A 72089-nucleotide genomic window follows, 5' to 3' on the forward strand; every position below is an offset into this window, starting at 1 on the left:
ATGATTGCTAGTTCCTGTTATGTTTTAGTTGTAGGTAACATTATATGTATGTGATTCTATCCTTTTGGTTTTGTTGTGACATGATTAATATCTTGTTTTTCCTTTGGGGTGGGTACACTCCTTGTGTTGTTTTCCTTTTTGAATCCTTGGTAGGGCTGGATTGGTAGATAAATATTGTTTAAAATTGTTTTTTATGAATATTTTGGTTTCTTCATCTATGATGATTCAGAGTTTTTCAGGGTTAGTAGCCTAGTTTAGCATTTCTGTTCTCTTATGGTCTGGATGACCTCTGTCCAGGCTTTTCTGGCTATTGGGGTCTCTGTTGAGAAGTCTTGAGTAATTCTGATAGATCTGCCTTTATTTGGTACTTGGCTTTCTACCTTAAAGCTTTTAAGTATTTTCTTTGTCTGCACATAGAGTGTGTTGATTATTATGTGATGAGAGTGCTTTCTTTGATTGTCCAATTTAATTGGTCTTCTATAGGCTTCTTGTACATGTGTGGCCATCTCTTTAGGTTGTGGAAGTTTTCTTCATTGATTTTGATAATGCTTTTTTCAAGGCCATTGAGCTGGGAATCTTTGTCAATGTCTTTTCCTATTATTATTATGCTTGGTCTTTTCATTGTGTGTTGCTTTACTGGGTGTTTTGAGTTAGGAGTTCTTTCTCTTTTGAATTTTCTTTACCATTGTATCAATATCTTCTAAGATATATTCAGCATTTGATATTATCTCTTCTATCTTACATTCTATTGTTGATACTTGCATCTGTAGTTCCTGACCTCTTTCCTAGGTTTTCCATTTCCAGGGTTGCCTCCATTTGTGTTTTCTTTATTATTTTTCTACTTCCAATTTTAGTTCTTAGACCACTTTGTTCAATTCCTTCACCTGCTTCATTGTGTTTTCCTGCATGTCATTAAAGGCTGTATTTTCTCTTTAAGCTCCTCCACCTGTTTACCTATGTTTTCCTGTATTTCTTTCAGTGAGTTGCTTATATTCTCCTGAAAGGACTCTTTTATATTTATGAGATAGGATTTTAGGTCAGCATTCTGGTTTTTCATTGTGTTGGTATATCTATGGCTTGCTGTGTTGGGAGAACTGTGTTCTGATGGTACCAGAGTATATTGACTTTTGTTGTTTATGGTCTTGTCCTTGCCTCTCACCATCTTGTTATCTCTGGTGTTAACTGGCCCAGGTATCTCTGTCTGTAGCCTACCTCCTGTGTCCCTGAGTTTCTGCTTATCCCCTGGCGAGCCTGTGGCCCTGGATGTAGCAGACCTGCTGGGAGGCTTTCCGAATGTTGAGTCTTTAGAGGAGTAGTCAAGATGATTATCTGCCCAGGCAGAGAGCATAGGCTAGAAAGGAGGTGGAGTTTGTACAAGCGGTGTGGATGGGTATGGGTCATTAGTCCACTGTGCTTCTCAGGATTCCAAGCTGCTGTGGTTAATTGGGAGTACCCCTTACCAATGGAACTTGCTGTAGTAGACCTTCTGGAATGCTTTCAGACTGTGGAGTCTTCATATGTGCAGATATGCTGATTGCTTGCCCGGGTAGAAGGTTTAGTCTGAGAATTCTTAAGATTCAGAGTCCACTCACTAACTCATTCAAAAGTTCCCCAAACTATCAAACTAAATTCTATAATATATAAGTAGAGGACATGGTATAGACCATATGTAAGGCCTCAGTTTTCTATTTCCTTCTCTGGTACTTCACAGGAGCTTTTCTTAATTCATGGAGGTAGCCTTGTACTCCAGTCCCTATGGCTCTTACACTCTTTCGACCTCCTCTTCCATCTGGTTCCCTGAGATCTGAGAGGAGGAATTTTAAAAGAACGTCCCATTAGAGCTTCTCTCAATCTCTTCCTCTCTCCCTCTCTCCCTCTCCCCCTCTCCCTCTCTCTCTCCCTCCCTCTCCCTTTCCCTTTTTCTCTCTAATGTCTTTCTGACATGATCACCATGGGATGATCACCAAGAACAGCAGCCGTAGTGGAGTGGATCAACCTGAGCTTAAAGTGCTACAGAGGGCAGAGCTGGAGAAGTGATGCCAGCCCTTAGGAGGAGTCCAAAAGATCAAGTGGAATCCCAGACACTGAAACAAGAAGCTGTAACGTTAAATTGCCTTGGAGACTCAAAGATGTTAAAGATGCCAGAGCCATGGGATACATGCTGAGGAAAGCTGCTAACAGGGAGTGGAACCAGCCCAGGAGAAAGCAGTTTGTTGCAGTCAACAAAGATGAAAAAGGAGTGGAGATCTGATGACCACTTTGACATCAGCCATGGAGATGCAGAGTTTGGAGTTTGCCCAGCTGGTTTCCTGCCTTGCTTTGGAGATTACAGTTAATTAGTTGGATGAATCTCAGAAGAACCCATGAACTTTGGACTTTTAACATTGTTGAGACTGCTATAGACTATGAGGACTTTGAAAGTTGGACTAAATGCATTTGCATTATGCTATGTTTAAGTTTGGCCCTCATAGACTCATGTTTTTGAACAAGTCTATGAGGGCCAGGGAATAGAATGTGATGGTTTGTATATTCTTGGACCAGGGAGTGGCACCATTTGGAGGTGTGGCCTTGTTGGAATAGGTGTGACCTGGTTGGAGTAGGTGTGTCACTGTGGGTGTGGGCTTAAGACTCTCACCCCAGTTGCCTGGAAGTCAGTCTTCCACTAGCAGCCTTTGGATGAAGACATAGAACTCTCAGCTCTGCCTATGCCATGCCTGCCTGGATACTGCCATGCCCCCACCTTGATCATATTGGGTTGAACCTCTGAACCTGTAAGCCAGCCCCAATTAAATGTTGTTTTTATAAGACTTGCCTTGGTCATGGTGTCTGTTCACAGCAGTAAAACCCTAAGACAATGACTCTTACACAAAACAGGAATGCAAACACAAAGACTGGTAGGAACTGGGCAATAAAACAACTGAGACAAAGTCAGTTCTATCTAAGGTCAGCTATATTCTTAGAAGCCAGGTGTGAGGTCTTTACACTCCCAGGATACGGATTTTCACACCCAAGTCATGGTTCTAATTAGGGAGTTCTGCTCTAGCTAATCTTCTCATGAATAATGCAATACTCTAAAACCACAGCCAGATCTACTTCCTAAACCATTGTAAATTCCTGTATATGGGAGTGACCTGGCTTTTATTCTAAGTGATAGTGGGGGGGGGGGGGGGCTTTCTACTAATAAGTAATGTAGTCTTCCATACATAACTATAATAAGAATTCTAAACGGTCTCTAGCTGCATATGTATCGAAAGATGGCCTAGTCGGCCATCACTGGAAAGAGAGGCCCATTGGACTTGCAAACTTTATATGCCCCAATACAGGAAAATGCCAGGGCCAAAAGAATGGGAATGGGTGGGTAGGGAAGGGGGGGCGGGGTATGGGGGACTTTTGGGATAGCATTGGAAATGTAATTGAGGAAAATACGTAATAAAAAAAAATTTTTAAAAATCTAAACGTACTTTGCTACACTTGCCCTGAGATTTCTAACTCTATGTAGTAGATAGTAATGTCTGCTTTCTTTCACTATCTCTCTTACAATACTAGAGGCAATTCTGAATGTTATTGAATAGGTAACATTCTTACTGGATTCCAAGCCCAGGGTCAGCTTAAGAACTACCTAGGGCATTGGTGAAGGCCAGGAAGCAAGGCCAGTTGCTTAGATATTTGGCAAGTCATTGCTTGGAGGCACCTATAATAAAATAATACTGAAAGAAAGCCCACAGACCCATTTGTAAGGGCAAGTTTGGAGCATTTGTTATACGGGATGCCACAGTTCCAGGAGACTAAGTTTCCATAAACTTTTTGCCTTGGGACTGCATCCAGGTTTTTAGCCCTGTCATGAGAATCACTATTGGAGTGGATGTAGCATTTCCAAGAGAATACTCCCAGGTGAGAACCAGGAGAAATGTGTTTCTGGCTGGTCAAGAGTTCCTGTGTTCCCTGGACCACAGGGGTTCCCAGTTAGTCCAGGTATTGGAGTTGGGATTGGGGCCTCACCTGTGGTCCTGGATTGTGTCAGAACTCCTGGGAGTCAAGCTGGTTATATGAGTGTGGGTAGGTTGGTGAGGGGTTCAGCACAAAGGCCCTGCTTTTAATATCCTGACAAAATTACTTTTAAGGATAATTTCTCCTTTCTTTTTAACAGCAAATTTCTGCCTGTCAGTAAGAGAAATAGGCTGAGAAAACTATCTTGCTTGCTTACACTTTGTTAATCTATAGCAAGTTACTTAGTTATAAATATATGTGGGTTTTGGGGGGAATAATTTTTTTCTTTGCCTGTACTACATAGTGTTACTTCTTGTAAAGCTATTGGAGAACACACTGTTTTTTCCACAACCATTTACTAGAAAAAAAAAAAAATAAAATGTAATCAGATTGTAATATTATACTGCTTGGAAGATTTCCCAGATATATATGAGCTATGGAAAAAAGAATAAATATAGGTGTTGGAACACTGTGCATTCCACCTACAAACTATGTATTTGTATGTATATATGTGAAGCTTGTTAGGGTATATTTGGTAGCTTGCTCTATCCACCAATTGTGGGTATATATGTATATGTGTAAAAGTGCTTGAAGTCTGCTTGATGGAGCTCTATTCTAACCATAATTTCTATGAACATGTATATGTCTGTATGTCACATATATGCTATCTGCCATTAGCAATGGACCCTGTAGGTGTCTGGATCCAGGCCCCTCAGTGGACCTAAAAACTGACTCCCAAAGGATGCCTGACTCTGTCTACCAACCACATGGATTCCAAATCTGGAAAGTGGCAAGCAAAAATACATCTTATTTATTTATTATTTAATGTGTTTATTTATTTACATTCAAAATGCTGCCCCTACCTCCCAGTAACCACTCATGATGTTCTTCTCTTATTCCTCCTCCCCTTCACCTTTGAGCATGGGTCTGCCCAGTTCTTATCCCACTTTGGGCTTCAAATCTTTACAAAATTAAGCACATCCTCTTTCACTGAGGCCAAGCTCAGCACTCACCTACTAAACATATGCCTGGTGCTTTGGAACAGACCATGTATGCATTTTCTTTGTTGGCTCAGTGACCTCCAAGGGTTCCAGATTAATGGGCATTCTTGGTCTTTCTATGGGATTGTAATCCCCTTCAGTTCCTTCAATCTATCTCCTAACTCTTCATCCAATGATTGGCTGTGAATATCTACATCTGTCTGTGTCAGCTGCTGATAGGCCTTTCAGAGGAATGTCATGCTGGGATCCTGTCTGCAAGCACAAAGCATCAGTAACTGCCAGAAACCATCAAGAAGCTAAAAACTAGCGGGTGATCTTCCTTAGATGGTTCAGTCATGAACTGTTAAAGTTATTGACAGATTTGCCTTTCTAGGCAAGGCTGATAATATTACATTTTAGGTAAGAATGCTTGTATTATTGTGCTTTTCCTGTTCTTATTAAATATATGGAACAATCACTAGGTATTAGACCACACTTTTGAAGAGATCTCTGATGAACAAAAATGATGCACTGTCTTTTAATGATGCTATACAGGCAAATAGATGATTTCATAAATACTAAGTCTGATTCTATAATAATTCCCAAAATTATATTAGTAATTATTAACATCTTTCATAACAGGACTGCTATTAAGTCCTTCTGATGCCAAAACTGCAATGAGAACTATGCAAGTCTTGAAGTGTGAGGAGTTCATTGCTGCTGACATAGCATGCAGAGCCCATTCCAAGAGGTTGTAAAACCATTGACCAAAGGTCATAAAAGGGAAATCAGATTTACTACAAGTGGAAGAACAGAAGATAGAATATTGACTAGATTTATCTATGCAAACTTCACTAATAACTTAGTCACAAAAATATGTTTTTTGACTTTCTATGAATCTGTTGATCTAGTGACAGGTAATGAATATTTAGTCAGATAATGACTCTTAATGGATATGCATGTAAACATTCTCTGTCATCATAAACTTCATATTCAATTTATGATTTAAATTTATGTTTTAATTTATAGTGAACATTTGTTAAAAAGAAAAAAGAAAGAAAAGAAACGGGGGCGGGGGCAGAATACTTGGATTAACCATGTGATCTATTCTCCTAAAAAGGGATCAAAAGATTAGCAGAGAGTCCATTGGAGGACGAAGTATTGAGCATAAAGACATTAGAAATAATGACATTGGGACTAAGAGCATTGTTACATCAGTGCAGGAGGAGAGAGCAAGATTACAAGAATACAGAGTGGAATAACTTAGAAATTATAAAGTAACTTAAAAAAATAAGAGAGCAATATGCAGAATGTAGATGGAAAGAGAGAAAAAGAAGGAGCTACAGAAAGAGCAGATGGAGCAGGTAGGTTCCTCCTTACCATGGAACAGACAGGTCTTTTCTTAATAGAAAGGCAGGTTTAGTCTTACTTAAAAGACTAAAGCTATCTTCTCTTGGAATTGGGTTAAATTCATTTAGCAATAAACATGGAGAAACTTTTTCTTTATGCAAGAAAGATCGAAGCTCATTTTTTTTAATCCATAATGAGTGAATTCATTCTGCACTGGCACTTGATCTCTTGCTCCATATGCATATATAAGTATGGATATGTGTGTATGAGTATGTAATTATGAGTTAAGTATGTTGCTGTCCCCAACTGTTTTGAATGGAGATGTACAAGTGGGTAAGCATGAACCTGTATATATGTTTATGTTGGTTTATCCATATTTGGTTGTGTAATTTTTTCTTTTCTTCTGCAAATATAACTCTCTACTCCAGGTTCAAGAGAAATTTATTGTTCTAAACCTCCCACTAGCCTAAGAAGTGAGGCGCGCTCTTCCGGTCAGAAAAGCACCGGGGCAGCTGGGGCGCAGGGTCGGCTGACACTCCCCAGCTACCCACAACACCCGCCACAGGATCTTAAGACTTCTGGTGAGTGGAGCACAGCTTCTGCTCCAATCCAATTGCTCGCGGGACCTGAGACTGCATTAGTTAGGGAAGCAGAAACCGGCCTGAGTAGGGCCACAGGCCTCATCCGGCCGGATCAGCGCCAGGGTAGCTGGAGCACAGGGTTGCCTGACACCCGCCAGCTACCCACGACCCCAGCCGCAGGATTTTGGGACTGCTGGTGAGTGGAACACAGCTTCTGCTCCAGTCCAATCACGAGGGATCTGAGACTGCTCTGGTTGGGGAGAGAGAAATCCAGCCTACATAGGGCCACAAGCCTCTTCCGGTCAGAAAAGCACCGGGGCAGCTGGGGCGCAGAGTCGGCTGACACTCGCCAGCTACCCACAACACCCGCCACAGGATCTTAAGACTTCTGGTGAGTGGAGCACAGCTTCTGCTCCAATCCAATTGCGCGCGGGACCAGAGACTGCATTAGTTAGGGAAGCAGAAAACCGGCCTGAGTAGGACCACAGGCCTCTTCCGGCTGGACCAGCACCGGGGTACCGTCAGCTACCCACGACCCCCGCCGCAGGATTTAGAGACTGCTGGTGAGTGGAACAAAGCTTCTGCTCCAATCTTTAAACAGTGACAACGATAACAACTAACCCCAGAGATTACCAGATGGCGAAAGGTAAACGTAATAATCTTACTAACAGAAACCAAGACCACTCACCATCATCAGAACCCAGCACCCCCACTTCGCCCAGTCCAGGGCACCCCAACACACCGGAAAAGCTAGACACGGATCTAAAAGCATATCTCCTGATGATGGTAGAGGACTTCAAGAAGGACTTTAATAACACACTTAAAGAAATACAGGAGAACACTGCTAAACAGGCAGAAGACACTAAAGAGGAAGCACAAAAATCCCTTAAAGAATTGCAGGAGAACACTGCTAAAGAGTTACAAATCCTTAAAGAAAAACAGGATAACATAATCAAACAGGTAGAAGTCCTTACAGAAAAACAGGAAAACACATCCAAACAGATGATGGAAATGAACAAAACCATACTAGACCTAAAAAGGGAAGTAGACACAATAAAGAAAACCCAAAATGAGGCAACACTGGAGATAGAAACCCTAGGAAAGAAATCTGGAACCATAGATACGAGCATCAACAACAGAATACAAGAGATGGAAGAGAGAATCTCAGGTGCAGAAGATTCCATAGAGAACATCCGCACAACAATCAAGGAAAATGTAAAACGCAAAAAGATCCTAACTCAAAACATCCAAGAAATACAGGACACAATGAGAAGACCAAACCTAAGGATAATAGGAGTGGATGAGAATGAAGATTTTCAACTCAAAGGACCAGCAAACATCTTCAACAAAATTATAGAAGAAAACTTCCCAAGTCTAAAGAAAGAGATGCCCATGAACATACAAGAAGCCTACAGAACTCCAAATAGACTGGACCAGAAAAGAAATACCTCCCGACACATAATAATCAGAACAACAAATGCTCTAAATAAAGATAGAATACTAAAAGCAGTAAGAGAAAAAGGCCAAGTAACATATAAAGGCAAGCCTATCAGAATTACACCAGATTTTTCACCAGAGACTATGAAAGCCAGAAGATCCTGGACGGATGTTATACAGACACTAAAAGAACACAAATTCCAGCCCAGGCTACTATACCCAGCCAAACTCTCAATTAACATAGATGGAGAAACCAAAGTATTCCACGACAAAACCAAATTCACACATTATCTCTCCACGAATCCAGCCCTTCAAAGAATAATAACAGAAAAAAACCAATACAAGGACAGGAACCACGCCCTAGAAACAACAAGAAGTTAATCCCTCAACAAACCTAAAAGAAGACAGCCACAAGAACAAAATGCCAACTTTAACAACAAAAATAACAGGAAACAACAATTACTTTTCCTTAATATCTCTTAATATCAATGGACTCAACACCCCGATAAAAAGACATAGACTAACAAACTGGCTACACAAACAACACCCAACATTTTGCTGCTTACAGGAAACTCATCTCAGAGAAAAAGATAGACACTACCTCAGAATGAAAGGCTGGAAAACAATTTTACAAGCAAATGGTATGAAGAAACAAGCTGGAGTAGCCATTCTAATATCTGATAAGATTGACTTCCAACCCAAAGTCATTAAAAAAGACAGGGAGGGACACTTCATACTCTTCAAAGGTAAAATCCTCCAAGAGGAACTATCAATCCTGAATATCTATGCTCCAAATACAAAGGCAGCCACATTCATTAAAGAAACTTTAGTAAATCTCAAAGCACACATTGCACCTCATACAATAATAGTGGGAAACTTCAACACACCACTTTCACCAATGGACAGATCATGGAAACAGAAACTAAACAGGGACACAGAGAAACTAAGAGAAATTATGAATCAAATGGATCTGGCAGATATCTACAGAACATTCTATCCTAAAACAAAAGGATATACCTTCTTCTCAGCACCTCATGGTACCTTCTCCAAAATTGACCACATAATTGGTCACAAAACAGGCCTCAACAGATACAAAAATATTGAAATTGTCCCATGCATCCTATCAGATCACCATGGACTAAGGCTGATCTTCAATAACAAAATAAATAATAGAAAGCCAACCTTCACGTGGAAACTGAACAACACTCTTCTCAATGATACCTTGGTCAAGGAAGGAATAAAGAAAGAAATTAAGGACTTTTTAGAGTTCAATGAAAATAAAGCCACAACATACCCAAACTTATGGGATGCAATGAAAGCATTTCTAAGAGGAAAACTCATAGCTCTGAGTGCCTCCAAAAGGAAACTAGAGAGAGCACACATTAGCAGCTTGACAACACACCTAAAAGCACTAGAACAAAAGGAAGCAAATTCACCCAAGAGGAGTAGACGGCAGGAAATAATCAAACTCAGGGGTGAAATCAACCAAGTGGAAACAAGAAAAACTATTCAAAGAATCAACCAATCAAGGAGCTGGTTCTTTGAGAAAATCAACAAGATAGATAAACCCTTAGCCAGACTCACCAGAGGGCACAGGGAAAGCATCCTAATTAACAAAATCAGAAATGAAAAAGGAGACATAACAACAGATCCTGAAGACATCCAAAACACCATCAGATCCTTCTACCAAAGGCTATACTCAACAAAACTGGAGAACCTGGATGAAATGGAGAAGTTCCTAGACAGATACCAGGTACCAAAGTTGAATCAAGATCAGGTTAATGATCTAAACAGCCCTATATCCCCCAAAGAAATAGAAGCAGTCATTAATAGTCTCCCAACTAAAAAAAGCCCAGGACCAGATGGGTTTAGTGCAGAGTTCTATCAGACCTTCAAAGAAGATCTAATCCCCGTTCTTCACAAACTATTCCACAAAATAGAAACAGAAGGTACTCTACCCAACTCATTCTATGAAGCCACAATTACTCTGATACCTAAACCACAAAAAGACCCAACAAAGATAGAAAACTTCAGACCAATATCCCTTATGAATATTGATGCAAAAATCCTCAATAAAGTTCTTGCTAACCGAATCCAAGAACACATCAAAACAATCATCCATCCTGACCAAGTAGGTTTCATCCCAGGGATGCAGGGATGGTTCAATATACGGAAATCCATCAACGTAATCCAGTATATAAACAAACTCAAAGACAAAAACCACATGGTCATCTCGTTAGATGCGGAAAAAGCATTTCACAAGATCCAACACCCATTCATGATAAAAGTCTTGGAAAGATCAGGAATTCAAGGCCCATACCTAAACATGATAAAAGCAATCTACAGCAAACCAGTAGCCAACATCAAAGTAAATGGTCAGAAGCTTGAAGCAATCCCTCTAAAATCAGGGACTAGACAAGGCTGTCCACTTTCTCCATACCTATTCAACATTGTACTTGAAGTCCTAGCCAGAGCAATTCGACAACAAAAGGAGATCAAAGGGATACAAATTGGAAAAGATGAAGTCAAAATATCACTTTTTGCAGATGATATGATAGTATATATAAGTGACCCTAAAAATTCCACCAGAGAACTCCTAAGCCTGATAAACAGCTTTGGTGAAGTAGCTGGATATAAAATTAACTCAAACAAATCAATGGCCTTTCTCTACACAAAGAATAAACAGGCTGAGAAAGAAATTAGGGAAACAACACCCTTCTCAATAGTCACAAATAATATAAAATATCTTGGCGTGACTCTAACTAAGGAAGTGAAAGATCTGTATAATAAAAACTTCAAGTCTCTGAAGAAAGAAATTATAGAAGATCTCAGAAGATGGAAAGATCTCCCATGCTCATGGATTGGCAGGATCAACATTGTAAAAATGGCTATCTTGCCAAAAGCAATCTACAGATTCAATGCAATCCCCATCAAAATTCCAAATCAATTCTTCAACGAATTAGAAAGTGCAATCTGCAAATTCATCTGGAATAACAAAAAACCTAGGATATCTTCCCTTATGGGACCACTTTTGATTTTGCTTCTGCTTTTAATTATATGTCCATGTATATTAAATAAGGTAGTAACCTTTATTAGAGCTGTTTATGAGTGCTGTTCAGATTTTGATGTTACGCCAACATTATCATGCTTTAGAAATTCAAGAAAATCAATATTATGAAGATACTGAAATCTAGTTCTATGATTGGAACTAGGTACTAGAAGAAGTGGGGAGATGAAAGACCAGGAAAAATTCAGACCCCTTAGTCAACAGAGTAAAAGAAGAATGTAGGTTAGCCAGTTAAGTGACCTTGTTCTAGGAACTGGCTGACCACAAAAGTTAGATTAAAATCTTGAGAGCAATCTTGAGAAGCAGGGAGTTTCCCCTTGTGGTTTTTAGTTCCCCCTTGTGATTTTTCACTGTTATTTTCCAATAACACCCTCCTTATGCCTTTGGGTTATGGTTTCTTTCTTTAAATACTCCTTCTAGTACTCAGTGTTGAACTCCTCTACCCCTGTGTGGGATACAAGTTGGCCCTAGCACGCTGGTTCCTATCAATAAAACTCATGTGATTGCAGCAAGGACAATCTCTTGTGAGTTCTTGGGGGATTGCACCTTCCCGTGACTTCAGTGAGGATCTCCCCTCTTTGGGGGTCTTTCAATATCACCCTGAGTGAGGTGACTCAGACCCAACAGGACATGCATGGTATGTACTCACTAATAGGTGGATATTAGCCAAAAAATACAGAATACCCAGGATGCAATCCACAGAACTCAAAAAGGTTAACAAACCAAAGAGCCCAAATGATAATTCCTCAGTCCCACTTTGGAGGGAGAAGAAAGCAATCACAAAATGAGGAGGGAAGAGCCCTGGGTAGGAAAGAGAAAAGAGAGAGAAAGAGGGGAATATTATCAGCTATTGGGTGGAAGAAACAGGATTGAAGCCTTGAGGGTCAGCACAAAGAATAAAAACAGGCAACCTAGGGAGATAGGGTGGGGGAGGGCCCTCCAGAATGTATCCAAGGCCAGGGAGGTTGAGGCCCTCAGGACTTAAAGGGAGGGACCTTAGATGAAATGCCCAACATTGTGGAATGGGAACTTATAGATTCCACCTTCAGTGGAGGGATAGGACTTCAACTGGATGGATGGTGTTGCCATCTCACAATGAATAACTATGAACAAACTGCCAGGACAAATATGGAGAAGATCCTGAGACTAAGGATGTCCAGTGAGAGACCCAAATTGGGATTAAGTTCAGGTGGATGTTTTGAGGCTTGACACTATGAGGCTATGTTGTGCTCACAGAAAAGGGCCTATCATGACTCCCCTCTGAAACACCCAATAGGCAGATGAATGAGTCAGATCCAGATATACTGCATCCACTCCAGAAGTGACATGCATTACAGGCCTGAAAACCTGAAAGCAGTCACGAGGCAGGGAGTTTCAAGGAAACTTTTGCCTCCTGGAACCTTGGCATTCCCATAGCCCGTATACTCAAACCCTGTCCCCATGTTAGTCTGGTATATGGATCCATGTGCTCTCTTTCAGTATTCTTTTATTATAAGTGCCTTTAAGGATTGATTTTCACATAGCTAAGCCTCCACCAGTGTCCCAATGGTTCCTAGAAAATCCTTGAAGCTGACCCTGAGCTTGGAATTCAGTAAGAATGTTACCTATTCAGTAACATTCAAATTCACTTCTAGTAGAGACAGTGCAACTAATTAGGCATTACAAAGAACAGAGCTAGAAAAGCTCAGGGCTAGTCTGCAATTACTAGTAAAGTAATTAAATTAAAGTAATTACTTAGGACAATAGCCGAGTCACACCCAAACACAGGAATACATAATGGCCTAGCAAATAGGTGGGTTGTCCTTGAAAGAGTTAGTGGAAGGGAATTCTCCTGGTACAGGTTTCTTCACTAGGCCCAGAGGAATAGCACTATCAGGTATTTACTAAAGAACCCCTGGTGGTAGGTTTAACAGTAGACTAGCATTGCATCAGAGCATTCAATTGGCTGCTGTGTTTAGTTGATCTTTTTAATTAAGTGGTAAATGCAGCCTGGAACCTGCCATCTTTTTATGTATGCATTCAAGTCACTGTAACTTGGCAGATGTGTTCTCCTGGCTTTTCTTGTTTTTCTTCTGTATTAAAAGTCTGGTGTTCATCAGATCCAGCACACTCTCTCGTGCCCTCGTCTGTCTGTCAATACTTGCCAACTCCATGTACACCTGCCAGAACCCCTGATTCCCACGGATTGAGAGGGGTCAACTGGGTCAGGTCTGTGACACAGATATTTATTCACAACCAGTTGAAACAAGCTTCTGTCCCCTGTGGTTGAATTAGGGAAAAGCTGGAAGAAGCTAAGGAGGAGGGCGACCCTGTAGGAGAACCAGAAATCTCAAATTACCTGGATCCCAGAGATCTCTCAGACACTGGGCCAGGAACCAGGCAGCACACACTAGATAATATGAGGCCCCCAACACATATACAGCCAGGGCTGGACTCAGTCAGTAGAGATACACCTAACCTTCAAGGGACTAGAGGACCAAAGGAGAGTGGAGGTCTGGTGGGGTTGGAGATGGCAGGGTGGAGACATCCTCATGGAGATAGGGTAGGAGGTATAGAATGTGGAACAGACATAGAATGGATTAGGAGGGGGAGAAAATCTGAACTGAAAAAAAAGACTAATTTATATAAAATAAAAGATTTGAAAATGTGAAATATTATGAGAACTATTGTGGTATGAAGTTTAATGTGGCAGTCACACTGTGTGAAATTGATTACATACTTCATCATGGGGTTCCAGGGAATCAAGCTATGGATAGAATATTTGGTGAGAATGTATATCCACAAAGCTATCATAAGAACAACATGCCATAACTTTACATTTGACAGTCAAACTGGTTGAGATCTTGAAAAATTCAATTTAGTGTGAACTATGTTTTAAGTAAAGTTTTGCTCCTGTGGTGTCTTTTATCTCTGTTGTGAGTAAGTGTGTTCAATTCTGGCCTAAACAAAACAATGTAGCACTTAGGAGCAAAGACTATGATAAGAATGCTTGCACTGGAAGCCAAGATAGAGAACATTTCCATAGCCACCATGACCTTCCCGGAGGTGCTGTGGCATACAGGGAGGAACATGACCCATACACTGCAGAACACAAGCATGCTGAAAGCCAGGGACTTAGATTCATTAAATCTGTCAGGCAGTCTCCTGGATAAGAAAGCCAAGAGGTAACTCCCAAAGGCCATGACTCCCAGGTAGGCCAGAGTGCAGTAGAAGTAAATATATGAGCCCTTGCTGCAAAGAATGATGATGTGTCCATGTTCAGAGTGATAATCCTTGTCAATAAATGGAGGAGATGTTCCCAGCCATATACCAGAGAGAAGTACTTGTATCAGCGTGCCAACTGGAATGACAAATTTAGGGACCTGTGATGTCAGCAACCATCTTATCTTTCTTCCTGGAGTAGTAATCTTGAAGGCCATAACTACAGTGATGGTTTTGGCCAACACAGTGGATAGGGCCACAGTGAACAGAAGTCCAAACATGTACTGTTGCATTATACACATTGCTGTATTTGGAAGGCCAATAGAGAGCAATGGACAGAGGAAACAGAGGATGAGAGTGATGAGCAGGATATAACTGAGAGATCTATTATTGGCCTTTATAATTGGAGTGCCTCTGTGGTCTACAAATATCCAAATGACAAGAGCTGTGAATGTTGAGAATCCAAGGGACAGAAGAGTGATCCCCTTCCCCAAGGGATCATTATAGGACAGAAAGGTTACAGTTTTCTTCAGGCAGTGTCTCTTCTCTGCACTTGCATAATGAGTTTCTGGACAGTGCACACACTGATCCATACCTGGTAGAAATGAAGTTGGTTATGAATCCATGGTCAAGGTTTCTCTTTACCCTAATATATTATAGAGTTCAAACTCATTGCATTGTTATTACAATCAAGAATTTTAAAATGAATAATCCTACAAGTTAAGGTTTGTACTCCTTTCAAAAAAAAAACAAACAAACAAAAAAAAAAATCCAGGAGGAAAAGCCTCTTCTGGAGAAACATGTGGTTTTCACATTACACATTATAAACAAATCACTGAGCAAACCAGGCAGGAACTGAAAGTGGGATAAGGAGTGTAGAACTGAATCTGTGTACTTTGGGGTGTGGTTTTGCCTGCCCTGCCTCTACCATATTCCTCAACCTTTGTTATGTAGCTCATGATCACCTCCTCAGAGATCACAACAATCCAGTGAGGCTGTCCATCCCACAGCAATCACTAACTACAATATGTGCAAGAGGCTTGCCTACAATCCAGCCTTTGAAAACACTTTTAATACTGGTTTTCTTTTATGCCATAAATATTGATTGTATCAAATTGATAATGAAAATATGCAGAAAACCATATTACTAGAGCCCATTTATTTAACTGTATATTGAAATGTTCACATTTTCTTTTTCAACCTATCTTTATTTATATTTTATAATATAGTTGAAACTTACATTTAGATCTTGAGAATACCAAATTATAGTGCAAAAAATAATTCACTTCTTATACCAGTTCACAAAAAAAGTTTCTTAATTCCCAATAGATTATGTGAATTCATTTTTTAAAAGATATTGTTCATTGAATTTCTTGTATAAAATGATGGTTGTCTTAGATGTATGAAATCTTTTCTTCTTGTGTGATCTTTATTGGATATCACTGAATAATTGTTCAAAGCATTTCTTATCTTTTTCCACCCCTCTCATTTTTGTTGACAAGTAAATCTCACAGATGTTATTGTGAATATGTGGATGTTACAGAAAAGTTAGAGGGACCTAACTCTAATCATTTCTCTGTTTTTTGACAAAATTCTGGATAGTATGGGAGATGTAAACTCCTTTACATATTGAGAGAATTTTGTGACTATTACTTTATGGAAGTTTTGATAAACTTAGTTAAAATTTTTCAGTCAAACACCTACTTAATAATAAAACTCATGTTTTCTGTGGTCCTCTAGAACAGATTTTAAGAACTGAATCATTGTGAATCAAACTTAGAGGAAGAAAATATATGATGTTCTTTAATGACTCATTTTATGACATGTATAACTTTCCGTATTTTTGTAAATGTTTCATTTCAAAACTAGTTTGTTTCATTTTTCCTAAATCATATAGAAAGATTTTACATTTAATTCCATTTTCACTCTACTCTGTATTTGTGTATATTTCTTATGCTTTTTAAAATTCTCCTGTCACAATAGTTAACATTTTCTCAATGTGTCCATTTCTGCTAATGTCACACTCATATAAATCTATACTGGTCTGATTTTAGATCTTTTTTGTTGCAATGGTGTGTTAGCTTCTAATATGTGTTTTGTATAAACAATATCCATTCATTAATGGAGACTTGTAACAAAATTTTATTTTGTTTAAAACTTATGTTTTGTCTTGAAATGTAGGTTTTGTATAATTCCCTATATTTTATCAGTAATTTCTTTAACTTTTGAATGTCCAACTCTGTATTTTTTTAAATCAATAAAATCTGATGTGATATATGTAAAAAGATTCTTCATTCTACTCTATCAATCCAAATGTATATACCTCTGAAATGTTTAATCTTTAGTCTATGAAAGTAGAAGAATTTTGAGGGTACATTTGTATGGTCCTTCTATAATCACATTAAATTCATAAATGAAATGACTATGTCTTCAATCTGCATAGAGGAACTATAACCAAATGAACATTCAGTTAGGTAGTCTTTATGTTTTATCTCTATATGTTCCAGAGGAATAACTTATGTATAATGTGTTTATAGTATACTAATGGGAATTAATAGATAAGGAAATATAATTATCCTGCTTTCCAGACCACACTTCCATTCTCTCACCACGTGTCTGCCTAGCTTCATCAGACCTATTGGTCCAGAACCATAAAGGTTAGATTCCCTTCCTACACCCATCTTCCCTGCCCAATGATCCTAACCAGCTGCCCTAAGAAGCCTGCTATCAATGCCAGATATAAACTGTCCAGCCATCTCTATGCCCACGATTTTAAGACCTGATGTTTCAGAACCATTCAAGCCAAGAAGTCTCACCAGGGGCTTATCACACTAGGATTATTGAGGCTAAGCCCCATCACAATATATAGTATAACAAGAACATGCAGTGACTAAAAATATCTAGATGCCTAATGGCATGAAATGGATTCAAACAACAAAAGTCAAGGACCATAGAGCACACCTATCCTACAACTTCAAGCCCTGCATAACTTAACACAACCAAACCACAATGCCCTGAAATCCAATCTTATGAAGATGATAGATTCATTTAAGGAGAAAGTGAATAAATTCCTTAAAGAAATAAAGGGAACCAAATATAGGACTTTAAAGAGGAAACAAATAAATCCCTTAAAGAAATACTAGAAATTGCAATTAACCAGGGGATTAAATAAAACTGTTCAAGACATGATAGTGGAAATAGAAGCAATAAAAAATATAAACTGAAGAAAAACTGGAGATGGAAACCCTAGGGAAGAGAATGAGAACAACAGATGCAAGAATCACAAACACAGAAAGGATGGAGGAGAGAATTTCAGGTAAACAATGAAAGAAATTATACATAAGTAGAAGAAATGTTAATTCTAAGATAACCCTGAAACAAAATATCCAGGAAATTTGGGGTAACAATGAAAACACCTAACCAAAGAATGATAGGAATAGAAATTAAAGAGTCTCAGCTCCAAGGATGAGAAAGTTTTTCTACAAAATCATAGTACAAAATATTCACAACTTAAAGAGAAAAATTTCTATAAACATCTAATATGCTTGCAGAACACAAAGTATATTGGAACAGAATAGGAAGCCCTCTCTCAACAAAATAATAAAAATATGGAATTTAGAGAACAACAACAACAATGAAAAAGAATATTAAAAGCAACAAGGGAAAAAGACCAGGTAACATACTATTTCAGACCTACTAGAATTGTGCCTTTTTGATAGAGACTCTAAAAACTGTAGGGCCTTGACAAGTATCTTAAAACCTATAGAAATACACATGCCAATCTAGAGTACTACACCTAGAAAAATTCTCAATGAACACAGATAGAGAAAACAATGATATTTCAAGAAAACTCTAAATTTAGACAATATCTATCCACAAATTCAGTCCTACAAAAAACCTAATTAAAGGAAAACTCCAACAGAAAGAGGATAACTACTTTCAAGAAAACACGGAAGATAAATAATTCTATACCAGAAAAATAAAGTTAAACACACAATAACACATACACACTAACACTACAAACATCAAAATCACAGGGGTAAACAATAACTGGCTGTTAATGTCTCTCACCAGCAATGGACTCAACTTTCCAATAAAAAAGAAACAGGCAAACAGAACAAATCAAAAATAGGAACCATCCTTTTGCTGCAAAAAGGAAACACAGTTCAACAATGATAGTTAGATAGTTATTACCTCAGAATAAATGCTATAATTTTTTTCTGGGCCACAGGACCCTAGAAGAAAGATGAAGTAACTATTCTTGTATGTATTAAAATAGACTTTCAACTATAATTAAACAAAGCAAATGGGAAAGGACACTACATACTCATTAAAGAAAAAAATCCACTAAAATGATATCTCAATTCTCAACATGTATGCTCCTAATTCAAGGGCGCCCATGTTTGTAAAAGAATCATTCCTAAAGTTGGAAACACACATCAAACTCTACATGTTAAAAGTGGTTGATTTCTATGCCCCATTCTCACCAACTGATATGTTATTCAGTCAAAAACTAAACAGAGAAATATGAAAACTGGCAGAAAGTATGAATCAAATGGACCTAAAAGACATCTAGATAATATTCCACACAAACACATAAGAATATACAACTTTCTCATCACCCAATTCTTCCCCCAAAATTTAGCAGATAATCAGTCTCAAAGCATCCTTCACAGATACGAGAAAATTGAAATAACACCTTTTCCTCTATGATGGAGGAAAGCTGGACTTCAGCAACAACAGAAACACCAGAAAGCATACACACTTATGGAAATTAAACAAGCCTCTACTCCATGATCTCTGGTTCAGGGAAGAAATAAAGAAAGAAATTTTTAGAATTCAGTAAAAATAAAGGCACAGCATATGCAAATTCTTGGGAAACAGTAAAAATAATTCTAAGAGGAAAGTCCATTACACCAAGAATGCCCATAAAAAATTTAATTTGAAATTTTTCATATGAAGAATTTAAATGTATACCTAAAACTATAGAAAAAAGAAGAAAACACAGTTAAGAGGAGTCAAGGGCAGAAAATAATCTGATTTCAATAATCTGAATCAATCAATTACAAAAAATGGACTAATGAAGCCAAGAACTAGCTCTTAGAGAAAATCAACGAAATAGACATACCCACACCAAAATAACTAAAGATATAGAGATGGTGTCAAAATAAATAAAATCCAAAAAGAAAAGTGAGAGAAAACAAGACAAAAAAAGCATAAATAAAGCATCAGGTCTTACTTCAAATCTTGTAATCTACAAAATTGGAAAATCTTAATAAAGAGGGCAATTTTCTAAACATGTAACACACTAACAAAGTTTAAATCAAGATCAGGAAACCTATATAAATAGCCCTAAAACCCTGAGAAAAGAGATGCAGTCTTGTAATGTCTCTTAACCAAAAATGCCCAGGGTCAGATGATTTTATTGCAGAATTTTACCAGACTTTCAAAGAAAAGATAATACCAATATTCCACAAATTACTCCACCCAATAGAAACAGAGGAACACCGTGGAACTCATTCTATATGACTTCTGTCATACTGATACCCAAATTACACAAGACTCAACAAAAGAGAATTTTAGACCTATTTCCCTCATGAATACTGATGAAGAAATGAGCACACACACACTATATATATATGGATATATGGATATATGGATATATATGGATATATATGGATATATATGGATATATGTATAGATGGATAGATGGATAGATGGATAGATGTATATATGTATATATATATGTATATATGTATATGTATGTATATACATGTGTGTGTATATATATATGTGTGTGTGTTCATATATATATGAACAAATCAAAAACATCTTAGCCATAATCTAATAAGCGTCATCCAAGGGATTCAAGGATGGCTAAATACATGAAAACCCATCTGTGTAATTCACTATATAAATAAACTAAAAAAAAAAAAGCTCATGATCATCTGATTAGATACAGAAAAATGACTTTAACAAAATATGACACTAATTCCTTTCAAAAGTCTTGGAGAAATCAGCGATACAAGACACATATCTAAACGTTATAAAACCAACATATGGCAAATGGATAGCCAACATCTGATTACATGGAGAGAAAATTAGGCAATTCCACTAAAATCAGGGACAAGAGACGGCTACCCAATCTCTCTAATCTATTCAATACAGTACTTGAAGTTCTACTTTGAGCTATCAGAGAACTAAAAGAGATCAAGTGGATTCAAATTGGAAAGAAAGAAGTCTAAGGATTGCTATTCACAGATGATATAATAAATACAAATAACCCAAAATTTTACCAGAGAACACCTTCAGCAAAGTGGCTAGATTCAAAATTAACTAAAAAAATAGTCCTCCTTTATACAAATGATAAATTAACTGAGAAAGAAATAAGGGAAATAAAACACTTTACAATATTTACAAATAATACAAATATCTTCATGTAACTCTAACCATGCAATTTAAACACCTATATAACAGAATTCACTGTAAAAAAATTAAGGAAGATTTCAGAATATGGAAAGATTTCCCATGCTCTTGAATGGTAGGTTTAACATAATGTACATGGCTATCTTACCAAAACCAATCTACATATTTAGTGTGATGCCCATAAAAATTCCAATACAATTCATTACATACCTTAAAATAGCAATTCTTAACTTCATATGAAAAAAATCAGAAAAAGAAAGAAAGAAAGAAACAAATAACCTAAAATTGCTATAACAAGCCTAAACTATAATTAAACTCTTGGAGGTGCACACATCCCAGAACTCTAGGTATATTATCAAAGAATAGTAATAAAATATGCATGATATTAGTATAGGAAAAAAACCAGGTTGATCCATGGCATCAATCTTCAAATATTGCCACATACATACCTACAGACACAAAACCATAGAATGTGAAAAAGAAAGCATCTTAAAGAATTAGTGCTGAATTAATGGGATGTCTGCATGTAGAGGAATGAAAATAGATTTTTATCTATCTTCCTACACAAAACTTCAAGTGAAATGGACTAACGATCTTAACATAAAGACAAATAAAATAAATCTAGTAGAAGAATACTGAGGAATAGCCTGTAATGCATTGGTACTAGAGACAACTTCCTGTACAGAAGAGCAATGGATCAGGCTCTAAGATAAAGAATTCATAAATGGTAACTAATCAAACTAAAAAAACCTGCTATTAGGCAAGAACACTCTGGAAATCAATTTGCTGGATTATCAGAAAATGTCAATATTTCTGCCTCAAGATCCAGCTCTATCACTTCTGGTCATAAGTCCAAAGATGGCACATTATTCCACAGTGACACTGGCTCAACTATGTTCATATCAGTTTTCTTCCTAATAACCAGAAACTGGAAACAACCTACATATCCCTTAACTGAAGAATGGATAGATAAAGAGTAATTGGTATGCCTACAGAATGGAGTACTATTTAGCCATTAAAAACAAGGACATCGTGAATTTTGCAAGGAAATTGATGGAACTTGAGACTATCATCCAGAGATTGGTAACCCCAAAGGATTATCATGGTATGTTTACAATTATACATGGATATTAGCCATACGTACAGGATACACACAATACACACTAAAGAGCCAAAGCTAAACTAAAAGTAACACCCAAGTGAGGGTACTTGATTCTCACTTAGAAGGTAGAATATAATAGTTATAGGAGGCAGATGGAATGAGGAATCTGGGTGGCAGAAAGGACAAGGAGGTGAACTGGGGTTTTCCTGATCAAGTATACAGAGAAATACAAGAGAAAGATAGAGTGCCAGGAGAATAGAAATATGTAGATTGGGGTAGAGGAAGGCAAACATTTTGAGGATCTGTTAAGATCTGGGATATGGGAGCCCCCAGCAATCAAAGGGGGTGAACTTAACTCAGAGTCATAATAGTGGTTCTTTGGAACCTGAAAAGTCTACCTCCTTGAGCCAGGAAGCCACTATTGAAGCAGTAGGGAAACCAACTCACAGACACAATTTTTGACACCAAATTCATCCTATGAACACAAGATGCAGAAACAGGGGTTGAAGTAGAAACAGAGGGTAGAGAAAACCAATTCCCAATGAAACCAATAGAGACAATGGTCCCATTTCAGTCTCATCCCATTGGAAAATACCAATCCCTGAAATTATTAATGAAAGTCTCTTCTGCTGAATGAAACAGATGCAGACACTCTCCGACAAAACCTGCCCCTCCCTACATATGGAGCAGATGAGCAGCAAAGAAATGAAAAGATATATATCTATGTAGTTCTCGATTGTCTGTCAAGTGTTTTCCTAACTTGGCTGCCTTCTCTGGCCTCAGTAGAAAAGGTCTTGACTAGCGATGTAGACAAATAATACGCCAGGTTAGAAGACAGCCAAAGTGCTGGCTCCTGCCTCTCATTGGAGAATGAGAAAATGGATAGGAGAGGGACTTTCTGAGGATGAGAACAGGAGGTGAGACATGGATTGGGATGTAGAATAAATAATAAAAACAAAATTATCATGCCCCTTGTCAGAAATGAGATATGTGTAATACAATGTACATATAGTACAACCACTCTGGAAGTCAGTCTGGTGGTTCCTCAGAAAATTGGACATAATACTACTGGAAGATCCAGCAATACCTCTCCTGGGCATATACCCAGAAGAAGTTCCAACTGGTAATAAGAACACATGCTCCATTATTTTCATATCAGCCTTATTTATAATAGCCAGAAGCTGGAAAGAATCCAGATGTCCCTCAACAGAAGATTGGATACAGAAAATGTGATACATTTACACAATGGAGTACTACTTAGCTATTAAAAACAATGGATTTATGAAATTCTTGGACAAATGGATGTATCTGGAGGATATTATCCTTAGTGAGGTTATCCAATCACAAAAGAAGCCATTAGATATGCTCACTGATAAGTGGATATTAACCCAGAAACATAGAACACCCAAGATCCAATTTGCAAAACACAAGAAATTCAAGAAGAGGGAAGACCAATGAGTGCAGACTTCATTCCTCCTTAGAATAGGGAACAAAATACCCATGAAAGAAGTTACAAAGACAAAGTTTGGAGCTAAGATGAAAGGATGGACTATCCAGAGACTACCCCACCTGGGGATCCATCCCATAATCAGCCACCAAACCCAGACACTTTTGCATATACCAGAAAGATTTTGCTGAAGGGACCCTGTTATAGCTGTCTCATATGAGGCTGTGCCAGTGCCTGGCAAATACAGAAGTGGATGCTCACAGTCATCTAATGGATGGAACACAGGGCCCCCAATGGAGAAGCTAGAGAAAACACCCAAGGAGCTGAAGGGGTCTGCAACCCTATAGGTGGAACAACAATATGAACTAACCAGTACCCCCAGAGCTCATATCTCTAGCTGCATTTGTAGCAGAAGATGGCCTAGTCAACCATCACAAGGAAGAGAGGCCCCTTGGTATTGCAAACTTTATATACCCCAGTACAGGTGAATGCCAGGACCAAGAAGCAGGAATGGGTGGGTAGGGGAGCAGGGTGGAGGGAAGGTATAGGGAACTTTAGGGATAGCATTTGAAATAGAAAATATCTAATAAAAAAAAGGTTAAAAAAAGAAAATAAAGAAAATGGAATTTATTTCACGAAAAATCCTGAAAGAATGAACAAGTAGCCTTCTTTTTCACATCAGTGTTATTAACCGCAAGTCCCTTCTACTTATGTTTACTATTCAACCTGGAGTGGCCCAATGCTTATGCTACACTTGCTGATTGCAGTCACCTTGTGACTGGCTCATGCTTGTTGTTCTTATTTTGACATTGTTTAAAATTTCCCCCAAATTTTCTGGAATTAATTATTCTTCACTTCATGTCTTGATATGAACACAGGTATGTGCAGTGTTCAGTAGATCTTGACATATTCACTACAGCAACATTACATGCACCCATCTACCAGTGCATCAAAAGGTGATCATGTGCCAAGTTCTCATTTCAAAAGATGTCACATGATCTTTCTACACATTTATATTTGTTTCCAGTAGTTCTAATGAGAACATACATACACTATTGATATTTGGGTGTTGACGAGTTAATGAGTGACACAACATATTATAAACTTTGAGGACACCTCTACTGTTGTGCCAATTACAATAATATTTTCAAATGGTACATAACTATAGTTTCAACTTCATTAGTAGATATGGAAATATTAAATATATAAAATAATTATGCTTCTTGAAAAATGTGAATTAATTTATAAAATTCTATACAAAATAGGTATTCAGTTTTTTAATTGCATCCCTTATATCTCTGACTGTCTGTCTTTCACCCTCTTCACAATAACTTAATTTCTTTGTCTAACCTATTGTTTCAGATGCATTAACTGGGTTGAAGAAAACCTGGCAATAAAATGTTGTAATTAAATTAATTTAAAAACTTTCTTATGCCATAAAACAGATCAAACACAGAAATTGCAACTGGGAAAATGAAATAGCTTTCTGGGTCCACTGTGTGAAATAAGACAATTGTGGAACTACTATAGCAAAGCTAAATTATTCACATTTAAATGTAATGCAAGTGTCATTAAAGTATGCTTTCAAGATTACAAAGACTTTTTTTTTTTCGAGACAGGGTTTCTCTGTGTAGTCCTGGCTGTCCTGGAACTCACTCTGTAGACCAGGCTGGCCTCGAAATCAGAAATCTGCCTGCCTCTGCCTCCCAAGTGCTGGGAATAAAGGCATGTGCTAACCACCACCACCTGGCCAAGATTACAAAGACAATACTCAGCATATTGTTGATTAAATTTATGCTGAAATTTCACATTTGTCTCTGTTGTGAGGAAGTGAATTCTTGATGCCACAATGCCTACAATGACTAAAAAGGTGAGTCATTCCTATGTGTTATTTTAATAGAACATACAGGTAAAAGATTCAGTTGTTAAACTGAAGTAATGTAATGGCCATGTGGTTCCCTTGTCTCGTTTTTTCCTTTACTTAGTTTTGTTAGAGCACTGTAGAAAAAAATGGAAAAGCCTCTGAGAAACTTGTCCTTCACCTGTTTCATTGGAAATCTCATTGTCTGGGCAAGGAGTGCAGTCAAAGCAACAGGTAGGCTTGCTCTCCAGGACAACTTTCCTGAATCCAGGATTGCAGCTCTCACTGCATACAGAGTGAGGAGTCTGAAAAATATTTAATACAAGATACAAAGACACTTAGCTCTTAATTAGTGCACAAGTAAAGTATGTATTTTATAATACAGAAAGTATATTAATTAAAATTTATATCTAAATATGTTGGTTTTTGCAGGTTTACTCCATTGGCCATTGAATGAAAGTGGAAATGATCTTTGGTCAGCAACGGCCATCACTTTCCTTTCCTGAATTTAATGAAATCTGCCCAGTGTCTTAAAGTCACCACTGCCACAATCCTCTGCCTTAGGGAACTTCACCCTCAAACTGTGATGTGACAAAGAAAATTTTTCTATCCTCATATTAATTTTGTTGCCTACATGTTTCCAACAATACAGTTAAGTATAAAAGGGAAATACTCACATTGTTCTTTATTTGTCAAAGGCTTAAAATCAAAGGCCATCTGAACTGACTGTGACTGTGTCTTATCGTGATAAAACAGCATGACCATTGCAAATTGTGGACAGAAAGGTTTATCATGAGTGGAAATAAGGACTGGAGTTGAAGCAGAAAATTTGAGAAAGTAATGGAAATGGAGAACACGCACTATTTCTGTTTACTGTTTGGTAATAGTGTCTTTCTCACCTTAGATACTTAACAACTAAGGACCACCTCCCACCACCCACATTTTATAGGCCATTTGTGATGTTAGTTACTTTTCCATTAATTAATATTTTATTCCATTTATACATCAAATGCTGCCCCTCCTGGTTCACCACCAAAGAGTCCCTCCTCTCCTTCTCTGCTGGAAGGGTGTGCAACCACTATGTGTCCTGCTACCCTGGCACACCAAGATTCTCCAGGATTAGCTGCGTCTTCTTCCACTCTGGCCAAAGAAGGCAGCTCAGCTGTGGAATGAATTGTCCAGAGAGGTATCAGCTTAAGAACAGCCCCCCACTACAGCTCTTTGGGAACTCACATGCATATTGAGCTGCTCATATGCTACATATATTGGGGGTGGGTGAGGCTAAGTCCAACCCATGTACATTGTGATTTGTGACTCAATCTGTGAGATTCCCCAAGAGTCGAGTTTATATGACTCTTGATCTTCCTGTATAGTTCGTAAACATTTCTGGGCTCCAATACTTCCATAATTGTCCTGTAACTGTGTCCAGTGTTAGGCTGTGAGTCTTTTTGCTTGTTTCAGTTAACTGCTGGATGGAGCCTCTGGAAGGACAGTTAAACTAGGTTCTTCTTTGCAAGCATAATAGGTACCATTATATGTGTCAGGGATTGATACTTGCCCCTGGAGTGCTCCTGAAGTTGGGCCAGTTATTGGTTGGCCATTCTCTCAGTCTCTGCAACATCACTGCATTTCTTGTAGCTAGGACTATTTTGGGTCAAAATTTGTGGCTATGTTGTTGCCCTTATCCCTCTACTGCTGGAAATGCTTGGATATAGAAGGTGTCCTCTTTATGTGCCATAACTGCAGTGCTATTGGTCTTAGTTATCATCACATGCACTAACTACTGTTGGCCTTCCTAATGACATGTCTCTGACTCTTCCTTCAGATTTCCCTAACTCCTCCACTCCTGGCAGGTACAGTTCACCTTTGGTTCTCCTATCTGAACATCTTTTCTGACTCTTCTAAGATCTGATACTGAAACCAGCATTCCCTACCACATTCCCTACCACAGAAAGTTATCTCCCTCCATTTACCATTTTATGATTATTTTATACCCCTTCTAAGTGAGATTCAAGCATCCTCGATTTGGCCTTCCTTTTTCTTTGGTTCTATGGATTGTAAAATGTGTATCATGTTCTTAGTCACTAATATTTATTATAAGTGTAACTATTCATGTCTTTTGAATCTAGGTTACCTCATTGAGGATGATATTTTCTATTTCTATCCAATTTCTTGGAAATTTTAAAGTCCTAATTTTTATAGCTGCATAGTATAACATTGTGTGAGTTAACCACATCTTTATCTATCTATCTATCTATCTATCTATCTATCTATCTATCTATCTATCTATCTATCTATGTATATATTGGTTGAGGGACATCTAGGTTGCTTTTAGTTTCTGGCTATAACGAATCAGGCTACTATAAACATAGTGGAGCACATTTCCAAATATGGTGGAGCAGTTTTGAGTATATGTCCAGGAACAGTATATCTGTGTCTTCATGTAGTACTATTTCCAGGTTTCTGAGCAACCACCAGATTGCTTTCCTATGTCCTTGCACAAGTTTGCAATCTCAACAGCAATGGACTAGTGTTCCCATGTCTCTATGTCCTCATTAACAGAAGCTATCTCTTCAGTTTTTATCTTGGCCATTTTATTTGTGTCAGACTGATTTTCAGGGTCATTTTGATTTACATTTCCCTGATCACTAAGATTGTTGAATATATCTTTAACCACTTCTAATACATTTGAGACTCCTCTTTTGAAAATTCTCTGTGTAGCTTTTTATCACATTTTTATTGGGTTATTCACTTTTCAAGTTTTAGAATCTAACTTCATGAGTACATTATTATTTGGAATATTAAACCACTGTTGGATGTAGGGTTAGTGAAGAACTTTTCCCAGATTGCCAGCTTCCATGTTTGTCCTTTGACACTCTTCTAGGCCTTATGGAAGCTTTCCACGGTCATGAGGTCCCATCTATTAATTGTTCCATGATCCACCCAGGATATTGTCTTCTACACCAATGGGTTCAAGATTATTCACCAATTTCTCTTCAATTATACTCAGTGTATCTGGTATCATGGTGAGGTCTTTGACCCATTTCGACTTGGGTGTTTTGAGGAGTGATGAATATGGATCTATTTGCATTGTTCTACAAAGCAGATATCCAGTTGGACCAGAATCATTTGCTGAAGACGCTTTCTTTTTTCATTGTATGTTTCTTTAAGTTTTTGTCAAAAGTCAAGTGTCTATAAATGTACTTCTGGGAATGAATTTCATTCCACTGATTAACTACCTTGTTTCTATACCAAAACCATGCAGTTTTTATACCATTGCTCTGTAGTTCAACTTGAGACCAAGGATGGTAATTCCTCCAGAGGTTATTTTATTGGTAAGGTTCAGTTTTGCATCCTGGCTTATTGTTCTTCCATATGAATTTGATAATTGCTCTTCCAAAGTCTGTAAATGATTGTGTGGTACTTTTGATAGGAATTGCATTGCATTTGTATATTGCTTTGTTAAATATGTGGAATTTTGGTAACAGTCAAAAATAGTTCATTGTCACTAGGTTTATCCAACTAATCTATGAGAAAGGAAGATCTTTCTATCTTCTGAAATCTTCAGTTTCTTTATTCAGGGACTTGAGGTTATTTTCATTCATATCCTTTGATTTGCTTAGGTATTGATGTGGTCCATAATAGCAACCAAGGGTCATTAGATTTAGAAACATAATATTTACTTACAATAGAGACATACCCACCTCTGGGCCAATTAGTCCTATATTCAGATATAGACAATTGTTCCTCAGAACTGTGAGCAGATGTATCCACTTTCACTAATAGTGAAAGACCTGCTGGCTATTCTAAAGAGTGTTGTTTCACTAATTTCTTTCTCTTTATTTTCATAAATTGGGGAAATAAATCCACTCTCAGTATAATGGTCCCTCATGTGTAAACCCTTTCAAAGTACAATACTTGACAGGTTTTGCTTGATGAAAGAGGTTTGGAAATATTATTCCTACTAAGATTCCTCTTGTCAGGTTATTGCAATTTATGTTATTTTGAAAATAAATTTACCAATGACTCAGGAAGTCAATATAAACATCCTGATATCTCTTTTATTACAATGTCCTCAGAAAAGACTAATTGATATCCTTTTTTAAAATGATAAAATGAATAGATAATTGGAAAATATTTAAAACACATCCACCAGAATGAGTCATCAGCAAAAACCTTAAGATTGATAGTTTTTAGTGTATTGATGTGGTCAAAAATACCAACCAAGAGTCATTACATCCAGAAACATATAATATTTACTTCTATTAGATACACACTCACCTCTGTAAATCCTATAGGCCAATTAATCATATATTCAGACATTGACAATTGTTCCCCTTTGGGAGCACTGGGAACAAATGTACCCACTTTCACTAATAGTGAAAGACCTGTTGGGAAATTCCAAATGTTGGTAATATCATACTCTGGATCTGCCTTCCTTTTCCAGTCTAGAACCACATGGTCACCAACAGAATTTTTCACTTGAATCTTCTTCAGAAAAGGGTGAAGCTAAAACATTTATGAAATCCTGTCATGAAATTGCAGTTATAGTGTCATAAGAAGTAATGTTCTGACTGTAAATGTATCGTGTATGTAATATATCATGTTAATGCTGTTTTAATTAATTACCTATGGGGTTGAACAAAGGAAAGCTTAGGAGAATATAAATATTTGTTTTTGTAAATGTCAGTTTGCATAGAATATAATTTATCAAGCAGTGCCAAACAATAAAGGATAAGAGAGAAAACAAGTTTCAACTTAAAAAAAAAAAAAAAAGATTCTAAGTTCATCATTTCTATCACTGTAATCTAATGGAATAAGATATAATTCTAAGTATCTGTAAAATAATGGGAAAGGAGTCTATTTTGCTCCATTATTTTTTAATTGTTTTAGAATTATGCCAAATATTGAAAAATGATCAAGAACTATATAGTAAACAAACATCAACTTCTCTGAAAACTATCTATCTTCTTATATTTTCTGAAAATTTCTTAGCCACTATATTTATGATGAAGTAATTTGAGTTTGGTGGATAAACAGGAGTGATTTTAGCACATAAAAATTCTAATGGCATCCAGGAATATTGGATATATTTTGTATAAAATCAACATGAATACCTGATTTTCTTTGTTTTGTTTTGTATCCAGATTGTTTAGTTAAAAAAAAATCAGACTTTAATAAACTTAACAATGTAGAATATAATACCAGTTTGCAAATTAGACAGTGTTGTTTAACATGGATTTTTAGCAAAGATCTACAAATTTTGATAACTTCTATGGAATCCAGAGGGGGACAGTTGGCCTATATGTTTTACTACCTTAGAGAGTGCTTATGGTTCCTAAGAATAAAAAAGCATAGAAAATTCTCCAGGATCTGAAAATGAAAACACCCGTAACCTCATAACACATACCTCTCAAGCCAACTATACCATGAAAACTCTAGGAGACCCTACAGGCGGGCTTTTCAGTTTTAGATAATTCCAGATTCAGTAAAATTGACAACTGTGCATACCCACTACTACTAACTATAGGTCAGAATGAAGAAAAACAAATTAATCTTGGTTATCTCTAGTAATGTATTCTCTAATCAATATTTTCATTTTCTTTACCCTCTAATCATCTTTCTTCTGACAATTATCATTTTACTTCCTAAATCCCCTTGATAAAGTGGATCTAGATAATTATTTTTCTATTATCTATATAATTTTAAATTTAGTTATTCAATTCCATCCTGATTGCAGCTCTTCTTTCCAGGCTATCCCTCAGACAACCCATATCCCTGTTGCCCATCACTTTCTCTGAGATGGTGGAGCCTTCTCGGCATGTTACCCACCCTGAGACATCAAACCTCTTTAGGGCTAAGTGCATCATTGAAATCTGGGTTTTCGTTCTGAGAAATTGCAAAGAGCAATAACCATATTTTTTCTACCAAAATAAGAATTATTCTGTTAGTTCAATCTTCCACAGGTACACTTATCAGTCATGTTTATGGACATATATGTACATTGATATCTAGGCACTGAAATATATGCTACCTCTTATAGATTATTGAATGGAAAAAGTAATCTAGCATAACTAGTTTGAGAGCTTCTAAAGCATTTGATGTTATATTGGGGAGTTTAAAATACAGGAATTTCACATTACCTGCCAGGGGAATAACTGAGTCCTATCAATATTTGAGTGTGGTTGAAATTGTATTTGACTGAGGGTCTCCTCCTGCAGACTGTGGGCCACTGCATACACAGCATTATACACATTATAACTCTCTTCAGTCATGGCCATTGTAAAAATATTCCCTGGCAACAATTCCAAAGAGGCATTCTGCAGACAGTTTTTAAATACTTTACATTCAGAATGCAAAAATGAGCATTCGAAATACCAGTACCACAATATATGAAGAAAAATATCTTCTGGGTACTTGAAGGGGGTGGCTTCTTGCATAAACTTTTTGAAACCAGCAATCTCCTCATAATGGGGTGAAAAAATGAGAGCCCCATGGGATAATTCTAACATATTATATAGTTCTATATTGGGGCAAAACCATTTTGTATTCATAACCCAAACTTTTTTCATGTTGGACTTTCTATGTGTGCTTTCTATTAAAGTTAATAGAATAGAAGTGGGTCCATAAATTACAATCACATCTGCTGTCGATGATTCTAGAATGTGGATATGATTTGGGAATAGCAAATAAAGTCGGGTTTCCCCCACATATAATACTGTTTGCACAAAAGCTATGCAGATTCTAGTTTTGTCTAGCTCCTTTCTAAAGTCTGATAGAAACTGAGCACCTCTGTGGTCATCTGAGATGAGGAGTCCCACCCAGTTCCAGTTGAAATGAATCATCAAAGAGGCAATACCAGACAACAGAGCTGTGTCTTTGGGGGCCACCTGGTAGAGAGATTGAAACTGGTTTCTACCAATCTGAACAGGATCAAAAGGCCCAAAAGTAAGCTGAAAGAAATACAAAATGTTAAAATGGAGACCAAGAATTGCCATTCAAAATGTCTTAGTCTTAAAAGAGAAAATGAAATTATTAAACTTTCCACATTGCTGTTGATCACCAAAGGAAGTCAGTATTGGAACTCAAGCAGGTCAGGAATCAGGAGCTGATGCAAAGTCTGTGGAGGGATGTTAGTGGCATTTTCCCTTGGCTTGCTCAGGTTGCTTTCTTATAGAACCCAAGACTACCAGCCCAGGGATGGCACCACCCACAATGGGCCCTCCACTCTTGACCACTAATTGTGAAAATGCATTGAAGCAGTGTCTCCTGGAGGCATTTTCTAAACGGAAGCTCCTTTCCCTGTGATAACTCCAGCCTGGGTCAAGTTGACACAAAATCAGCCAGTATACTATATTTAAAAGTAAAAAAACAAAACAAAACAACAAAAAAAAACAAAAAGCCCCCCAAAAAACCAATGTGTCTTTGTCTTTGTAGATGATATTTCAACTTAAGTAATCAAACTCTGTCCCTTTCATTTTACAAACAGGTAAAATCAGAGAAAATAGTTCTGGCTGCTCATTACTCACATCACTTGCACTCACCTGAGGAAATTTGTAAAGATCTAATATGGTCCAAATTGTTTCAGATATTTTCCATGATACTCCAGTAAGTGTAGCAGCTGATTTGCTTTCTTTTTTACAGGTATAATTAGGGATCAATTTACTCAAACCTGTGAGCCAAGCGAATACACTCCTAAAAATGTTCTTTTCAATATCTGGCAGATTATAAATCTCAAGTCCAAGAGAGGTGTTTGGTAAAATGTGAGAGTTCAAGTTGATCTCATTGACGGCAAATAACATGGCCAAAACGAGTTGGTAGTTTCGCGCACTTATCCTGCAGAGAAGTATCACAGCATACACGTGGGAAACTCATAATAATTATACATACAACTTTAGTGCACTAGTTCTATACTTTGAACGGTTGTGTTTGCTTAGAACCCACACTTTTATGTCAGCCAATGAATTTTTTTCAATTAAAATGGTATGCTATGACAATTGTAGTTAATAAGATCCTGAAAGGGGAACCTTGTTAATTATAGACCCAAGAGAGCTTGCTTTCTCTGGTTTGCAGATGTGGAAATATAACATAATTGAACCATAAAATCAAGTATATTTCTTCAAAGTTATCCACTCTTCTTCTCTTCCAGTATCAAAACTTATGCAAAATAATTGATTCTTCATAAAGCCACCAGATTCTCGTGATAGATTATTGTGAAAGAACTTACTTAGCAATTTCAATCTATCTGTGGCAAGATTTTTATTTTGTACAAACTTTATTGTTTGTACATCTTGGAAAATAAGTGCATATCACATTCTAAGCATGTACTAGAGATTAAATACATTTTGTAAGAAATAATGTCCAGGAAGGCAATCTTACCGGGTAAAACCTCAGGGACTCTGCATTCCTCATTAGCATAAAGAAGCTTAGTTTTCTACACGTGATCACAGATGATTTTTCCTTTTGTGGGAAATATGGCACATGTGTCAGTTTAGGAATCAAGTAGGGTATAGGGGGATGCCTACCATCTCAGGTGGGTACGTGGCTGTTGGGTTCTCAGAACCACTCAAGCTTATCGTGCTTTCTGGCATGGTGTATTATCCCACAAAACAGTTCTTAAGAAAACACTGAAAAGTATAGGCATGATGGCAAGTCTCTATGTAGGGGTACTTTGTGTGGCATTTTTTCACTATATTATATTGTTGACTGCCAAACTTGTTGAGAGCAAAGTTCTATCTTAGTTCTCAGTTCATGGAATTGCTATTTCTATAGCCCATCACTGGTCTAATATTTTGTGAACATACATCCTTCCTCACTTGTCTTTTGGATGTAATATATATCTGACCACTAATAGCTAAGCAGAAAGTGGGATAGCAAAACTTCCAGGAGATATGGGGATTCTTCAAAGCAGAAAGCAAAAGGGAGAGATGTTCTAGCAAGACACCACCATTATTGTTTGGATGTGAAAATGAGGAGAGAAGTAGAGCTGTCTATATCCAGGACATAGTGCCAGGTTTGGAATTAGTGATGTTGTAATCTGTCTGGTAATCTGCTCAGCTAAAACTCCTAAGCTTTAAAATATGAAAAAGTGTCTATGTCGTTGTTTATACCACCAGCATATACAAGTGTCCTACTACATTGCTACAATATTATCATAAAGAAGCAGAAGCAGGCATATCTGTAAATTCCAAAGCAGTTTGTGCTGTATTTAGGGATCTCGAAAGCCCTGGATGTACAAGGATTCTACCACAAAGAAAACGAAAGAGTAGAATAAATCCATTGTAAAGTCTCAAATATTCTTAGAAATTATTAAGTTTGCATTCAGTCTGGGACAGTGCCTAGTGCAGACCTTGGGTGTCAACTCTTTAACCAGTCTCCACACACAGTGGAAGATCCACTCTCAGGTGCTCTAACACACCCAGGATCATTGGATCAGAGGTGCATAGAACATAACATCTGTCCCAACATGGAAAGTAACTGGTACCAGCAGGATCGGAGCACTAAGGAACTGCACCTGACCAGTGTCATGGGCTCCAATCAGTCTGAGCTGGTGCCCTGAGCAGACCTTGGTCCTCATCTCCACAGCCAGTCCCACAACACCCAGAAGAAGCTCCACTCTCAGGAGCTCTGACACCAAGAATCTCAGTATCCCAGTATCCTAGAATGACAGGATCAAAGAGACAACTGAACTCTGAGGAGTTCTTACACAACCAGGACCACAAGAAGGATAGATCCAGTCAGATATAGTGAGGACAGGTAACACTAGAGATAATCAGATGGCCGGAGACAGTAATAGAACAGAGCAGCCAAAACCATGGTTACTTAGCATCATCAGAATTCAGTTCTTCCACCATGGCAAGACTGGATGCACGATCACACCAGAAGAGCAAGTTTCCTAACTAGAATCACTTATAATGATGATGATAGAGGACTTTGGGAAGGGCATGAATGGCTCCCTTAAGTAAATACTGGGAAACACAGGTAAAGAGTTGGAGGCCCTTAAAGAGGAAACATCAAAATGCATTAAAGAATTACACAAAATACAGTCAAACGGGAGAAGGAAATGAAAAAACCATCCAGGATCCACAAATGGAAATAGAAACAACAGGGAAATCACAAGGGGAGACAACCCTGGAGTTAGAATAAGGTTTTTAAACCTTAGGGGAGTGTTATGGGAAGGACTGAAGGCATGGATGAGAAGGCCATCTAAAAGGAAACCAATAGTGTCAACTAACCTGGAACCCTCATAAATCCCAGAGTCATATGCATGAACAAAAGAGCATATATGAGCTGCTCTGTTCATACAGCACATGAGTAGCAGAGGACTGCCCTGTCTAGCCTCATGGGAGAAGATGTGTCTAATTCTACAGTGCCTGTTTGTTCCATTGAGGGAGGATACCAGGAGCACATTCTCTTATAGGCAAAGACGAGGGAGGGCACATGTGGTGAAAATATCTGCAAGGTGAGGAGGGGAAGGGAGTCACCATTTTGTATATAAAAACAATAAAAAATTTAGTTAAGTAAAAAAGAAAAATTTGAGAGAATTACAATATCTACTGATCATCACTTTAAGGGACATCATAGATTATGAACTTATTATTTATAATGTATCAGAAATAAAAGTGAAGAATGCAAGTCTCCAAACACAGAACACTATATGGATATGGAAAATAAACTAATCAGACTTTGACATTATATACAAACTCCTGCTTAGGAAAAAAGTCATATATCTTACATATGTACAATTATAAAAGAAAGGAAAGTTTTCTTTAAAAAGAAGATAGCTATTAAATGTCATAATTTCATCATTGCAAAACTTTCATTCTGCTGGATTATCATTCATCTTCATCTTATTAAGTAAAAATATCAAAATGTTAAGTTTATTTGAAATTTGCTTAACTTTTTAAGAAAATGTACACTTCTTTCATTGTGAATTCTAATATTGAGTGGAAATCCTTCATGGAGCATATGAAGAATATGTTTTTTTTTTTCAGAAAAAAAGTTTAATATTTTAGAATTTACTAGATTATTTGAAATATTGATCAATATAGGTATCTAAATGGGTAGATCAATTAAGATAAAAAAGAGTAAAGTAAATGTATACGTTGTGTCTCTTAATGTTTACTTCATGACAGCATTTTCCTTGAAATTTCGCAGTCAGTTATTTTACTTTTTACAGAAAGATAAGGCTTATATGCATTGTTGTAAATTAATCAGAAAGTATATATTTTCCTTTATATTTCATGTATATTAAATTTAAATTTGTCTTTTCCTAAAAGGAAAGGAGGAAAACAATTTAACCCCAATCTTCCCTTCTCTCTTTATCTCCATATTGAAGCCCACACTTCTGGAAGAAAACTTCTACCCAACTAGATGTCAGACTAGTTTCCTGAACCTCAGGCAAGATAGCTTTTCCACCCTCCCCATCCACAGACAGTAAACCCCTCATCACTGTTGCTTTACTTGTCACCATGTTATGCTCCACACTCTGACAGAAGCCTCCTATCAATTCTGGTGATTGGCCATCTTACTTTAAATCAGATGAGCTACCATCTATTTTGCTTGCATGAATCAGAAGTTATTGAGGCCACCAGAAGTGCAACAGCCAACTAGAACAGAGACAATAAGCAGTGATTTAAATTAGGCACATGACACTTCATCCAGAAGACCAGAGATGATCCAGAAACCAAGGAAGAAAAATAAAAAGTTATAGAAAGTCCAAGGAAGACAAATCCAAAGTTAGTACCTATATGTATAACTGTTACAAATCCAGATGACTAGACATCAGTATAGACACAGTGAATAATAGTCCAAGCACCATGACAGCACTACTTCCTTGCAATCTCTTTATAATATGTATTTATAAACCCTTAATATCCCAACACAAATGAATAACAGCAAATGACCTTTACAACAACTTTGTGCAAATGACAGAGGTTCATAAAGAAAAAATGATTAAATCCCTTAAAGAATTTGAAAAAAAACAATAAGAAATGGAAAGGAACTTATAAATTCAGTAAAAAATGTCAAGAAAGTGAAGGTGATAGAAATACATACAGTGGTGAAGGAAATGAATGAGTGTATTTAATCCAGAAAATCAACATAGAAGCAACAAAGAGTATACAAAATGAGGGGATTCTGGTAATGGATAATCAAGGTAAGTGAACAAGAATTACAGGTAAAAGCATTTCCAAACAGAATACAAGAGACAGAAAAAAGAATTCCAGTCATAGAAGACAGCATAGATAAAATGAAATCCTTCAAAGAAGATGTCAACTTTAAAAAATTTCAGACCAAAAAAAAAAAAATCCAGGAAATTAGGGACAATATAAAAAGACCAAGTATTAAACCAACAGAAATAATAGAAGTTTAAATGCCCAAGTCAAAAATTCAGGATATATTTTATCAAATTCTTAAAATAAAAATTTCCTAACCTAAAGAAAGTGATGCTTAAAAACATTCAATCAGCTTACAGAATACAAAAAGACAAGGAAAGAAAACTTCCTGCTATATAATAATCAAAACACTAAATAAAAAAGAAAAGAAAACATCAACTACAAAAAGATTAAAACTGCAATGAAAAATGCCAAGTAATATATAAAGTCATGCCTAAGACAATTGTATGGGACTTCTCAATAGAGGCTTTAAAACTCAAATGGGCCTGGCCTGACTTAAGTATATTCTAAGAGACCACAGCTATCCATGAAGAGTATTATACCCAGCAAAACTTCCAATCACCATGGAAGAAGAAAACAAGATACTCCATGAGAAACACAAAGGACAAAAATGTACAGGTAGAAAATCTCTAACCCAAGGAAGTCAGATGTATTCCTGAAACTTCAGGCAATAAATAATCTCAGACCAGCATAATAAAAGGAGGAAAGCAAAAACGCACCCATCACCACCACCACCATCAATACCTACAACAAAATTACAAGAGTTAACAATCATTAATTATTGATATCTCTCATTATTATTGTACTTAATTCCTTGTAAAACAATACCACCAAACCAAATGCTGACAAAAACAAGATGTCTACTTTGCTGCATAATGCAAACACTCCTCAACATCAAGGATAGACATTATCTCAGAGTAAAGGCCTAGAAGCAATTTTCAAACAATTATCCAAGAAGATAGCTAAGGTAGACATGTTAATGTCTAACAAAATAGAGTTAAAACTCACATACTTATAAAAAGATGGGGAAGTGGAATTCATACTTATCAAAGGAAATCTACCAATATTATATTTCCTTTCTCAAAAAATATACCTTAAATTCAAGGGTACCAAGACTTAAAAAGAACTAGTACTAAAGGTTAAATTATGCACCATCCCTCACACACTTGTAGACTGATACTTCAATATCCCACTCTCACCAATGGTCTGTTCATTCCAGACAAAAAGTAACCACAGAAATCATAGAGGTATCAGGCAATATGAAACAAATGTATGTAACAGAAAACTAAATGTGTTTCACATAAAACAAAGGAAAATAATTTCTTCTGAGCACATGATAAAACACTCTTAGAAAATTACTACATACCTTTTCTCAAAGCATGTCTAAATACATGAAAAATTGAAATAAAGCAGTATATATGATCAGACAAATACTAAATATAGTAGGATATCAACAATGCCAGGAACAACATACAGCTTACAAACATATGGAAACTGAACAACTCTCTACTGAATGAGTAGTAAATCAATGCATAAGTAAAGTAAGAAATTAAATATTTTGTACAAATGAGTGAAAATGAATGTACATCACACTCAAATTTATAGTACTCAATAAAATTTTGCTAAGAGGAAGCTTTAAAGCACTAAGTATTTGTGTCAAAAATACTGCAGAGATCTCCATCTAACTTAACAGCACATCTGTATGCTCTAGGGAACAGAAGCAAACACATGCACAGAGACTGCATGGCAGGAAATATTCAAACTCATTGCTTAATTTATTAAAACAGAAACAGAGAACAAAACAAAGAATACATTAAACAAGAGTTGATTCTCTAAGAAAAGCCATATGATAGGAGAACATTTATTCACATTGCCTAAAAGACACAAAATACCCAAATCACCAAAGTCAGAAACAAAAAAAAAAAAAAAACAAACAACAACATTTACCAAAGAGATCCAAATAATCATGTTTTTACTTTAAAGATTAATATTCCAACCAGTGGTAAAAGAAAGGGACAATTTCCCTCATAAATACTACTTATCCAAGTTAAATCAAAATCAGATAAGCAACGTAAATTGCCCTATAGCCCTGAAGGAAATAAAAGAAGTCATTAAAATCACCCAACAAAAACAAACACAAAAACTGAAGGCCAGGTGATTTAGAGCAGAATTCAACCAGACTCTCAAGGAAGAACTAATGCTGATCCTCCTTGAAACATATCCAGAAGAAACATTACACAATTCATTTAAAATGCCAGTGACACTTTAATGACTAAAGCCACAAAGAATAAAAAATATCAATTATAGACACATTTCCCTCCTGAACATAGATGCAAAAATACTCAATAAGTACCTGAAAAGGAATTGAAGGAACACTCAAAATATCATCCACTATGATCAACCACGTGTAGTCTATGAGATGCAGCCATTGTTCAATGTACAAAAATCTCTCAAGGTAATCCACATAATGAAAAATTGAAATCAAAGTACAGGATCATGTCATTAGATGCTGTAAGGTCATTTGACAAAATTGAGCACATCTTCATGACAAAAGTCTTGTACAGATCAGGGATACAAAGGACATACACATAATAAAGACAGTTTACACCAAGCCTGTATCCAAGAAAGCAATTCCTCAAAAATCAGGAACAAGATAAAGCTGTACACTATCTCCAGATTAGTTCAACATAGTATGTACAGTTGGAGATAAAACAGTAATACAGTAAAGAATTTGAAGGGATTTCAAATTGAAAAGGAAGCAATCAAAAAATCACAAATTGCAGATGACATGATAACATAGACAAGTAACCAAAAATTCTATCATGAAACTCATACTCCAAAATTGCAGGATTAAAAAAAACTAATATATATATATGTGTGTGTATATATATATATATATGTATATATATATATGTATATATATATGTATAAATATGTATATATATGTATATATGTATATATGCATATATGTGTATATGTGTATATGTGTATATATGTATATATATGTATATATGTATGTTTTTATGTATATGTTTATGTTTATGTATGTATGTGTGTGTGTGTGTATCACTAAAATCTTATATTGTAACAATTAACAGGTTGGGGAAAAAATTAGGACTATAACATCTTTAACTACAGCCACAAATTATATTTAAAAATGTGTGTTAAAACTTACCAAGCAATTGAAAACATTTATAATAAAAACATTAATTATTTCAAGAAAGAAATTGAAAAAGATATAAGAAGACAGAAGGACATCATGTGCTGTTATATCAGTAGGATCAACATAATGAAAATGACTGTTAAGCCAAAAGCAATCTCAAGTTTCAATGTAATCTTTAGCAAAATTCCAACAGAATACTTTACGAGACTTAGACAAATACTCAGCTTCATATGTAGAAATAAAAACCCAGTTAGCTAAAAAAAATTCTGTACAATAAAAGAAAATCCTATTTTATCACTTGCCATGATTTCAATCTGTACTATAAAGCAATAATAAAAAACCCCCACATTGTATTAGCTAAAAAAGACAGGTTGGGTAATAGAATCGAATGGAATACCCTGACTTATATACATCCATCTAAGGACACCTGATTCCAGATAAAGATTTTAAATATACACAATTGTAAAAAAGAAAGTATTTCCAACAAATGGTGAAATCTCACTAGATTCCCGTAATTATAGAATGCAAAAAAATGTACATCTAGCATATTACACAAAACTCAAGTTCAGTTGGATCAAATATATTTTCATAAAACCAGAAACACTGAATCTATTAGGAGAAAAATTAGGTCATAGCCTTGAATGCATTGAAACAGTAAACAACATTCTGAACAGAACACCAATAATACTGTCACTGCACATTATCACAGTTAATAAAAAGAAAGCTCATGAAAATAAAAAGGTCTTGTAAGACAAAGGAAACATCAATATATCAAAACTGTAGTCTTCAGAAGGCAAAAACTATTTTCACCAACTCTATGTCTTCCACATAACTGATATGCAAAATATCTAAAACACTCAAGAAACTAGATATTAACAAACCAAATATTTTAGTTAAAATGCTGTACAGATATAAACATAGAATTTTCAACAGGAGAATATCTGATGTCTGAAAAACTTTTGAATAAATGTTCAACAATCAGCAGAGTAATGGAAACCAAAGCGATTCTGTAACTTCATATCATTCATGTCTGCCTGGCTAAGATCAGAAACAAGTGACAGTTGATGTTGTTGAGGACCTGAAGAAAAGGGTACCTTCCTCCATTCATGGCAAACTTTTATAGACACTTTGATTATAAAGGCCTCAACAACCAGTCATAACACTCCTGAACATATATCAAAAGTATTGACAATCTTACCACAATGACATTAGCTCAACTATATTCTTTGCATCTTAATGCATAACAGCCAGAATCCAGAAGCAATCTATAGACCCCTCAATAAAAATGAATTAAAAAGTGAAAAAAAATTTTTTGTCTTATTGATGGTGTCTTTTGCCTTGCAGAAGCTTTGCAGTTTCATGAGGTCCCACTTGTCAATTCTCGATCTTACAGCACAAGCCATTGCTGTTCTATTCAAGAATTTTTCCCCTGTGCCCATATCTTCAAGGCTTTTCCCCACTTTCTCCTCTATAAGTTTCAGTGTCTCTGGTTTTATGTGAAGTTCCTTGATCCACTTAGACTTGACCTTAGTACAAGGAGATAGGAATGGATCGATTCGCATTCTTCTACATGAAAACAACCAGTTGTGCCAGCACCATTTGTTGAAAATGCTGTCTTTCTTCCACTGGATGGTTTTAGCTCCCTTGTCGAAGATCAAGTGACCGTAGGTGTGTGGGTTCATATCTGGGTCTTCAATTCTATTCCATTGGTCTATTTGTCTGTCACTATACCAGTACCATGCAGTTTTTATCACAATTGCTCTGTAGTAAAGCTTTAGGTCCGGCATGGTGATTCCACCAGAGGTTCTTTTATCCTTGAGAAGAGTTTTTGCTATCCTAGGTTTTTTGTTATTCCAGATGAATTTGCAGATTGTACTTTCTAATTTGTTGAAGAATTGAGTTGGAATTTTGATGGGGATTGCATTGAATCTGTAGAAGATGTCCCAACCGGTAAGAAGGACACATGCTCCACTATGTTTATAGCAGCCCTATTTATAATAGCCAGAAGCTGGAAAGAACCCAGATGTCCCTCAACAGAGGAATGGATACAGAAATTATGGTACATCTACACAATGGAGTACTACTCAGCTATTAAAAAGAATGAATTTATGAAATTCCTAGCCAAATGGATGGACCTGGAGGGCATCATCTTGAGTGAGGTAACACAATCACAAAGGAACTCACACAATATGTATTCACTGATAAGTGGATATTAGCCCAAAACTTAGGATATCCAAGATATAAGATACAATTTGCTAAACGCATGAAACTCAAGAAGAATGAAGACCAAAATGTGGACACTGTGCCCCTTCTTAGAATTGGGAACAAAACACCCATGGAAGGAGTTACAGAGACAAAGCTTGGAGCTGTGATGAAAGGATGGACCATCTAGAGACTGCCGTATCCAGGGATCCATCCCATAATCAGCTTCTAAACTCGGACACCATTGCATACACTAGCAAGATTTTGCTGAAAGGACCCAAAGATAGCTGTCTCTTGTGAGACTATGCAGGGGCCTAGCAAACACAGGAGTGGATGCTCACAGTCAGCTATTGGATGTATCACAGGGCTCCCAATCGAGAAGCTAGAGAAAGTACCCAAGGAGCTAAAGGGATCTGCAACCCTATAGTTGGAACAACATTATGAACTAACCAGTACCCCGGAGCTCTTGTCTCTAGCTGCATATGTATCGAAAGATGGCCTAGTCGGACATCACTGGAAAGAGAGGCCCATTGGACTTGCAAACTTTATATGCCCCAATATAGGGGAATGCCAGGGCCAAAAGAATGGGAATGGGTGGGTAGGGAAGTGGGGGGCGCTATGGGGGACTTTTGGGATAGCATTGGAAATGTAATTGAGGAAAATATGTAATAAAAATATTAAAAATTAAAAAAAATAAATAAAAAGTGAAAATTTTACACTGAGCTGTATTACTCAACTCTTTTTTATTTTTTTAATTTATTTTTTTTACTCAAATGTTTAAAAATGACATAAATGTACAACATTTGTGTATAGGCCCAGTGGTGGTATAGATGGGTTGTCAGGTAGAACTATTTCCATTTTTCCAAGGAACCATCAGACTGATTTCCAAAGTGGTTTTACCAGCTGGCAGTCCCTCCAGCAATGGAGGAGTGTTCCTCTTTCTCCAAATCCTACCCAGCATCTTCTCTACCCTGAGTATTTGATTTTAGCCATTCTGATTGGTGTGAGGTAGATTCTCAAGGTTGTTTGATTTGCATTTCCCTGATGACTAAGGATGTTGAATATCCATTTGATATTCCTCAATTGAGTAGCCTTTGTTTAGCTCTGTACCCCATTTTAAATAGTGTTATTTTGTTTTCTGGAGTCTAACTTGTATTTTTTTAAACAATTTTTTATTAGATATTTTGGATATCAGCCTTCTATCTGATGTAGGGTTGAGAAAGGTCTTTTCACAATCTGTGGTTTGCCATTTGTCCTATTGATTTTGTCCTTTGCCTTAGAGAACCTTTTCCAATTTGAGAGGTTCAATTTGTCAATTTTTGATCTTGAAGCATTAGCCATTGGTGTATTGTTCATGAAAATTTCCTCTGTGCCAGTGTGTTCAATTTTCTTTCTTCATTTCTCTCGTATATGATTCAATAAACCTGGTGTTATGTGGAGGCCCTTGATCCACTTGGATTTGAGCTTTGTACAAGAAGTTAAGGATGGATCAACTTTCATTCTTTTACATGCCAACTACAAGTTTAACAACCACCATTTTTTGAAAATTCTTTTTTTTTTTTCCCCACTGAATGATTTTGGCTTCTTTGTCAAAGATCAAGTAACCATAGGTGTATGGGCTCATTTCTGGGTCTTCACTTTTTTTCCTTTGATCTACCTGCCTGTCCGTATCAATAACATGCAGTTTTTATCCCTATTCCTCCATTGTACAGCTTGAAGTCCAGCATGATGATTCCACCCAGAAGTTCTTCTATTGCTGATAATGATTTTTTTGTTGTGCTGTTTTGTTGTTGTTTATTTTTTGTTTATTTTAATCCAGATGAATTTGAGAATTACTCTTTCTATATGTGTGAAGAATTGAATTGGTATTTTGATGGGTGTTGAATTTGTAAATTGGCTTGGATAAGATGCCCATTTTTACTTATTAATCCTACCAATCCATGAGAATGGGAGATCTTTCCATCTTCTGTGGTCTTCTTTGATTTCTTTCTTCAGAGATTTGAATTTCGTGTTATACAGATATTTCACTTGCTTGGTTAGAGTCACGTCAAGACATTCTATATTATTTGTGACTGTTGTGAAGGGTATCTTCTCCATAATTTCTTTTTCAGCCCATTTATCCTTTGAGTAGTTGGAGGCTACTGATGTGAGTTAATATTATATCCAACCTCATTGTTAAAGTTGTTTATTTGCTGCAAGGGCCATCTTGTGGAATTTTGGGGATGCTTATGTGTACTATCATATCATGTGTAAATAGTGATACCATGACTTTCTTCTTTCCAATTCGTACCCCTTTGATTATCTTTTGTTGCCTAATTGCTGTGGCTAGAACTCTGAGTAATATATTGAATAGACATGGAGAGACTGGGCAGCCTTGTCTTGTCCCTGATTTTAGTGGGATTGTTTCAAGATTATCTCCATTTACTTTGATATTGGCTCCTGGTTTTCTGTATATTGCACTTATTATATTTAGATCTAGACTTTGAATTCCTGATCTTTCCAGTACTTTTAACATGAAGGGGTTTTGTGCTTTGACAAAGGCTTTGGTAGCATCTGATAGGATGGTGTTGTGGTTTTTTTTTCCCGTTTGAGTTTGTTTACATAATTAAGTTGATGGATTTTCTTATATTGGACCATCTGTGCATCACAGGGATGAAGCCCACTTAGTCATAGGGGATGATGGGATTGATTTCTTTTTTGATTCAAATTGTGAGAATTTTTTTGTTTGTTTGTTTTTTCGAGACAGGGTTTCTCTGTGTAGCCCTGGCTGTCCTGGCACTCACTTTGTAGACCAGGCTGGCCTCGAACTCAGAAATCCGCCTGCCTCTGCCTCCCGAGTGCTGGGATTAAAGGCGTGCACCACCACGCCCGGCAAATTGTGAGAATTTTATTGAGTATTTTTGGATTGATATTAACATGGTAAATTGGTCTGAAATTTTCTTACTTTATTGGGTCTTTGTGTAATTTAGGTATCAGTATAAATTTGGCTTCATAGCATATATTGGGTAATATTCCTTCTATTTCTATTTTATGAAATAATTTTAGAAGTATTGGATTAGGTGTTCTTTGAGGGACAGATAGAATTCTGCACTAAACCAACTTGGTCCTGTTTTTGTTGTTGTTGTTGTTGTTGTTGTTTTTTGGCTGGGAGACATTTAATGGCTGCTTCTTTTTCTTTATAATTATGGTACTGTTTAAGTGGTTTATCTGATCCTAACTTAACTTTAGTAGTTGGTATCTGTCTAGAAAATCATCCCTTTTTTTCTAGATATTCAAGTTTTGTTGAGCACAGGCTTTTGTAGTAAGATCTGCTTCTCTATCATTATAGCAGTCTTATTTATTATATTCAGAAGCTTGAAACAACCAAGATGTCCCCCAACCAAAGAAGGAATACAGAAATTGTGGTACATTTACACAAACAGATTACTATCAAGCTATTAGAAACAAAGACTTCATGGAATTCTCAGTCAAATGGATATCGTGTGTGAAGTAACACAGAAACAAAAGAATATTCATAATATGTATTCACTGTTAATTGGATTTTAGCCTGAAAACTCAGAATACCCATGATATACTCCACAAGCCATATGCAACTTAGAAGTAGGAAGAGGAGAGTGCAGATGCTTCAGTCCTGCATAGAAGTGGGAACAAAATAACCACATGAGCTAGACCGAGAAAGGGACCACCAAGGGAGAGAGGAGGGAGAGAGAAAATGGGGGGCAGCAACAGGTACAACACAGGGGTTCAGAGGATCAGGAAATTGCATAGAAACATAGCAGAGGGGGATGTGGAACTGAGGTAGTCATTCACCCATGCCTCTCTTCGGTTGTGTTGGGGTGCCCAGGACTAGGTGGGGTGGGAGTGCTGCGTTCTGATGATGGTGAGTGGTCTTGATTTCTGTTAGTAGGATTCTGTTAGTGGGAGACTAGCTCTCTCCTTAGTTTCAGTGTTCAGAGTACTCTCTGCATGCAAGCTCTGCTCTTGGGGGGAAGGTGCCCAGATATTTGGTGTTCGAACCTGCGAACATTGAGAGGTTGTCAGGAGCTAATGATGATGACTTTAGTCAAAATACTCAACAAAGGGAGATACAAAGTGTAGAGACAACCTCCTGGAGAGAGGCACAACATCCAGTTCATCCATCCAGATGGATGGTGCCACCTATACATCTCAAAAATGTGAACCTAGAAATGTTCCTGCTCAAAGGAAAGGCAGGGAAAGAAATTGAAATAGAGACTGAAGGATAAGCCATTCAGAGACAACCTTACCTAGAGATCCATATCATCTGCAGCCACCAAACTTCCACAGTATTGCTGATGACAAAAAGTACTTGCGAACAGGAGCCAAATATGGCTGTTTCCTGGGAGGTTCTACCAGCACATGACCAACACAGATACAAATACTTAGATACAACTGTCGGACTTAGTCATGGGATCTCAGTGGAAGAGATATGGGAATGACTGAAGTAAGCAAAGGGGTTCTTATTATTGCAACCCAATAATAAGAACAATATCAACTAACTGGACCACAGAGCTCTCCTAAGGGTTAAGCCACCAACCAAAGGGTGTCCATGGAAGGAGTCAAATATACGTATACATATGAAGCAGAGGATGGTCTTATGTGACATCAGTGAGAAGAGAGGGAGGCTTCATGTTCCAGCATAGGGTGATGCTAGAGGGGTGAGGTGGGCATGGGTGAGTGGGTCTATGAGAACCCTCATATACACAAAGGTGAGGGGATGATTGGGGATGGGATGGGGTGTTGGTAGAGCGGTAACCAAGAAGGGGGAGATCATCTGAAAATGCAATCAAATAAAATGATTAAAAAATGACAGAATAGAATTTGGAACTAGAAAAACTTAACCCTAGCATGGTTTCCCAGACCCAGAAAGATGAACATGCCATGTTCCCACTTATAAGTGGACATGAGCTGTGAAGTATAGATTTTGACAAAGCAAGTAAGAAGGAGAACTAGAGGAGCACAAGTCCCTTCCGGTCCACTGTAGCACCGGGTTTCCTTGTCCGCTGAGTCTCTGGACACCCACAAGGATCCACACAGGATCCCCCATGGAATCCTAAGACCTCTGGTGAGTGGAACACAGAGTCTGCTCCAAACCAATCTCACGGGACCTGAGACTGCATCAATTAAGGAAGCAGATAACCCGGTCTGATCAGGGGCACAAGTCCCTTCTGATCCACTCCAGCACCGGGGTGCCTTGTGCAAGGAGTTTCCAGACACCCCCAAGGTCCTCACAGGACCCTCCACGGGATCTTAAGACCTCTGGTGAGGGGAACACAACTTCTGCCAGGAGGCAGGTTCGAACACCAAATATCTGGGCACCTTCCCCCCAAGAGCAGAGCTTGCATGCAGAGAGTACTCTGAACACTGAAACTAAGGAGAGAGCTAGTCTCCCATGTCTGCTGATAGAGGCTAACATAATCACCTGAGGAAAAAGCTCTAACCAGAGATAACTATAACAACTAGCTCCAGAGATTACCAGATGTCAAAAGGCAAACATAAAAATCCTACTAACAGAAATCAAGACCACTCACCATCATCAGAACGCAGCACTCCCACCCCACCTAGTCCTGGGTACCCCAACACAACCGAAAAGCTAGACCCAGATTTAAAAGCATATCTCATGATGATGGTAGAGGACATCAAGAAGGACTTTAATAACTCACTTAAAGAAATAGAGGAGAACACTGCTAAAGAGTTACAAGTCCTTAAAGAAAAACAGGAAAACACAACCAAACAGGTAGAAGTCCTTAAAGAAAAACAGGAAAACACATCCAAACAGGTGATGGAAATGAGCAAAACCATACTAGACCTAAAATGGGAAGTCGACACAATAAAGAAAGCCCAAAGTGAAGCAACGCTGGAGATAGAACCCTTAGGAAAGAAATCTGGAACCATAGATGCAAGCATCAGCAACAGAATACAACAGAAGAGAGGATCTAAGGTGCAGAAGATTCTATAGAGAACATCGGCACAACAATCAAAGAAAATACAAAACACAAAAGGATCCTAACTCAAAACATCCAGGAAATACAGGACACAATGAGAAGACCAAACCTACAGATAATAGAAGTTGATGAGAATGAAGATTTTCAACTTAAAGGGCCAGCAAATATCTTCAACAAAATTATAGAAGAAAACTTCCCAAACCTAAAGAAAAACATGCCCATGATCATACAAGAAGCCTAAAGAACTCCAAATAGACTGGAGCAGAAAAGAAATTCCTCCCGACACATAATAATCAGAACAACAAATTCACTAAATAAAGATACAATATTAAAAGCATTAAGGGAGAAAGGTCAAGAAACATATAAACACAGGCCTATCAGAATTACACCAGACTTTTCACCAGAGACTATGAAAGCCAGAAGAGCCTGGACAGATGTTATACAGACACTAAGAGAACACAAATGCCAGCCCAGGCTGCTATACCTGGCCAAACTCTCAATTACCATAGATGGAGAAACCAAAGTATTCCACGACAAAAGCAAATTCACACATTATCTTTCCACTAATCCAGCCCTTCAGAGGATAATAACAGAAAAAAACAATACAAGGACGGAAATCATGCCGTAGAAAAAGCAAGAAAGTAATCCCTCAACAAACCAAAAAGAAGACAGCCACAAGAACAGAATGCCAACTCTAACAACAAAAATAAAAGGAAGCAACAATTACTTTTCCTTAATATCTCTTAATATCAATGGACTCAATTCTCCAATAAAAACACATAGACTAACAGACTGGCTACACAAACAGGACCCAACATTCTGCTGCTTACAAGAAACCCATCTCAGGGAAAAAGACAGACACTACCTCAGAGTGAAAGGCTGGAAAACAATTTTCCAAGCAAATGGACTGAAGAAACAAGCTGGAGTAGCCATTCTAATATTGCATAAAATCAACTTCCAACCCAAAGTTATCAAAAAAAAAGACAAGGAGGGACACTTCATACTCATCAAAGGTAAAATCCTCCAAGAGGAACTCTCAATTCTGAATACTTATGCTCCAAATGCAAGGGCAGCCACATTCATTACAGACACTTTGGTAAAGCTGAAAGCACACATTGCACCTCACACAATAATAGTGGGAGACTTCAACACACCACTTTCATCAATGGACAGATTGTGGAAACAGAAACTAAACAGGGACACAGTGAAAATAACAGAAGTTATGAAACAAATGGACTTAACAGATATCTACAGAACATTTTATCCTAAAACAAAAGGATATACCTTCTTCTCAGCACCTCACGGGACCTTCTCCAAAATTGACCATATAATTGGTCACAAAACAGGTCTCAACAGATACAAAAATATTGAAATCGTCCCATGCATCCTAACAGACCACCATGGACTAAGGATGATCTTCAATAAGAACATAAATAATGGATAGCCATCATTCATGTGGAAACTGAACAACACTCTTCTCAATGATACCTTGGTCAAGAAAGGAATAAAGAAAGAAATTAAAGACTTTTTTGAGTTTAATGAAAATGAAGCCACAACATACCCAAACCAATGGAACACAATGAAAGCATTTCTAAGAGGGAAACTCATACCTCTGAGTGCCTCCAAAAAGAAATTAGAGAGAGCACACACTAGCAGCTTGACAACACATCTAAAAGCTCTCAAAAGAAAGGAAGAAAATTCACCGAAGAGAAGTAGACGGCAGGAAATAATCAAACTCAGGGGCAAAATCAACCAAGTGGAAACAAGAAGAACTATTCAAAGAATTAACCAAAAGCAGAGTTGTTCTTTGAGAAAATCAACAAGATAGATAAACCCTTAGCTAGAATCACTAGAGGGCAAGGGACAACATCCTAATTAACAAAATCAGAAATAAAAAGGGAGAGACATAACAATAGATCTTGAAGAAATCCAAAACACCATCAGATCCTTCTACAAAAGGCTATACTCAACAAAACTGGAAAACCTGGACGAAATGGACAAATTTCTAGACAGATAACAGGTACCAAAGTTAAATCAGGATCAAGTTAACGATCTAAACAGTCCCATATCCCCTAAAGAAATAGAAGCAGTCATTAATAGTCTCCCAGCCAAAAAGAGCCCAGGACCAGATAGGTTTAGTGCAAAGTTCTACCAGACCTTCAAAGAAGATCTAATTCCAGTTCTGCACAAACTATTCCACAAAATAGAAGTAGAAGGAACTCTACCCAACTCATTCTATGAAGTCACAATTACTCTGATACCTAAACCACAGAAAGATCCAACAAGAATAGAGAACTTCAGACCAATTTCTCTTATGAATATAGATGCAAAAATACTCAATAAAATTCTCACTAACCGAATCCAAGAACACATTAAAGCAATCATCCATCCTGACCAAGTAGGTTTCATCCCAGGGATGCAGGGATGGTTTAATATACGGAAATCCATCAACGTAATCCATTATATAAACAAACTCAAAGACAAAAACCACATGATCATCTAGTTAGATGCAGAAAAAGGATTCGACAAGATCCAACACCCATTCATGATAAAAGTCTTGGAAAGATCAGGAATTCAAGGCCAATACCTAAACATGATAAAAAGCAATCTACAGAAACCAGTAGCCAACATCAAAGTAAATGGTGAGAAGCTTGAAGCAATCCCACTAAATTCAGGGACTAGACAAGGCTGTCCACTTTCTCCCTACCTATTCAATGTAGTACTTGAAGTCCTGGCCAGAGCAATTCGACAACAAAAGGAGATCAAGGGGATACAAATTGGAAAAGATGAAGTCAAAATATCACTTTTTGCAGATGATATGATAGTATATATAAGTGACCCTAAAAATTCCACCAAAGAACACCTGAACCTGATAAGCAGCTTCAGTGAAGTAGCTGGATATAAAATTAACTCAAAAAAGTCAATGGCCTCTCTCTACACAAAGAATAAACAGGCTGAGAAAGAAATTAGGGAAAGAACACCCTTCTCAATTGTCACAAATAATATAAAATATCTTGGCGTGACTCTAACTAAGGAGGTGAAAGATCTGTATGATAAAAACTTCAAGTCTCTGAAGAAAGAAATTAAAGAAGATCTCAGAAGATGGAAACAACTCCCATGCTCATGGATTGGCAGGATCAACATTTTAAAAATGGCTATCTTGCCAAAAGCAATCTACAGATTCAATGCAATCCCATCAAAATTCCAACTCAATTCTTCAATGAATTAGAAAGAGCAATCTGCAAATTCATCTGGAATAACAAAAAACCCAGGATAGCAAAAACTCTTCTCAAGGATAAAATAACCTCTGGTGGAATCACCATGCCTGACCTAAAGCTTTACTACAGAGCAATTGTGATAAAAACTGCATGGTACTGGTATAGTGACAGACAAGTAGACCAATGGAATAGAATTGAAGACCCATAAATGAACCCACACACCTATGGTCACTTGATCTTCGACAAGGGAGCTAAAACCATCCAGTGGAAGAAAGACAGCATTTTCAACAAATGGTGCTGGCACAACTGGCGGTTATCATGTAGAAGAAGGCGAATTGATCCATTCCTATCTCCTTGTACTAAGGTCAAATCTAAGTGGATCACGGAGCTTCACATAAAACCAGAGACACTGAAACTTATAGAGGAGAAAGTGGGGAAAAGCCTTGAAGATATGGGCACAGGGGAAAAATTCCTGAATAGAACAGTAATGGCTTCTTCTGTAAGATCGAGAATTGACAAATGGGACCTCATGAAACTGCAAAGCTTCTGCAAGGCAAAAGACACCTTCAATAGGACAAAAAGGCCACCTACAGATTGGGAAAGGCTCTTTACCTATCTTAAATCAGATAGGGGACTAATATCCAATATATAAAAAACTCAAGAGGGTGGACTCCAGAAAATCAAATAACCCCATTAAAAATGGGGCTCAGAGCTAAGCAAATAATTCTAACCTGAGAAATATCGAATGGCTGAGAAGCACCTGAAAAAATGTTCAACATCCTTAATCATCAGGGAAATGCAAATCAAAACAACCCTGAGATTCCATCTCACACCAGTCACAATGTCTAAAATCAAAAATTCAGGTGACAGCAGATGCTGGCGAGGATGTGGAGAAAGAGGAACACTCCTCCATTGTCGGTGGGATTGCAAGCTTGTACAACCACTCTGGAAATCAGTCTGGCGGTTCCTCAGAAAATTGGACATAGTACTACCGGAGGGTCTTGCAATACCTCTCCTGGGCATATACCTAGAAGATGTCCCAACCGGTAAGAAGGACACATGCTCCACTATGTTCATAGCAGCCTTATTTATAATAGCCAGAAGCTAGAAAGAACCCAGATGCCCATCAACAGAGGAATGGATACAAAAAATGTGGTACATTTATACAATGGAGTACTACTCAGCTATTAAAAAGAATGAATTTATGAAATTCCCAGGCAAATGGTTGGACCTGGAGGGCATCATCCTGAGTGAGATAACACATTCACAAAAGAACTCAAATGATATGTACTCACTGGTAAGTGGATATTAGACCAGAAACTTAGTATACCAAGATATAAGATACAATTTGCAGAACACATGAAACTGAAGAAGAACGAAGACCAAAGTGTGGACACTTTGCCCCTTCTTAGAATTGGAAACAATCACCCATGGAAAGAGTTACAGAGACAAAGTTTGGAGCTGAGACAAAAAGATGGACCATCTAGAGACTGCCATATCCAGGGATTCATCCCATAATTAGCCTCCAAACGATGACACCATTGCATACACTAGCAAGCGTTTGCTGAAAGGACCCTGATATAGCTGTGTCTTGTGAGACTATGCCGGGGCCTAGCAAACACAGAAGTGGATGCTCACAGTCAGCTATTGGATGGATCACAGGGCCCCTAATGGAGGAGCTAGAGAAAGTATCCAAGGAGGTAAAGAGATATGCAACCCTGTAGGTGCAACAACATTATGAACTAACCAGTACCCCGGAGCTCTTGACTCTAGCTGCATATGTATCAAAAGATGGCCTAGTCAGCCATCAGTGGTAAGAGAGGCCCATTGGACATGCAAACGTTATATGCCCAAGTACAAGGGAATGCCAGGGCCAAAAAAATGGGAATGGGTGGATAGGGAAGTGGGGGGGGGAGGGTATGGGTGACTTTTGGGATAGCATTGTAAATGTAATTGAGGAAAATACGTAATAAAAAATATTAAAAAAAAAAAAGAAAAACAGCAACTATTTACATCTTGTACAGCACTCTGCAGTTTTACAGGAAGCCCCCCTATCATTTTTTCTTTTGTACTCACAGAAATCCAAAGAATATTAATATTAAAAGTGGAGAGAGCTGGGGAAAAAAAAAGAAGGAGAACTAAAGGAAGGATACAAGGATGTTCACAATGTAACAAATATTAATGTCATATTTATATAAAGAACTTATTCTTTTGTTTATTAGCATGTATTTTCACTTCCACTGTCCTATTGGAATGTTATTTTGTGAATTTACATGATCTTAAACCAAAACCACCATACTTTTGTAATTAGGATATTTTTGGTGGTTTAATATTTACCCAATATCCATGTAACTGGTAACATAACTAGCAATATTTCCATGAAAAAAGTTATAGTTTTAAAATTCCACTATATAAAATAAATCAAATATTCAGACTTCGTTTTCTGTGTAAAACACTTTAGCTTGAAGTTCCAATGCTTGTCTTACTGTCGTTTATGCTTCCAAAGAATTATAAAAACACATAAAATAAGAACAAATATACATCTTGCCTTGAATTATTGAAAAATGAATTAATAAAAATAATCAGGAATAAATTCAATTACACACAGGTAAATTGAAACAGCAATGTTGATGTATATAGTTCTAGCCACGCTAAAGCACATGATCATTTGTGTTTATTGCAATCATGATGCTTGTGCTTGTGCACAATGAATCACAGTGTGCAGAAAATGCACTGACCACTGTCAGAAATACCCATGTCAAATGGCTATGCACTCCTTCACTGTATTATAAAGGTTTAGTCAGGGGTTTGAACGAAGATTAATAGATATTAATGTATGTCTCTTCATATACCCTATTTGCATAAAACTAAATATTGTTAAAATAAGTTAAATAGGGCAAATAAATATATTTATCATACATGGTAAATAAAACAACCTGCAAATTCTATTTCCTTATTTTATATCATGTTAAATAATCTGAGAAGCCATTTGCAACTATTTGTTTTTGATGAGCTGGGCACTTAAATCTGTTTACTTCTCATGTGTTTTTGCAGTCAGATTGCTTTCACTATTCTGTCTAGAGAGACATGGGGCATAGTGCAAAGTGGTGCCTGGCATTGAGATACTGAACAAGAAAAGAAAAGGGGAATCAAATATAGTGTTATTTCTTTCAAAACAAAAAAAATTATCTTTGAAATATGCACATGAAATATTTCACCTAGCTGTCAACTTTTCAATTACTCCAGTCACTATTAAAGCTTATGGCAAAATATGAAAAGATGTTTTCTTTACCTAAAAATGTTTCATTTCTGAATTACATCCCTTCTGCACTGTCTTGGCCTAACTTACACCTTATCCTCATATCAATTTGTTAGCAAAGAGTAGCAATGTATCATTCCTAAGAATCTACTTAGTCTTTCAGCAATTTTCTAGCAACTAACCACAAGCTGGACACTCATTGCCCATGTTTATTCCCCCATGTTGAGTTCAGGGTTGAATACATGCTTTGGTTTCCATTTCAGTTCTTTAGTCTATGTGTATACTACACTGATAGAAATTTCAGCATGATACAAAATACACTTTATTTCTTTGAAAAAGTATTGCACATGGTTTTCTCTGAGTTCACCAAGGAAATTGAAATAAACTGTCTCTCTAGATCTGCTGTTCCTGCAGACTAAAATCTAAGGAAGAGTTATCAGTGCACTTAATATCATTGAATATTATTTTATGAATAAATCCTCAAAGTCAAGTAATATATAATGGAAAAATATGGTTTAAATATGTTATAATTTGAAATCAAATGATGTGAAAATATTTCAATACTATATAAAATATTAATGATACAAAATAACAGTGAAGGTAGGTAAATTTCTTACTCTGCCATTATTGAACTGAAATCAGAATTAGCTGACACAAGCAACACAGATCACTCTAGAACCTTTGCAGGGCTTCCAAAGTCACAGACTTCAAAGGCATTATCTGCTCTAACACAATCACGACTGGCATTCCCCAATTCTCTGAACTGTTGTGTCAGACTACTGTAATACCCTTTCTAGTACAGAACTGGCATGGTGTACACTCTGAGTCTGAGGAATGACAGGCAGCATGGGAAAAGGAGAACAAACTGCAGCAATCAAATATTAAACATAAAACTATGCAATGACACATTTTTCTTCTCACTTGAGAGGACAGAAAGAGGCACTAAGAAAACAAAATTAGAGAACTTGGTAGGGAATATGTGGAGCCCCACGATGAGAAATACTTAGGAAAATGCTAGAATACATATTAAAAGCAAGAGACAAGAATATGTAAAATTAGTTAATACAAAGCACTTACCCAAAATATGCATCTGAGTCCGTAGGAAAGTATTTCCAATCTATTGTTTTACGTACAAGTGAATTATGTAAAATAGGAAAAAATGCACCAATGACAACAGTTCCATCAGAGTGTATTAGGCATTTTGTGTCATTTGGGCAGAGATCAGTTGCAATGATCCAAGTGAAAGTTGGCATCTGTAAAAACCAAACGATAAGAAGCCAAGAGAACAGCATATTAAGTGATAATTCCGTTAAGATCTAAGTCATGGGGTGGTAAAACCCATGGTGTGTAACATATATATTTTGAGTTACTGTGCTTGTATATTTGCATTGTTGTTGACATTATGACTGAATATGTCACCCCAATCAACCAGAGACGTTTGCAAGGATCCTTTCATCCACCGCTTGAGAGTTCTATGGCACTTGATCCTTCAGGCTCTCCACCTGAGGCACCACACTCAGTGAAAAACAAATTACTGCTTAATAGGACATGTTTTCTTTTCTAATCAGAATTACAATTATTTACTCCAAGACTGAAAAACCCCAGGGTTGCGATCTGCTTCTCTGGTTTTGGCCACAGGGGTGTACAAAGACAGATTTTTTTTTTAGAGAGTCTTTCAAGATAATGTCCAGATATGTCATTAAAATAATCATTATTGGAAATAAGGGAACAGAGAAGAAAAAACACATACCACAAATTGATGGTTTAATTAAAGGGACACCAGAGTCCATAAAAATTAATACTTTTTACTTTCCTATGTGTCTCAGGATCCTGAGACCATTCTGTCTTTGATACATGCATATTTATACACAAATAATTGGCCAGTTCACTGCTCATGACCTTTTGGGTCTCATCTTATATAGCCTAATGTGAAGGTGAACTTATCACTTCAGATGCATAACTTAATTTCACTGTAGAAATCATACTAATTTGATCTTAAGTTTGATCTTGGCTATTTTTCTCTATTTTTATCCATGTTGGGTCACTGAATTGATATATCCTCATTTTTCTCCTTACCACTTCTCCCCCCTTTTTACATGAGCATATTAGAGAAATACTGCCCCCACCACCAATTTCTCAAATGACATATTATGTGCTGAGGATCTCTATGTGCATTTGATGGAATTACTCTGCAGATAAAACAAGAGCAAGTATTCTGTACCTAAATCTACTGTGACTTGAGGCTCCATGGAAGGGTGATGTCTGCTTGTGGTGTTTGTGTGGTTTGGATGTGGGAGTAGTGTATGTGGGGAACACCCTCTGAGAGGAAAATGGGAGGCAGTTTGGGTTGAAGAACTCGGGGAGCAGGGGACTTGGGTAGGATAAAAATTTGGAATATAATACATAAAATAATTCACTAACAATAAAAACCACGTTGAATTCCTTCTTCTACAAGGATAGATACAGAGAAGCAAGTACTGCTGTAAAGAAGGTAATCAGGATTTGGTTGGGAAGAAGCAACTGTTTATTATCTAACATCCTGTGGTCAGGAATAAAGCATGTATACACCAGCAACCTTATCAACTGGTACATAAAGCCCTTGGACTTCACCAAGCAAAATTAAAGGAATTATTTTTATTATGTCTTCTAAATTCCTTATGAACTCTTTAGGAATTGATATTTTGGAATTATTGCCAGAAAAAAATTTTTGATGTAATCAAATAAGAATAATATCCTTTTGGCTGAAACAGTTATGAGTATAATTCTATAATACATATAGTAATTAGGAACATGGCTGAGATACTGAGTGAAATGCTGTAGCTACTGAGTGAGAAGGGTTGATATGGCACACACCACAAGAGTTTAAAACTTCCATGTATTGAAAATTGTTTTTCATTTAAAAATTACTTTTTATAGTTTGTGATTATTATGTAATACATATTGTTTTCTGCCTTTTCCTTATTATATTCTTTTTTCCCAACACTCTAATAAACACATCTTTGCTTTCATTTAAATTCACAGGCTTCATTTCATGAAATTTTGTTACATGCAAATGCTAAGTAGAAACTTTAGGCACGACTTATTTTTCAATAAACAGATGCCTACAACATATTTATGAATTTTATGTAAAGAATTGAAGGTTATTTGTAAGACTTATTTTATTTGTAATTATGTGAGTGTGTGTGTGCCCTCATGACTGTAGATACTAACATAATTGCAGTTATCACTGAAGGAGAGAGGATCCTGTTCCTTTGAGCTAGAATGGCATTTGTGACCCTGTAAAGCAGGAGACACAGCTCTCCAGGGAACTTGCCACCAGACATAAGGACCGACCCTCATCAGGCCTGGATGGTGAAATCTCAGAAGCTGTCAGGCAGCTCGATTGTAAAAATGTTGTTCCCATTTATCATGGCTTGATTTCTGGACGACAGCTTTATAGATTTCATCTACGTAACTGTTTGTCAGTTGTACTTGGTGTGCATAATCATTCCATTAAATCTTACTTTCCCATTTCTTTCTTCTTCTGCTTTGGTGAATTCTATGAAAGTAGATGTTCCTTGTTATAATGATTATTTTGGGGGGGGGGACAGTGTTTATTTGGCTTACACTTCCATATCACAGTCCATCATCAAGTAAATCAGGGCAGCAAGTCAAGGAAGGAACCCAGAGGTAGGAACTGAAGTAGAAGCCATGGAGACATATGCTTGTTCCTAGTGGCTTGTTTAGGCAGCTTTCTTACACTGTCCAGGACATCTGCCCATAGGTGACACCACTCCACTCATGGTGAGCTCACTAGTTACATTATAAATGCATCAAGGGATTGATGCAAAAAATCTAGTTATACAGGATCTCATCCTCTCAGGGAAGTTCCCACCAATGTCTCCAGAGGTGAGATCCATAAATCTCACAGGCCCTTCTCAGTCCAGTCAGGCTGATCAACAAAATTCAACATTGATGTCAAAGCTTGCACTTCAGAAGACCTGTTCCAGCCCCGACATAATGATTCTTAAACAATCAAAAAGTGAGGCATAGGGAGACAGCACATCTTAACCCTAATGGCCCAGGTGCATGCAGAAACAGTGGTTCTGGAAAATTAATCTAAGAGCCCAGTAGGTGCTCTTATTTTAGGAACAATGTAATAACTGCACCATGGCAGTTCTGGATTAATGTTTGGCTATCAGTGAAAGTTTGAAGAAATTATGTTCAGAAATAAATTAAGAAAATTAAACACTTTGGTCTTCATTCTTCTTGAGTTTCATGCGTTTAGCAAATTGTATCTTATATCTTGGGTATCCTAAGTTTTGGGCTAATATCCACTTATCAGTGAATACATATTGTGTGAGTTCTTTTGTGATTGTGTTACCTCACTCAAGATGATGCCCTCCAGGTCCATCCATTTGGCTAGGAATTTCATAAATTCATTCTTTTTAATAGCTGAGTAGTACTCCATTGTGTAAATGTACCATATTTTCTGTATCCATTCCTCTGTTGAGGGGCATCTGGGTTCTTTACAGCTTCTGGCTATTATAAATAAGGCTGCTATGAACATAGTGGAGCATGTGTCCTTCTAAATGGTTGGGACATCTTCTGGATATATGCCCAGGAGAGGTATTGCTGGATCCTCCGGTAGTACTATGTCCAATTCCCTTCTGAGAATTGGGAACAAAACACCCATGGAAGGAGTTACAGAGACAAAGTTTGGAGCTGTGATGAAAGGATGGACCATCTAGAGACTGCCATATCCAGGGATCCATCCCATAATCACCTTCCAAACGCTGACACCATTGCATACACTAGCAAGATTTTGCTGAAAGGACCCAGATATAGCTCTCTCTTGTGAAACTATGCCAGGGTCAAACAAACACAGAAGTGGATGCTCACTGTCAGCTATTGGATGGATCACAGGGCTCCCAATGGAGAAGCTAGAGAAAGTACCCAAGGAGCTAAAAGGATCTGCAACCCTATGGTTGGAACAACATGATGAACTAACCAGTACCCCGGAGCTCTTGTCTCTAGCTGCATATGTATCAAAAGATGGCCTAGTTGGCCATCACTGGAAAGAGAGGCCCATTGGACTTGCAAACTTTATATGCCCCAATACAGGGGAATGCCAGGGCCAAAAGAATGGGAATGGGTGGGTAGGGAAGTGGGGGGGGGGGTAATGGGGGACTTTTGGGATAGCATTGGAAATGTAATTGAGGAAAATACGTAATAAAAAATAAATAAATTAAAAAAAGAAAAAAAAAGAAAATTAAACAGCCATGCACTGCTAAATTTATACAGAGTCCACCACCAGAAAGTGAAGAAATTTACTGGAATTTGAAAAATCTTTAGTATGAGTGACACAATCATGCGATAAAGGAAAAATGGAGTAAGGTAACACAGAGAAAGGATACTTTAATTAAGAAAGAAAAAAGCTATTGAGTCATTGTGTGCAACATGCAGAAGCAGAAGCTCATGAAACTCCTGATTTAGGTATTTTTTTTAATTTTTAATATTTTTATTACATATTTTCCTCAATTACATTTCCAATGCTATCCCAAAAGTCCCCCATAGCGCCCCCCACTTCCCTACCCACCCATTCCCATTCTTTTGGCCCTGGCATTCCCCTATATTGGGGCATATAAAGTTTGCAAGTCCAATGGGCCTCTCTTTCCATTGATGGCCGACTAGGCCATCTTTCGATACATATGCCGCTAGAGACAAGAGCTCCGGGGTTCTGGTTAGTACATCATGTTGTTCCAACAATAGGGTTGCAGATCCCTTTAGCTCCTTGGGTACTTTCTCTAGCTTCTCCATTGGGAGCCCTGTGATACATCCAATAGCTGACTGTGAACATCCACTCCTGTGTTTGCTAGGCCCCGGCATCGTCTCACAAGAGACAGCTATATTTGGGTCCTTTCAGCAAAACCTTGCTAGTGTATGCAATGGTGTCAGCATTTAGAAGCTGATTATGGGATGGATCCCTGGATACAGCAGTCTCTAAATGGTCCATCCTTTCATCACAGCTACGAACTTTGTCTCTGTAACTCCTTCCCTGGGTGTTTTGTTCCCAATTCTAAGAAGGTGCACAGTGTCCACACTTTGGTCTTCATTCTTCTTGAGTTTCATGCGTTTATCAAATTGTATCTTATATCTTGGGTATCCTAAGTTTTGGGCTAATATCCACTTATCAATGAATACATATTGTGTGAGTTCTTTTGTGATTGTGTTACTTCACTCAAGATGATGCCCTCCAGGTCCATCCATTTGGCTAGGAATTTCATAAATTCATTCTTTTTAATAGCTGAGTAGTACTCCATTGTGTAAATGTACCATAATTTCTGTATCCATTCCTCTGTTGAGGGACATCTGGGTTCTTTCCAGCTTCTGGCTATTATAAATAGGGCTGCTATGAACATAGTGGAGCATGTGTCCTTTTTACCGGTTGGGACATCTTCTGGATATATGCCCAGGAGAGGTATTGCTGGATCCGCCAGTAGTACTATGTCCAATTTTCTGAGGATCCGCCAGACTGATTTCCAGAATGGTTGTACAAGCTTGCAATCCCACCAACAATGGAGGAGTGTTCCTCTTTCTCCACATCCTCGCCATCATCTGCTGTCACCTGAATTTTTGATCTTAGCCATTCTGACTGGTGTGAGGTGGAATCTCAGGGTTGTTTTGATTTGCATTTCCCTGATGATTAAGGATGTTGAACATTTTTTCAGGTGTTTCTCTGCCATTCGGTATTCCTCAGGTGAGAATTCTTTGTTCAGTTCTGAGCCCCATTTTTTAATGGGGTTATTTGACTTTCTGGAGTCCACCTTCTTGAGTTCTTTATATATATTGGATATTAGTCCCTTATCTGATTTAGGATAGGTGAAGATCCTTTCCCAATCTGTTGGTGGTTTTTTTGTCTTATTGATGGTGTCTTTAGCCTTGCAGAAGCTTTGTAGTTTCATGAGGTCCCACTTGGCAATTCTCGATCTTACAGCACAAGCCATTACTGTTCTATTCAGGAATTTTTCCCCTGTGCCCATATCTTCAAGGCTTTTCCCCACTTTCTCCTCTATAAGTTTCAGTGTCTCTGGTTTTATGTGAAGTTCCTTGATCCACTTAGACTTGACCTTAGTACAAGGAGATAGGAATGGATCGATTCACATTCTTCTACATGTTAACAACCATTGTGCCAGCACCATTTGTTGAAAATGCTGTCTTTCTTCCACTGGATGTTTTTAGCTCCCTTGTCGAAGATCAAGTGACCGTAGGTGTGTGGGTTTATTTCTGGGTCTTCAATTCTATTCCATTGGTCTATTTGTCTGTCACTATACCAGTACCATGCAGTTTTTATCACAATTGCTCTGTAGTAGAGCTTTAGGTCCAGCATGGTGATTCCACCAGAGGTTCTTTTATCCTTGAGAAGAGTTTTTGCTATCCTAGGTTTTTTGTTATTCCAGATGAATTTGCAGATTGCACTTTCTAATTCGTTGAAAAATTGATTTAGAATTTTGATGGGGATTTCATTGAATCTGTAGATTGCTTTTGGCAAGATAGCCATTTTTACAATGTTGATCCTGCCAATCCATGAGCATGGGAGATCTTTCCATCTTCTGAGATCTTCTATAATTTCTTTCTTCAGAGACTTGAAGTTTTTATTATACAGATCTTTCACTTCCTTAGTTAGAGTCACGCCAAGATATTTTATAGTATTTGTGACTATTGAGAAGGGTGTTGTTTCCCTAATTTCTTTCTCAGCCTGTTTATTCTTTGTGTAGAGAAAGGCCATTGATTTGTTTGAGTTAATTTTATATCCAGCTACTTCACCGAAGCTGTTTATCAGGCTTAGGAGTTCTCTGGTGGAATTTTTAGGGTCACTTATATATACTATCATATCATCTGCAAAGAGTGATATTTTGACTTTATCTTTTCCAATTTGTATCCCTTTGATCTCCTTTTGTTGTCGAATTGCTCTGGCTAGGACTTCAAGTACAATGTTGAATAGGTATGGAGAAAGTGGACAGCCTTGTCTAGTCCCTGATTTTAGAGGGATTGCTTCAAGCTTCTCACCATTTACTTTGATGTTGGCTACTGGTTTGCTGTAGATTGCTTTTATCATGTTTAGGTATGGGCCTTGAATTCCTGATCTTTCCAAGACTTTTATCATGAATGGGTGTTGGATCTTGTCAAATGCTATTTCCGCATCTAACGAGATGACCATGTGGTTTTTGTCTTTGAGTTTGTTTATATACTGGATTATGTTGATGGATTTCCGTATATTGAACCATCCCTGCATCCCTGGGATGAAACCTACTTGGTCAGGATGGATGATTGTTTTGATGTGTTCTTGGATTCGGTTAGCAAGAACTTTATTGAGGATTTTTGCATCAATATTCATAAGGGATATTGGTCTGAAGTTTTCTATCTTTGTTGGGTCTTTTTGTGGTTTAGGTATCAGAGTAATTGTGGCTTCATAGAATGAGTTGGGTAAAGTACCTTCTGTTTCTATTTTGTGGAATAGTTTGTGAAGAACGGGGATTAGATCTTCTTTGAAGGTCTGATAGAACTCTGCACTAAACCCATCTGGTCCTGGGCTTTTTTTAGTTGGGAGATTATTAATGACTGCTTCTATTTCTTTGGGGGATATAGGGCTGTTTAGATCATTAACCTGATCTTGATTCAACTTTGGTACCTGGTATCTGTCTAGGAACTTCTCCATTTCATCCAGGTTCTCCAGTTTTGTTGAGTATAGCCTTTGGTAGAAGGATCTGATGGTGTTTTGGATGTCTTCAGGATCTGTTCTTATGTCTCCTTTTTCATTTCTGATTTTGTTAATTAGGATGCTTTCCCTGTGCCCTCTAGTGAGTCTAGCTAAGGGTTTATCTATCTTGTTGATTTTCTCAAAGAACCAGCTCCTTGATTGGTTGATTCTTTGAATAGTTTTTCTTGTTTCCACTTGGTTGATTTCGCCCCTGAGTTTGATTATTTCCTGCCGTCTACTCCTCTTGGGCGAATTTGCTTCCTTTTGTTCTAGTGCTTTTAGGTATGTTGTCAAGCTGCTAATGTGTGCTCTCTCTAGTTTCCTTTTGGAGGCACTCAGAGCTATGAGTTTTCCTCTTAGAAATGCTTTCATTGCGTCCCATAAGTTTGGGTATGTTGTGGCTTCATTTTCATTGAACTCTAAAAAGTCCTTAATTTCTTTCTTTATTCCTTCCTTGACCCAGGTATCATTGAGAAGAGTGTTGTTCAGTTTCCACGTGAAGGTTGGCTTTCTATTATTTATTTTGTTATTGAAGATCAGCCTTAGTCCATAGTGATCTGATAGGATGCATGCGACAATTTCAATATTTTTGTATCTGTTGAGGCCTGTTTTGTGACCAATTATGTGGTCAATTTTGGAGAAGGTACCATGAGGTGCTGAGAAGAAGGTATATCCTTTTGTTTTAGGATAGAATGTTCTGTAGATATCTGCCAGATCCATTTGATTCATAATTTCTGTTAGTTTCACTGTGTCCCTGTTTAGTTTCTGTTTCCATGATCTGTCCATTGGTGAAAGTGGTGTGTTGAAGTCTCCCACTATTATTGTATGAGGTGCAATGTGTGCTTTGAGATTTACTAAAGTTTCTTTAATGAATGTGGCTGCCTTTGTATTTGAAGCATAGATATTCAGGATTGATAGTTCCTCTTGGAGGATTTTACCTTTGATGAGTATGAAGTGTCCCTCCCTGTCTTTTTTGATGACTTTGGGTTGGAAGTCAATCTTATCAGATATTAGAATGGCTACTCCAGCTTGTTTCTTCATACCATTTGCTTGGAAAATTGTTTTCCAGCCTTTCATTCTGAGGTAGTGTCTATCTTTTTCTCTGAGATGAGTTTCCTGTAAGCAGCAAAATGTTGGGTCTTGTTTGTGTAGCCAGTTTGTTAGTCTATGTCTTTTTATCGGGGAGTTGAGTCCATTGATATTAAGAGATATTAAGGAAAAGTAATTGTTGTTTCCTGTTATTTTTGTTGTTAAAGTTGGCATTCTGTTCTTGTGGCTGTCTTCTTTTAGGTTTGTTGAGGGATTACCTTCTTGTTGTTTCTAGGGCGTGGTTCCTGTCCTTGTATTGGTTTTTTTCTGTTATTATCCTTTGAAGGGCTGGATTCATGGAGAGATAATTCGTGAATTTGGTTTTGTCGTGGAATACTTTGGTTTCTCCATCTATGTTAATTGAGAGTTTGGCTGGGTATAGTAGCCTGGGCTGGAATTTGTGTTCTTTTAGTGTCTGTATAACATCCGTCCAGGATCTTCTGGCTCTCATAGTCTCTGGTGAAAAATCTGGTGTAATTCTGATAGGCTTGCCTTTATATGTTACTTGGCCTTTTTCTCTTACTGCTTTTAGTATTCTATCTTTATTTAGAGCATTTGTTGTTCTGATTATTATGTGTCGGGAGGTATTTCTTTTCTGGTCCAGTCTATTTGGAGTTCTGTAGGCTTCTTGTATGTTCATGGGCATCTCTTTCTTTAGGTTTGGGAAGTTTTCTTCTATAATTTTGTTGAAGATGTTTGCTGGTCCTTTGAGTTGAAAATCTTCATTCTCATCCACTCCTATTATCCGTAGGTTTGGTCTTCTCATTGTGTCCTGTATTTCTTGGATGTTTTGAGTTAGGATCTTTTTGCATTTTATATTTTCCTTGATTGTTGTGCCGATGTTCTCTATGGAATCTTCTGCACCTGAGATTCTCCCTTCCATCTCTTGTATTCTTTTGCTGATGCTGGTATCTATGGTTCCAGATTTCTTTCCTAGGGTTTCTATCTCCAGTGTTGCCTCATTTTGGGTTTTCTTTATTGTGTCTACTTCCCTTTTTAGGTCTAGTATGGTTTTGTTCATTTCCCTCATCTGTTTGGATGTGTTTTCCTGTTTTTCATTAAGGACTTCTACCTGTTTGATTATGTTATCCTGTTTTTCTTTAAGGATTTGTAACTCTTTAGCAGTGTTCTCCTGCAATTCTTTAAGGGATTTTTGTGCTTCCTCTTTATTGTCTTCTACCTGTTTGACCAGCGTTCCTTTGTATTTCTTTAAGTGTGTTATTAAAGTCCTTCTTGAAGTCCTCTATCATCATCAGGAGATATGCTTTTAGATCCGTGTCTAGCTTTTCCGGTGTGTTGGGGTGCCCTGGACTGGGCGAAGTGGGAGTGCTGGGTTCTGATGATGGTGAGTGGTCTTGGTTTCTGTTAGTAAGATTATTACGTTTACCTTTCGCCATCTGGTAATCTCTGGGGTTAGTTGTTGTCGTTGTCACTGTTTAATGATTGGAGCAGAAGCTGTGTTCCACTCACCAGCAGTCTCAAAATCCTGTGGCTGGGGTCGTGGGTAGCTGGCGGTACCCCGGTGCTGGTCCAGCAGGAAGAGGCCTGTGGTCCTACTCAGGCCGGTTTTCTGCTTCCCTAACTAATGCAGTCTCAGGTCCCGCGCAATTGGATTGGAGCAGAAGCTGTGTTCCACTCACCAGAAGTCTTAAGATCCTGTGGCAGGTGTTGTGGGTAGCTGGCTAGTGTCTGCCGACCCTGCGCCCTAGCTTCCCAGGTGCTTTTCTGACCGGAAGAGGCTTGTGGCCCTATGTAGGCCGGATTTCTGCCTCCCCAACCAGAGCAGTCTCGGGTCCCCCGTGATTGGACTGGAGCAGAAGCTGTATTCCACTCACCAGCAGTCTCAAAATCCTGTGGCGGGGGTCGTGGGTAGCTGGCGGGTGTCAGCCTACCCTGCGCTCTAGCTCCCCTGGTGCTGATCCGGCCGGAAGAGGCCTGTGGCCCTACTCAGGCCGGTTTCTGCTTCCCTAACTAATGCAGTCTCAGGTCCCGCGCGCAATTGGATTGGAGCAGAAGCTGTGTTCCACTCACCAGAAGTCTTAAGATCCTGTGGCGGGTGTTGTGGGTAGCTGGCGAGTGTCTGCCGACCCTGCGCCCTAGCTTCCCAGGTGCTTTTCTGACCGGAAGAGCCTGATTTAGGTATTAATTTGGTTCTTTCTAACCACTGCCTGGCAGTTTTCCCCATGTTATTTATCATTTATTTATTAAGTTCATTTGCTGCTATATTTATTTAGCAGCAGTTTTGCCCTTTAGGAACATGGCCTCTCTATTTGTTTTGGATTAGCGTCTTACCCTTTTAGATCATATCAGATACTTGTTCCAACTCAGAGTCTGGGTTTCAAATTTAGTTGTAAAATAATGTTGGTTACTACTCTCCTAGTATTTGTGCCACTTCTATAACAGTGTATCACTGTTATAGTGTCAGGACACTCTTCTAGTTACTATGGTTCCTGTTAAGGTGCCACTAATAACTAATTTTATCCTCTGGTAGCATGTGCAGTACTTGCCACTACAATAAAAACTAATTATGAGGGATAAAGCTGATGTAAGGGACTTAGGCCATGGTCAACATTGTGTTTTATATTCATTATTGTTATGAGAGAATTTATTTTGTATTATAAGATGTCTAGTGTACCTTGTCGCATAAATTTAAGATCTGTATAATAAAAACTTCAAGTCTCTGAAGAAAGAAATTATAGAAGATCTCAGAAGATGGAAAGATCTCCCATGCTCATGGATTGGCAGGATCAACATTGTAAAAATGGCTATCTTGCCAAAAGCAATCTACAGATTCAATGCAATCCCCATCAAAATTCCAAATCAATTCTTCAACGAATTAGAAAGTGCAATCTGCAAATTCATCTGGAATAACATAAAACCTAGGATAGCAAAAACTCTTCTCAAGGATAAAAGAACCTCTGGTGGAATCACCATGCCGGACCTAAAGCTCTACTACAGAGCAATTGTGATAAAAACTGCATGGTACTGGTATAGTGACAGACAAATAGACCAATGGAATAGAATTGAAGACCCAGAAATGAACCCACACACCTATGGTCACTTGATCTTCGACAAGGGAGCTAAAAACATCCAGTGGAAGAAAGACAGCATTTTCAACAAATGGTGCTGGCACAACTGGTTGTTAACATGTAGAAGAATGTGAATCGATCCATTCCTATCTCCTTGTACTAAGGTCAAGTCTAAGTGGATCAAGGAACTTCACATAAAACCAGAGACACTGAAACTTATAGAGGAGAAAGTGGGGAAAAGCCTTGAAGATATGGGCACAGGGGAAAAATTCCTGAATAGAACAGTAATGGCTTGTGCTGTAAGATCGAGAATTGCCAAGTGGGACCTCATGAAACTACAAAGCTTCTGCAAGGCTAAAGACACCATCAATAAGACAAAAAAACCACCAACAGATTGGGAAAGGATCTTCACCTATCCTAAATCAGATAAGGGACTAATATCCAATATATATAAAGAACTCAAGAAGGTGGACTCCAGAAAGTCAAATAACCCCATTAAAAAATGGGGCTCAGAACTGAACAAAGAATTCTCACCTGAGGAATACCGAATGGCAGAGAAACACCTGAAAAAATGTTCAACATCCTTAATCATCAGGGAAATGCAAATCAAAACAACCCTGAGATTCCACCTCACACCAGTCAGAATGGCTAAGATCAAAAATTCAGGTGACAGCAGATGCTGGCGAGGATGTGGAGAAAGAGGAACACTCCTCCATTGCTGGTGGGATTGCAAGCTTGTACAACCACTCTGGAAATCAGTCTGGCGGATCCTCAGAAAATTGGACATATTACTACCGGAGGATCCAGCAATACCTCTCCTGGGCATATATCCAGAAGATGTCCCAACCTGTAAAAAACACCCATGCTCCACTATGTTCATAGCAGCCCTATTTATAATAGCCAGAAGCTGGAAAGAACCCAGATGTTCCTCAACAGAGGAATGGATACAGAAATTATGGTACATTTACACAATGGAGTACTACTCAGCTATTAAAAAGAATGAATTTATGAAATTCCTAGCCAAATGGATGGACCTGGAGGGCATCATCTTGAGTGAAGTAACACAATCACAAAAGAACTCACACAATATGTATTCATTGATAAGTGGATATTAGCCCAAAACTTAGGATACCCAAGATATAAGATACAATTTGATAAACGCATGAAACTCAAGAAGAATGAAGACCAAAGTGTGGACACTGTGCACCTTCTTAGAATTGGGAACAAAACACCCAGGGAAGGAGTTACAGAGACAAAGTTCGTAGCTGTGATGAAAGGATGGACCATTTAGAGACTGCTGTATCCAGGGATCCATCCCATAATCAGCTTCTAAACGCTGACACCATTGCATACACTAGCAAGATTTTGCTGAAAGGACCCAAATATAGCTGTCTCTTGTGAGACGATGCCGGGGCCTAGCAAACACAGGAGTGGATGTTCACAGTCAGCTATTGGATGTATCACAGGGCTCCCAATGGAGAAGCTAGAGAAAGTACCCAAGGAGCTAAAGGGATCTGCAACCCTATTGTTGGAACAACATGATGTACTAACCAGAACCCCGGAGCTCTTGTCTCTAGCGGCATATGTATCAAAAGATGGCCTAGTCGGCCATCACTGGAAAGAGAGGCCCATTGGACTTGCAAACTTTATATGCCCCAATATAGGGGAATGCCAGGGCCAAAAGAATGGGAATGGGTGGGTAGGGAAGTGGGGGGCGCTATGGGGGACTTTTGGGATAGCATTGGAAATGTAATTGAGGAAAATATGTAATAAAAATATTAAAAATCAAAAAAAAAAAAGAAAATGAAGCAGAGCCAATATTGGGACCCAGAGTAAAGTTATGAAATGAGTTTTGCACATTTGAGAGTGGTCCCTAGTCTCCTTGGGATATATATGTATATGCAAGTAAAGATTAGATTCCTGAAAGTAGATATAGAATGCATAAAATTTTATACAGTAAAACTAGGTCAAAACACTGAGACTCTTCGGAGCGTCATTATGTGCAACGTGCAGAAGCAGAAGCTAGTAGAACTGCTGAGTTAGGGTTAACCTGATTCTTTCTAACCACCCCCTAGCAGCTTTGCCCATGTCATTTATTATTAGAGCTTCACAGGAAACCCCATGTAACTGACCTTGGAACTCTGAGCTCTGAAGTATAATAAGTCAAAAGTTATCGTTTAAAAAATAAATAAATAAATAAATTTAATGCTGACCCCATTTTAATATTTATATATATGCCCGCTTTTTCAGTGGTAGGTTTCTATATGGCTTTTCTTAAAGATATTTATTGTTAGTCGCACTTGCCATATTCCCACCTTTATATTTTCTTGCCACCCAAATTTGATCCTCCAATTGTAGTCATATTTGCATTGATGCCAATTTCCATTCATAACGAGCATACTTACTGGCAACTTCATACTTGTGATTTCTGTGACCAAAAAAAAAAAAAAAAAAAAAAACCCCAATACTGAAAGTTTAAAATCTAAAATCCTGTAACAAGTGAAAATGTAAAATATTTGTCTTTTTGTGGAGGAGTTACCTCACATAGGATTGGTATTTCATGATCCATAAATTTTTTGAAAACTTTCAGGGTTATAATATCTATATATGATCATAATATGTAAATATGACACAGTTTCAGTATCCATTCTTCACTTTAAGCAATCCAAATGTTTCCAAATTCCATGTATGAGGTATACAACCAGAGGGAATATTGATATTCACGTATGTCTGTACTAAGAAATAAAGTTCTTTGGGTGTGTTACCAATAATTGTAAAACTGGATTTTGTTGTAAATTGAAATTCATCTTTTTGAGAATCCCTTTCTCTTTTTTCTTTTTTTTTAAAATATTTTTATCAGGTATTTTCCTCATTTACATTTCCAATGCTATCCCAAAAGTCCCACATACCCTCCCCCCCCACCCCGCTCCCCTACCCACCCACTCCCACTTTTTGGCCCTGGCATTCCCCTGTACTGGGGAATATAAAGTTTGTAAATCCAATGGGCCTCTCTTTCCAGTGATGGCCGACTAGGCCATCTTTTGATATATATGCAGCTAGAGTCAAGAGCTCCGAGGTACAATGAAAGTTGTTGTGACTATAACACTAATGATATGTGGGCATCCCTTGTAGGGTATACCCAAACCAGTGCTTGTGGATCATATTAGATATTAACCTTGTATATTTTGAGTATGTTTATATGAAATCTCAAACCAGATTTAATTGCATTTTAGTAATGGTCCAGGATGTTATATAGCTTTAATGTGTGGATCAGTTATCTCTGTCTACATATTTGATAATTACTTTACTAGTGCTATACATAATTTGAATCATTTTGTTTTTTGTGTTCAGTTTAGTTTTCATATACAGGAAAATATTACCATGATGAATAATAATATGCCTTCTAGATCAAGATGCATATCAATCTTAGATTTTGAATCTTTTAAATTAGCTATAGTAATAAAAACACAATGGCACTGACCCAAAAAGAGACATGTTGATCAATGTAACAGAAGTGATGAGAGACAATATTGTGAGGATTTGTAGTTAGGCCCACAGACAAGACAGAACATGTAGAAATTGTATTTCTGTGTCTGGATTTCCTTTGCCAATATATAATTTTCTATGTCCACCAATTTCCCTGCAAATTTTATGGCTTCCATTTTCCTCTGAAATTATTATAATTTAATTATTTGCAATATCCATTTTCATTATCCATTCATTGAACCAATCACATTTGTTGTGCCCCTTTACTGATGTTTGGGACTTAGTCAACAATGCACATGGAAAACCAAGCATCCTTCCACATCAG

At 37.6% G+C, this 72089-nt stretch overlaps 1 protein-coding gene across 2 annotated transcripts; it reads right to left on the reverse strand.

Moving 5' to 3' along the window:
* Positions 1–12930: 12930 nt before the first annotated feature.
* LOC110288388 (vomeronasal type-2 receptor 116-like) lies at positions 12931–56782 on the reverse strand. Of its 2 annotated transcripts, XM_085842962.1 has the most exons (6): positions 56498–56782; positions 32984–33275; positions 31583–32392; positions 29721–29948; positions 25621–25744; positions 12933–15198 (listed from the first exon to the last, which is right to left on the reverse strand). In XM_085842962.1, exons 1-6 carry the CDS (start codon positions 56710–56712, stop codon positions 14270–14272), a joined length of 2598 nt encoding a protein of 865 aa, XP_085699088.1. In that variant the 5' UTR covers positions 56713–56782; the 3' UTR covers positions 12933–14269. The 2 variants fall into 2 exon arrangements, with proteins under 2 accessions (XP_085699089.1, XP_085699088.1); XM_085842963.1 differs by lacking the exon at positions 29721–29948 and having other exon boundaries at positions 12931–15198.
* Between the last annotated feature and the right edge of the window lie 15307 nt (positions 56783–72089).

This window comes from Mus caroli, unplaced genomic scaffold (genome assembly GCF_978045245.1).
Source record: "Mus caroli unplaced genomic scaffold, Mus_caroli_1 scaffold_9, whole genome shotgun sequence".
NCBI lineage: Eukaryota > Metazoa > Chordata > Mammalia > Rodentia > Muridae > Mus > Mus caroli.

Excerpts from the sequence above, each read along its gene's own strand:
- LOC110288388 (XM_085842962.1), bottom strand. The coding sequence starts at position 56,712 with ATGCTGTTCTCTTGGCTTCTTATCGTTTGGTTTTTACAGATGCCAACT. Across the intron at positions 32,393-32,983 it reads ATCTTTACAAATTTCCTCAG|CTTACTTTTGGGCCTTTTGA; the intron begins GTGAGTGCAAGT and ends TATTTCTTTCAG. Across the intron at positions 15,199-25,620 it reads TGAGATTTCCAATGAAACAG|GTATGGATCAGTGTGTGCAC; the intron begins GTGAAGGACAAG and ends CATTTCTACCAG.